At 45.3% G+C, this 71,308-nt stretch overlaps 2 protein-coding genes across 2 annotated transcripts in view; one reads left to right on the top strand and one right to left on the bottom strand.

The window, feature by feature from the left end:
- The window catches only part of Tmem131 (transmembrane protein 131), a 184,041-nt gene extending 170,864 nt beyond the window's left edge, over window positions 1-13,177 (top strand). The window contains exons 34-41 of the mRNA XM_013019812.1: window positions 3,728-3,852; window positions 4,029-4,178; window positions 7,272-7,437; window positions 8,513-8,634; window positions 8,724-8,820; window positions 9,599-9,696; window positions 10,891-11,051; window positions 12,113-13,177. Of these exons, the coding sequence (XP_012875266.1) occupies window positions 3,728-3,852; window positions 4,029-4,178; window positions 7,272-7,437; window positions 8,513-8,634; window positions 8,724-8,820; window positions 9,599-9,696; window positions 10,891-11,051; window positions 12,113-12,397 (1,204 nt within the window). The 3' untranslated portion in view covers window positions 12,398-13,177. The remainder of the gene's footprint in view (window positions 1-3,727; window positions 3,853-4,028; window positions 4,179-7,271; window positions 7,438-8,512; window positions 8,635-8,723; window positions 8,821-9,598; window positions 9,697-10,890; window positions 11,052-12,112) is intronic.
- A 19,166-nt stretch (window positions 13,178-32,343) lies between these two features.
- Window positions 32,344-61,761, bottom strand: Zap70 (zeta-chain (TCR) associated protein kinase 70kDa). Its single transcript, XM_013019860.1, has 14 exons — window positions 61,616-61,761; window positions 61,400-61,475; window positions 52,537-52,955; window positions 51,389-51,549; window positions 38,744-38,882; window positions 38,570-38,654; window positions 38,443-38,489; window positions 38,195-38,246; window positions 37,277-37,469; window positions 36,585-36,791; window positions 34,220-34,412; window positions 34,005-34,145; window positions 33,792-33,904; window positions 32,344-32,814 (listed from the first exon to the last, which is right to left on the bottom strand). The coding sequence occupies exons 3-14, from the start codon at window positions 52,936-52,938 to the stop codon at window positions 32,691-32,693; spliced, it is 1,857 nt and encodes a 618-aa protein (XP_012875314.1). The 5' UTR covers window positions 52,939-52,955; window positions 61,400-61,475; window positions 61,616-61,761; the 3' UTR covers window positions 32,344-32,690.
- Window positions 61,762-71,308: the final 9,547 nt, after the last annotated feature.

Raw genomic sequence — 71,308 nt, 5'->3', positions numbered from 1 at the left:
GGCAGAAAAGTCCCCATGAGACTTCTATCTCCAATTAACCACTTAAAAACTGAAAGTGGAGCTATGGCTCAAAGGGATAGAGCACTAGCCTTGGGCAGAAGATGGGTACCCAAGCCCTGAGTTTAAGCCCAACAACCAACCAACCAACCAAAAAAAAAAAGTTTCTAAGAACTCTTAGAGATACAGTCACCATCTCGGCCATTTACTAGTCCTGATGCCTGAGTTTAGTACCAGAGACTGAGGCTGGACTTGTTTCTCCTAACCCTATTCTTCTTCCACTGGCTTATATTGTTCTCCTTTTTTTAAATGAGTGAGGAAATATTGTCATATTTTAATTTGAAAAGTCTAAAAAACTTCACTTGAGTCCACTATGTTAACCAGCGGTGAGAGTGGTCTGTGCAAGTGACAGTTTATACATAGTCTCCTGATATGTAGTTAGGCAATGTAATTTTTTTTTCAGTGCTAGGACAGAACCTAGAGCACAGCTCATGCTAGTTAAGTGCTCTAACCCCTTCAGCTACACCCAGTCCTTGATTATCTAGTTAGTTACAAGATAAATCATTACCAAGCAACAGTTCAAGTAAGGTCCTCTAAATTGTCTTTTTTATGTAAATTTTATTGTAAAAGTTAAATTGTCTTTTTTAATTGGAAAAATCCATATGCAGTCTCTTGTTTTTAATCTCCTTAATCTTGTTAAATTCACTAATCTTTTGTTTCTGAATTTAAAGATAAAAGTTTTGAGAACCAGAATTCATTAGTATATCAAGTATGCACTTAGATAAATAAAAACTTTAAAAATAAAAAAGAAGAAAAGTTGCCTCTCAGAGTAGAGCCATTCTCTGTGTTTACTGAGTTGTAATAGTAAATATGGTTCACTGTCACTCAGGTAGAATCATGGCCAGCCCACGTTTTAGTGATACCCGAGTTTCCCATCCATTATGATTCCAGGTATCTGAAGGAAAGGTGCACACATTCTTTAAAGACATGTCATAAGGCATGTATCATCACTTTTTTTAGGAAGCCTTGTAAGAGAGAAAAAGGCCAAAGGAAGGTTCAGGTGCTATCTCCACAGCACTATCCTTCCACACTTCCAAAAATGGACTCCAAAATGTAAGCTCCTAGGAGTAGGAATGGGGTTCCAATGACAGAAATCTGGTCTAACAAATTTTTTTTTCAGCTTTAATATTACAGAAATGGCCTATAACCCTCCAAGTGACTATTCTAAGTCATGGATGCTAGGAAGTAGGAATTAAATCTCAGGCACCAAAAGAAACCAGTTGGACATCCCTGTTTAGGACACAGCTATCCACAAGATCATCGTAGTCTCATAACACTCACATGTTTACATAACTGTAATCTCCAGGAAACAGAGGGAAGTTTAGCATGTAGATTGGCAGTACTCTCTCTGGTAATGTTTGCATGCAGTGTTCAGCTCAAAGGTCATGGTTACCCTGTTCTACCTCCCCAAGATCCATCAATCAGCACAGGAAGACTATCTTTCCGCTCTTGCTTCTTGTCTTTTCTAGACATGAGGAATCAAACCTGGCATCTGAACCACTTTTCTCTCTTTCCTTTGAAAGAATTATCTCAAGAAATTTGGCTCTTACCCATTTTATTTAGAAGCCTTAATAAAGATTTGGCTGAGGATCATCTCTCTTAAAAACAGATGAGTCAACAAAAATAAAATAGTCTGCCACCTTTTTTCTTAAAAGCAATTATTTTACAGTGGCAGAGTTAAGTTCTTATAAATAGCTATCCCCATCCCCACACTTAGACAACTTACCTAAAAATAACCCACAACCCACATGGCCTCCAACAAGATTGGGTATCTGTGTCCTCTGGCTGTTTTTAGAAAGCAAAGTTTTAAAATAACCCTTTTGGAGTGGAAGGAGGACAGAGATTTTATAATGCTGTAGCAGTCGTGGTCTTTCCAATAAACTCTGAATTTTTTCCTACCTAAAATTCTTTTTTTAAAACAGAGAAAAACCTCCTGTTTCCATTTCCTGCCATTCATTCTTTTTGGGGGGGATTGAGGGGGGTCTGGTCGTGGGACCTGAACTCTGAGACTGGGCGCTGTCCCTCAGCTCTTCAGCTCAAGGCTAGCGCTCTACCCCTTGAGCCACAGCGCCACTTCTGGCTTTTTTTTTTCTTTTTGCTTATGTGGTGCTGAGGAATCGAACCCAGGGCCTCATGCATGCAAGGCAGGTACTCTACCACTGAGCCACCTTCCCAGCCCCTGCCATTCATTTTTATAAATTCTACTTATTTTTTTGCTAACAATCCTCTGAATTTAGATTAGCTCTCACTTATCTATTATGGAAATTTTAGAAATGTAAAGAAACAAAAGGATAAAAATATCCTTTGACACCTTATAAAGTGTTTGTAAACAGCTGTCTTTAAAATGTCCTTATTTGGGCTGGGAAGGTGGCTCAGTGGTAGAGCGCTTGCCTTGCATGCCTGAGGCCCTGGGTTCGATTCCTCAGCACCACATAAGCAAAAAGAAAAAAGCCGGCAGTGGCGCTGTGGCTCAAGTGGTAGAGCACTAGCCTTGAGCTGAAGAGCTGAGGGACAGCGCCCAGGCCCAGAGTTCAGGCCCCATGAACTGACCCAAAAAACAACAATAAAATGTCCTTATTTATAAGATCACACTCTGTGAATTTACCTTCTTGGTCTGTGTGGAGTGGAGGTTGTTTTGTTAGGTTTGGGAATTTTGAACCACTGTTTGTCTCTGACCCAGAACAGAGCACAAATGGGCAGCATTGTGGTGAATGAGGGAAGGAAGAAGATGAAGTACATAATGGACTTGAAGCATAGGGACAGGTAGAAAATACCAGATTTACATCTTTAAAACATGTACACAAATTTTGTAGATGTGTAAAGAAAAGTAAACTGTCAAACTCTCAACTCCGCCCTGTACTGCCAGCTTTGCAGCCATCCTGGGTTCAGTGGCAATCACTGAAGCTCCAAGGGGGGTCCATTGAGTTTCCTTAGCTGTGCTCAACCTTCTGTGGAATAGCCTCGTTGGGTGTATTGGTGTAGCTCCTCCCAGGGCTCCCCAAGTCCAAGAGGTGATCTTAGTGGACATCACAGAAGCAGCTTTGCTATCCAGGTAGTTCCTCTGCTTGTAGTGCTGCTTTGTGTGTGCCTGCTATTAAGTTCATTGCCCTAAGTGATTCTTTATCTGCAATTGCTTGTCTCCCTCCAAGATTTAATGTCTTTTTTTTTTTATCAGATTGTGGAAACTTAAAATGGTCCATCCAGCCTACCATTTTGCCTTGACTGACAAGAAGTTCTGTCAGTTGTCTGCAGTGTCCAGAACATAGTCCCCTCTCATTTAAGAGTTTCTGTGGGAAAAGGTGTTCAGGGTTTTGACTGGTAGAACCTGTGATATCTTCAAAAGTCCCACAAGTGGTATGATAGAGGAAGAGACTCACCCATAGCAGCCCTTACTGTTCCACACAGCAAGTCAGACCCAAGCTTTGTACACATTTCTGAAGTAGGCACTCTAACTCCTAGTCTGTTAACAGATAATGCAGCTCAACACACTGTTGGCATTCAGAAACACAAAGAGGAAATCTGCATGTGCCAAGTATCTAGGTTAAGATTGTGGGACTATAAGTGGGTCATACCTACCTCAGGATAATCACAGTTTCAAATGACTTTAATTATTTCTACAATCTGTTCCAAAACAACAAGTTTGAATTTTCCATCATTGATTGTCTTTCAGTTCTTTAGAACTATCATATACTCCATCATTGGAAAGTAAACAACGTAGAAATCTCCCAACCAAGATTCCTCTTCCAACTGCTTTGACAAGTGGATCCAAACCACGAAATTCCCAGAAGACAAAAGGTATTGTCACTTTATTTATAGATACATTCTTGAATCATTGTTTTCATAATTGTTGCAAGTTGTCAACAGTTACTAGTCATAAGGCAAATCTATATTTTATCATCATTGGAAGTTTCATTGAAACAGACCTGAAGGGGGAGAATTACTCTAACAACTTCTTCCTGATTTCTGTGCAGGTACAAGTAAGCTAATAGATAACAGACCACCAGCCCTGGCAAAATTTCTTCCGAACAGTCAAGAACTAGGCAACACCAGTAGTTCAGAGGGTGAAAAAGACTCTCCTCCACCAGAGTGGGATGCTGTACCAGTTCACAAGCCCGGCAGTTGTAAGTACAGGTTTTAGAAATCACCATACTCCCCTCTCCTACAGCCCACCTCCACTCTGGGCATGAACACTACAGTGTGGGTTATCCATTGTCAGTAGCCTGCTGGGACCAACCTGATGCAGCTAAAGGGGCCAATATTTACACCATTTGGCCAGTAGATACACTACTGGAAATTGAAATTAGCCCTGGTAGAATGTTTACTCAGAGATCAGCAGAAGATTCTTGAGGCATTTTGCTGGTATACCAACCGTACCGTCTAGGCATCCCAAGAATTGTCTGCTTTGTAAGCATAATAAATCAGCAGTTCTTTATCTGTGACTAGCTTTGTAAAAGTTGTTTACTATTAACCTTACAACTTTTACAGAAACAACCTACATGAAAGTTTTATGATTGCTCTTACTATCTTCTTGACTTTGTTTCTCAGATGTGTCCTGTGGTAAATCAAGACAATAAGCACAGACTACTAAAATAAGGTAGAAGTCCTCACCCTCTAGAAACTTTTGGATTAAAATGGAAGAGATCAGTTTTTAGGGGTAGTCACCCTAACCTTAGGACCTCTGTCTGCCCATGTGAGAGTGGACTTGCAGTTGGCCCATTTGTACTGAAGGGAAATGAAGAGGACTAAAGAATCCGGTTGAACAATGAGATCATTTAAGGTGAAGGGAAATTGAGATGAAGTGTACATGACAAGCCCTGAGTAAGCTAATGAAGGCAAAGAAGCTGGATGCTGTGGTGAGGTGCCCAATAAACATGGCTGTTAGATTTTCCCATAGCCAGTGTCTTAGGATTGTTCCGAGGCCTGGCAGATAAGCACGCTCTGCTGTGAAATACCACTAGTTTGTGAAACTGAGCACCAGGGAGAGGGGTGCCAGCCTTCCAGATATTGAAGCTGACTGATAGTGATGCCACCAGGAGGCACTGAGCCACATTTAATGTGGCTCCTTTGGGATGGAGAAGAAAAGACAACAGGGTCTAATCCCATGGGGTTTCATCTCCATGCCATATAAAGAGAAGAAATGGGAAGTGGAAGGCAAGGGTCTAGAGCAGCAGCTCTTGGAGCTGGGGGCTGTGACTGCCTTTGCATCCTTCTCTGCTTATCCAACAAGGCTGTAGGGGCCTCCGGGCAAAGCTTGTCACCAAAACCACTGTGCACAGTTCTTTAATCCTTGTTCTAGTCAAGGAACAATTTGGCCTGGTCCCAAGCCTGTAATCAGCCCTTTAGCTTTTGCTCTACACCAGCTTTACTGAAAGCTCTGCCGGGCTTTATTGACTAGCCATGGCCAGAGGAAGCCCCAAAGAGTCATCCAGTTCACTGTCTTTGTACCTTTGCCCTTATGCCTACCTCATCTGCTCCCCTTCTTCTCACTACTCCCTTGATCTTTTATCCTGCTGAACCCAGAAAGTTGTCCCACTTAAGACTGTTCCAGCCAGGATGAAGTGGTGTCATAGGGCTACAGTCTGATGAAAGATCTAACTGTCCCAAGTAGTGACCCTTACCTTGAGGCTCTGTACCACATGAGATACCAAGGAAGTTTTCCATAACTTAAAAAGTGGAAAGGTAAATAGAAAGCCCTAAAGGCAAAAGAATCATAATATTTGAAGCAAAAAAAATTCTCTAGTTGTATATTCCCTGTGCAATTTTTGGCCTCCTCCTCCCCTGTCTTCTCTTTCAACTTGGAGCACTGTTACAGAAGGTAACATTTTCAACTTGACCAATTTTTTTTTAGCTCTGCATACTTTTAAAAAATTTTATTGTATAGGTGATATTCAGAGGGGTTACAGTTACATTCTTGTCAAACATTGTCACCTTCTCCCTTGCTCCCTTGTTTTCTCCCACTTTCCTTCCCCCATCCCACATCCCCTCCCCATGTTGTGAAGTTCATTTCCAACATAGTGTCTTGTGAGTATCGCCGTTGCTTTGGTTCACCCTTTGTCCTTTGTCTCACCATTTTGTTATTCCCCTTCCCTTCCCAAATCAGATAAACATATATAAGACACAGGGTACCAAAATCAAAAACAGTGACAACAGTGTAAACTGAAAGAAAAAAATAACTTCACACAGTACATTAAAAACAAAAACAAAATTCATTTCCATATCTTGGAGTTCATTTCAATTAGCATCATTTTATATGGTCACATCTACATAGGTATTGAACTATTGTAATCCTCTGTTAGGACTATCCTAGACATATACTAATTATTATAAATAAGGGAAACCATAGTGCCTATGTTTCTTTGGGTCTGGCTTTACCTAATATGATTTTTTACAAGTCTTTCCATTTTCTTACAAATGGGTGATGTCATCTTTCTGATGGAAGCATAGATTTCCATTTTATACACACACACACCATTTTCTTGATCCATTCATCTACTAAGGGTCATCTGAGTTGGTTCTGTATCTTAGCTATAGTAAATAATGCTGCAGTGAACATAGTTGCGCTGGTAGCTTTAATGTGGCCTTGTTTTTTATCATTTGGATAAATCCCAGGAGTGGGATTGCTGGATCATAGGGGAACTCTATTAGGAACCTCCATACTGCTTTCCAGAGTGGTTGAACCAGTTTGCAATCCCACCAACAGTACAGTAGCATTACCTTTGGACATATCCCATCCAGCATCTGTTATTATTTGGGTTTTTTGATGATGGCCATTCTAACTGGAGTGAGGTGATATCTCAATGTTGTTTTGATTTCCATTTCTTTTATGGCCAGAGATGTTGAACATTTCTTCATGTTTCTATTGGCTATTCTTATTTTCTCTCAGTTTTTAGTTCTTTGGCCCACTTATTAATGGAGTAGTTGTTTCTTTGAGGATTTGTTATTGGGTGGCATGGGATTTCCTAGAAGCCCCAAGTATATACAAAGACAGATTTTTTTTTTCATAATGATAGAAGGGAATGGCAGAAGAAAGCTGCTCACCTTGAGGTGGAGAGGACAAGAAAGGTTATCAGAAGGGGACAACAGATATCCTTCTCTTCAAAACAATTAAACAGAACATATAAGCATTTTGTTTTCATACAGAAGCACTTGAATTCTTTTGAAGACTATAAAAAATACATATTAATTAATATATGACCTTTTATTTTCACTTCCAGCTACTGACAGTCTTTATAAACTTTCTCTGCAAACCCTCAACGCAGACATTTTCTTAAAACAACGCCAGACCTCACCAACACCTGCCTCTCCATCTTCCCCCGCTGCCCCTTGCCTGTTCACATCCCGGGGCAGCTACAGCAGCATCGTCAACAACAGCTCAAACAGGTAGGCTCTACCACCTGATTGATGTCCCCCTGACACAGAGATGTTTCACAACCACAGGGCTCTTCTGTCACACTCATTTTCTGGCTATTCAACCCTCTACCTGGGATCAGTTCTTCCTGCTCCAGAGGCCCTGTTCCTATACTAATCTGCCCATTCCCATTACCATAGAATGAGAAGTACATTTTTTAACTTACCAGAATTGTGTTCTCATTAAATGAAACTCTAGAAAGGTTCTCCATGAATGGGGAATATGGATTTATGTAACACCTTTTTATATCAACCTTCAGATTGTTGGTCTCAGGAGGTTAAAGGCCAAGATCTAGGCAAAGACCGTCTGTGTTGTACAAGTTCCTGCTTACATGGAGTGAGCACATAGGTTGGCAACTGTCTAACCACACAGACAAGTGGCAGTGGGGGACACAGTAGCCATGGTCATTGAGCACAGCACCATTTTGTGTCTGCCCAACACATAACATTCATGGAGTGTGGTCTCACCTTGTGGCAGCTCAGCATCACGCAGGCACCAATGTGTCACATCCTGTAGGCAGGCTTAGTGTTAGGGTCTTCCACAGTTGTCAAAAGAGACAGAGACTAACCTAGAGGTGTACATCAACAGTAGAGTGTCTGCCTTCCATGAGCAAGGGCTTGGATTCCATACACAGAGCCACCAAGAGATAAGAAAAGGAACCCTTCAATCCTCACTACAGTGAAGTGGCCTTCCCCAAACAGATTTGACCTATGTGTGATGCTTGTCAGTAAGCTCCCATTCTGACAGCATGTTTCTCTGCCCAGTGACTTCTTTCCTAGTGTTTTTCTCTAAAATGTGATTGCCCTCCTTTCTAGTCCCTTACTGTGATCCCTCCATGGTTGTTCTCATAGGCCTCCTGGAAAGCCCTTTTTCACCTCATTAAGCAGTCTTGAGCCCATGGCATTTTCCATGAGACTCAGTTGTGCACTGAGCTGTCACAAGACCTGAACCCAGCTTAGCAAAGCATACACAGGGTTCCCACTATAGGGTCCCACAATTCCCAAGACTCACCCTCAGTTCCACCCTTTTCTCTGCTTCTTCCCCAAGTGACCCAAAAACAAAGCAGCCTAACGGAAGCAAAAGCAAATTGACAAAAGCAGCCTCACTCCCAGGTAAAAATGGCAACCCGACCTTTGCTGCAGTCACAGCTGGCTATGACAAAAGCCCAGGTGAGTGTTTCTGTCTGGAGACCTGGGCGAGCACAGTGAGTGGATTTCCTCTCAGCTTGCTTTTCACTAACACAACTCCATTGTTGCAGGTGGGAATGGCTTTGCTAAACTTTCTTCAAACAAAACAGACTTTTCCAGCAGCCTTGGCATTTCACACATTCCTCTTGACAGTGACGGCTCAGACAGGTACAGTAGGCCATTCTTAACCAATAGAAATTCCCTGGGTCGGGTTAGCATCTTCTTCCCATAGGTAGAAGCATGGTTTCAGCATTTTTCCTCATTTACAAGGAAGCCTTTTTGAGAGTGGTCACTGGCCTCTCAGAAGCCCATCTACAGGCACCAGTTTTCTTTTCCTGAGTGAGGGAAGAGGCACCTGTGGCCTGCCTCAGCCCAGAAGATGGGTGAATCAAAATCTGTTCATTCATCTGTTATTATGGTCTGATTTACAAGTAGAAAACTGAAGCCTGTTTCAGAGGAAGGAAATTGAAGCATATTCCAGACCACTTACAGCAAATTACTAGCCTTGTCGCTTCTTAGCCCAGCTTGTTTCACTCAGCGACTTGGTGACATCAGCAGTCATATCAGTTGGTTTTTGAGGCAAATAGCAAGAACAAAGCCTGTCAGAGGTGTAAGGGCCACAGCTTACCTTGCTCGAGTAACAGGTGAGCGTATATTTGAAATCTCTTTTTAATAAGCCTTCCATTACAAAAAAGATGTAAACATAAATAAGACACTTGCTCTGAGCCAGGCTCTCAGTGAGTAGGAAGTAGGAAGGTGCCAGGAGCTTAGTTCTATGACCTAATCCTCACAGTGTAGCAGCCACTTTGCAGTTCTCCTCATCTTTGTTTCTCATATTTGAGCAGTCTCCATTTGAAGCAGCACTCCTGTGTATGAAGCTGTGAATGATGGATCCAATTAACGGTTTTACATTTTGTGTGTTACATATTCCTCCTTTAACATTTAGCTCGGGTTTATGGAGTCCTGTCAGCAATCCAAGCAGCCCTGATTTCACCCCTCTCAATTCATTCTCGGCCTTTGGAAATTCTTTTAATCTTACCGGTGGTGAGTGTTTTTCACTAGATATATAACTTAATAAGCTTGTGGACAAACATGAAGGAGCAGGAGAGATGTGGTTTGATGTGTTAAGAGGAACCAGCTACAGGCCAGGTGCTGGTGGCTCACGCCTGTAGTCCTAGCTATTCAGGAGGCTGAGATCTGAGAATCATGGTTCAAAGCCAGCCCAGGCAGGAAAGACTGTGAGACTCCTATCTCCAATAAACCACAAGAAAACCAGAAGTGGCGCTGTGGCTCAAGTGGTAGAGCGCTCGCCTTGAGTTAAGAGCTGAGGGACAGTGCCCAAGCCCAGAGTTCAAGCCCCATGACCAACAAAAAGAAAGAAAGAAACAAGCTACATAAGAGGAAGCATGGCTGGGCTGGGAAGGTAGCTCAGTGGTAGAGCACTTGCCTTGCATGCCTGAGGCCCTGGGTTCGATTCCTCAGCACCACATAAGCAAAAAGAAAAAGCCGGAAGTGGTGCTGTGGCTCAAGTGGTAGAGCGCTACCCTTGAGCTGAAGAACTGAGGGACAGCGCCCAGGCCCAGAGTTCAGGCCCCACGACCAGACCCAAAAAAAAAGAAAAGAGGAAGCATGGCCACCCCTTGAGCAGATGTATTTAAAGTACATTTCCTTCACTTGCAGTCAAACACTTAAAGGTCGATGTGATGTGATGTGATGGAAGCAGGTTCTCTTCTTGCTTTCCTAGAGCGATTGCGAGAGCCTGCCACATACAGTTCCTCAAGGATGTCTGTGTGCTATATACACATCATTGCCACCCACATAGAAGGCTCCCTCTCCTCCTCCTCCCTCCTTCCTGTGATGGCTCATTTTGAGGGTGCAGGCTGGTTGATAATCTTCTCCACAGCATGTACTTAGGAGCTTCCAGGAGGGACTCTGGTCTAACATAAGATTCACATGTGCCATGGTGCCTCCTCTTTTTTTCTTGCTATCTAGAATTAGGTGTTACTCTATGTTGGTTTTACATTAGCTACAAGGTCAGTTTTGAGGAATGTTTGCATTTTGAAGTCATCTAATGATGAATATGGGTTAAGAATGCAGATTGTGTGCCATGGATCAGAGTTCTGAGTGTGTGGTAGCTCCAAGTGAGCAGCAGAGAGGTGTGTGTCACTGAGTCCTGTCTAGTTCTAGTGATTACAGCCAAATCAAATATAGACTGAATGATTGTCTCTTTACTTTCAGAAGTTTTCAGCAAGCTTGGTTTATCTCGATCCTGCAATCAGGCCTCACAGAGAAGCTGGAATGAGTTTAACAGTGGCCCTTCATATCTTTGGGACTCTCCAGCAACAGATCCCAGCCCTTCCTGGCCAGCAACTGCTAGCTCCCAAACCCACTCAGCCTCTGTGAGTACCCAAGGCCTAGGCCTTTGCAGACAGTCAATGAACAACAAAAAAAACACTGTGAAATGGGTGGGTAGTAGTTTCATGATCTCCACTGCTTTGTCTATATCTCCTAAGTGTCCCTGGCTTCTTACCTAGTAGACAGGGGTGTTTTCCAGCCTCTTCCCACCCTGTGTACTAGAACATGAGGTGTTGCGCCATCAGAGGCTCAGGTGAGCACTGACCATGGCTTCACTGTCCACAAAGAAGAAAACTAGAAAGTTGAATGTATTTTGTTTCTAAGAAGTAACACTCTCTACTTTTTTTCTGTAAATATTATCCTCCAAAAAAAGTCAAGAAAAGTCTTACCAAGAAAAACAATGATTGGTTTCGTCTCCACAATATTATAACAGAAAAATATGACCCCACTGTAATTATTTGGTTGTTGTCAGGCAAAGTAAATTAGATGTGTAGGATTTAACTGGAGCTATTTTACCTCACACATTTTACTTTCATAGATTTCAAAAAGAGTCAGGAAGTCAGTGTTTGAAGCTTTGCAGACTGTCCTATTTCCACAGCACCTGTTCAGCTCCACCATCAAGGTATAAAAATAGCACAGCCAGAACATAGGTAACTCACTGGTGCCCATAGAGATGAATTCTCAAAACCAGGCCATCGTTTGCCAGCCCTTCTTTGGAAGATTACAACTGTCTGCTCAGACTCTGGCGTAGCATTATGAAATGTGGTTTCAGCAAAATAAGACAGACACCATGTCTATAATTCTAGCTACTGAGGATACTGAGATTCAGAGGATCCCCGTTTGAGGTTAGCCCAGCCAGAAAAGTCTAAGAGACTCCCATCTCCAAAATAATACAGCAAAAAAAAAAACAGGCTAGAGGTATGGCTCTGGTAGTAGAGTGCCAAATGAGCAAGCAAGTGTGAGCCTGAGTTTAAACACTGGTACCAGAGAAAAAGTAGGTGAAATGAAAGACATATGATGCAGCCTTATTTTGTGTACATACTCTTTACTCGCTTCCTGCCTATCTCTTCTAATGCCCAGTTTGGGGTGTTGTGTTTTGTCACAGTCAATCCTTGGCAATACCAGTGGCTTGTGGTCCTCCACTCCATTCAGCAGCTCAATCTGGTCCAGTAACCTCAACAGTGCCCTTCCTTTCACCACTCCAGCAAACACACTGTCAGGCATCAGCCTCATGGGCACAGAAAACTCACCCGCTACCCATGCTCCTTCCACTTCCAGTCCATCCGACGACTTGGGACAGACCTACAACCCCTGGCGGATATGGAGCCCTACAATTGGAAGAAGAAGCTCTGACCCTTGGTCTAATTCACACTTCCCTCATGAGAATTGAACTTGAAATTAGGCAAAAACAAACAAAAGTAAGGGCCCCTCATCTAGATCATGATATGCCAGTTTTTGAGACATCTTTTTAAGGCTCTTACTGCTGTTGCTTCCCACTCCCCACCCTCCTCATCTTTGCAAAACAGACTTCAGCAGGGCAGGCTTATTCCACTCGCTTCTTTCAGATCTTTCTTGCAATTATGATACTATGAGATTTGCTGTTGTGCTTGTAGAGAAGTCTCGACTCAGCCACAGACCACTGAGAAGTGTCCATCTGAAAACGTTAACTGCTTCCCAGTTCTCCCCACTTGTCTTCTCCCATGCTTTCTTTATAAACTGTATGAACACAAGTTTGGCATTACAGCTAAGGGAGTAAGTTGAATTGATTCAGAAGTCCTGGCATGTGACAATTTTACTAAATTACCAAGTTTGTTTTTTAATAATTTCACAATATTATGCGCCAAGATCTAATTTTAAAAATGTATGAGGACTTTGTGCTGAAAATAGAGTATTTTTTTAAAGTAAGACTGTCTTGGCTTAAAAGCAGATTACAGAAATGTAAGTCAACTTAAGAACAATGGATGAATGTAAAAACATTCAGTTGAGACCATATGCATTTTCTGTGCTGTTTGTACTTGAGGTATGTAAGATTTGTATACCTGAATTTATTTTAAAGATAAACTGAAATGCACATAGCCAAGTCTTGATACAAGATTGAATGTGTATTTCTTAAAAATACAACTTTGTGTTGTACTTTGAAATAAATGATGCTTTTTTCAAAAGCCTTGAATGGTTTTGTTTTGCTTTTTTATACACAAGATTCTTCTGACAGCACAATGAGCCCTGGTATCATTGCCTTACCCTCTGGCATTGACAGACCAGTTTAGATTTGTCTTGGCTGGAACCTGTGATATAATGAAATTCCCATGGTAACCACTGAGGGTCCTTGATAGAGAATGACCTCAAGCCTGTTTCTAGGGATAGTTTTGTCCTCTGCCACTATCTCAAACATAAAGGCCTCCAAAATAAACTAAAAAGTTGTTCATGTTTTTTGAACACTTACTTTTGTTGAGCATCTGGCTAAAACATGGGGATATGTTGGTTGTCTCCGCTGAGAGACTGAGGAAGTGTTACCTGGCTGATAAACCACTCAGAGCCCAGGGGCTAGCTGGTTGCAGATCTAGTTGCTCTTCTCAAGACAAGGCCTGTCCAGCTCATCAATGCCTATATCCAACTCTTTAAGGAAATCCCAGGACAACAGGAAGACACTGTGCCATGGAGAAGCAGGTTGTGTGTGAGAGGAACACCTAAGAGTCAAAGGAATCTGGGGAACCTGGCTCCTGAGACCCAGGAGCAGCTCCACAGTGAGGGTGCTTAGAGGTGCCCCTTTCAGTTCTGGATTGGGGGAGTCAACCAGGAAAGCATTGAGCTTATAGAGATTGGGAGACTTGGAAGCAGCCATTTACCCTGCAACTTAAACTGGCAGAGCTCTACCCCAAAGTCAGGCCAGATAGAAGCGGCCTCTGTGAATCCAAGGGAAGGAGCCACAGACAGGCAGGAAAGGTGGAGTTCCACATCGAGATGCCAGCATGAACTGTCTGGCAGCGAGAGCTCGGGGCAGACTTAGCTAAGTCTGTAAGCTGCAGAAGAAAAGTTGACAAATGTAAGGCTTTTTTTTTTCTTTTTAACGCAAAGTATGTCAAGCATTTTCCAATTTTAAGTCTACAATTCCTCTAAATGAGATCTTTAGTCTGCCTGGATACCAGACAAGTGTCAGCAAGCCATGATGCATCTATCTATTTGGGTTAATCTCTCAGAGGCTTGCCTGCCCCAGCTTGCTGTTTTCATTCTCATATTTCAGGTCTATTTTAAAGCTAGTCTTTGCTAACTAACGAGGATACGCTGAACATAAATGTTCTGTTTGAACATCAATATGAAATCAACCCCCAATGAAAGTCAAGAGAGATTATTTTAGTTGAATCACCATATGGTGTGATTTTTTTAATCTGACCTTTGCTCTAATTTCCACTAAAATTCATTTGAACCAGACATGTGATTTTAACAACCTATGATTTGTCCCTTCAGGGGACAATAGAAGCATACATACACCCAGAGCTATGTTGCACAGCTGGGCTGATAACTGACCTTGCACAATCTTGTTGGCACAGTCTCCTATGTACATTTGTAGAGTCAAGATATAGTTAAGGCTTGAGAATCTCCACCAAAGCAAATAAGGTATAAAGGTTTATAACCCTATAACCTTCATAAAAACCCTCATTAAGACAGTATTTCATCATCACACTACTTCAGTAGGGTATGACAGATATCCTCTATCATGCTATCGCTTGAGACAGCCAAATTTTTTTCCTAAGTTCTAATTTCATCCCATGATGAGAGAGTCCTTAGCAGAGTTGAGGACTACAGTGTACTTGAGAAAAAGTACAAACATGGGTTCCTGCTGCTATCTAGGTTTTCCAAATCACTTGTGGGAATTAAGGGGCAACATACCCAACAGCGAAATCTGAAAGTTTGACCATGCACAAAATATGTTGAAAATCTGTTAGCACTACTACAGTGCTAGATCAAGAATTAATTTTAGAATTATGAATATACAAAAAAATAGAAAATGACAACCTAAAAGTGCCCAACACTCCATAAAGACTGAGGTGTATAGCTGCACTTTGAGGTTATTGACTAGAAGGACACTGAGATTAGCAGGAGACAATTCATCAGAGATTCCCACATCTGCCACCTCTGCTCTACAGTTGAAGGAGGAGTATCTATAGACAGGTGGAAGCCCCAGCAAACTCAGTGGGGATACTGGCAGTGCTGGCTACAGGAACATCCCACAGTCCTCAGACTTGAAGCCCATTGAGATAAGAGCTGAAATCTTCACAGTAGCTTAGATTTGGAAAGGGTCTCCCCCACCCCCCAAGGGTTCTGTAGCCAGGAGCCATCTTGAGAAGAGAGCCATTGTCTGAGTCTGGGCAGCTCTAGGGATCAGAAATCCTGCATACTCCCATCTCTGGGTCTCCATAGGCCTGTGCAGTTGCTGCTTTGCAAGGCCACCAGCAGAGTGCCCACTGCCCTTGATCAGAGGGGAAGCTGCCATACGGGACCAACAGCATGGCAGTGCCAGCACTGCAGGCAGGGCTCACTCCTGCCCACCTCCATGCCATGTTTGGTGCTTCTTTCAGTGAGGATGGGGAGGGAACAACACAGTTCCTGTTACTGTCCCACCACAGGGGTGACAAGGGGGGTTAAGTACCTCTGGCTTTGGCTGTCACCCTGACCCACAAAGAGGATGCTCAGGACAACTTAGCCCAGCTCTAGGGTTGGTCTCACTCCAAGTGCATAAGCTCTGGAGGAGTCAGGAGAAAAGCCCTAGCCATCACTACAATCCCTGTTCACCCAGGAAGACTGCACTGAGAGCCCCTGACCAGGACCAAGCCAAGGTCCACCGAGGCGGCAGAGCAGAGCACCATGGCTACTGCTGTCTTGGCTCCTGAACAGTTCCCACTGTTCGCATGCACACGCACGCACACACATGCACACACACACACACACACAAAACACCTTGTCCAACCAATCACTGCTGTTAAGACAGGGTAGCACCCCAGAGGGCCTCTCCCGTTCCTGCTGCCACCTTGCCTGGGCCTGGGCACATACCACTGACCAATTGTAGGACGTGTTTCAATCTCCCATCACTGCTGGGATGAGTCAGTGCCAAAGGTGCTGGCAAGTAGCAAAGCTAACAGAGAAAACCACCTTGCTTCACAGAGAACTAGCCCCACACTGAGCACCACACATGCACTGCTGCCTGCTGCCTTACCACATCTGTGCCAACTGCAGTGTCTCAACTCCTGCACCACACAGAGACAATGTGTCTCTGGCCTCCACCACAGTATACATTGCCCAAGTCACCATGCCCAGTCAAAGAGACCATGAGGAGATACTGTGTGCCCAGAATCAAACCCAACACTGCATGACAAACCAAAACCCCAAGAAACATCTTCAGGAGAAAGCTACTTACTAAGACCATTTCATTAAAATGCTCCACCAGCTGCACAAATATTATATAAACTCAAGAAACAGGAAAAGCACTTCCTTTTCAGCCATGCCTCTCCACCATGCATGGCAGGGGTAGCAGTTCAGTAAATAAACTTTTCCTGCCTGAATAGCATGTGGTGTTCTCTTCATTGGCTACCTAATGAAATCTACCTACTTAATATACCTTACATATGGTGCCGTGACTCGGATGGGATTTTTGAGTTGGAAATGTGGGCTGGGAAGGTGGCTCAGTGGTAGAGCGCTTGCCTTGCATGCCTCAGGCCCTGGGTTCGATTCCTCAGCACCACATAAGCAAAAAGAAAAAAGCCGGAAGTGGTGCTGTGGCTCAAGTGGTAGAGCGCTAGCCTTGAGCTGAAGAGCTGAGGGACAGCGCCCAGGCCCAGAGTTCAGGCCCCACGACTGGACCCAAAAAAAAAAAGAATCCATACTTTTCCTCCTTGGGCTGGCTTCATAGCACAGTTCTCAGATCTCAGCCTCCTGGGATTACAGGCATAGCTTCTAGCTCCTATTTATTTTTAATACAATTACTTGTGTTTACCTTTATCCAATTTACTTACATATTTTTCTATTTTATAAGATTTTTCATCTCTTGCTCTTTTCCTTTTCCTCACATGCTTTTACTTTTTTTCTTTTTCTTTTGTTTACTTTGTTGCTTCTTTTTCCCCTTTACCTGCCACTCATTTATTTCATGTTTTAGTTATTCTGCTTCCCTTTATTACTTAATAACTTCATGATTTATTCTACATTATTTTTGTCACTATTTTGTATGGTTATTGGTGAGATAGTGGTTTCCATTCATTGATTTTACTATTTTTCTTTCTATATCTCATTTATTTTGGGGTTGCTACTGTTAAAATACTTTGAACTCTCCTGAGAAGCACTGGGGGGTAAGCCCTCAAGAGAAGGCAGTTCATTAAGAATATCCTAATATAAACTTGAAAAAGTTATCCATCCTAACAAATATACAAATAACAAGAAATATGAGAAGTCAAGGCAACGGGAGATAGCTATTGAATTACCAATGCCGAAGATACTGAGATGCTTAAAAGCTAGACAAAGAAATCAAAAGTCAGTGAGGCAGGCACTGGTGACTGACATCTGTAATCCTAGATTCTCTGGGTGCTGAAATCTGGAAGATCAAAGTCAGCTGGGCAGAAAAGTTCACAAGACTCTTATCTCTGAAATGACTAGCAAAAAAAACAAAAAGCTGAGAAGGAGGTCTGGGCTCAAGTGTTAGAGCCCAGCCAAATGAGCTAGCCAAAAGAGCTTGAAGCTCTGAACCCAAACCTCAGTACTTCCAAAAAGCAACAGACTTCAAAAGTCTAGTGTTGAAAATGATCAATGACTTCCAAAAGGATTCAGGAAAGCAGATAAATGAAAAGAAGGAGGAAGGAAGTGGTGCTGTGGCTAAAGTGGTAGAGTGCTAGCCTTGAGCTGAAAAGCTGAGAGACAGCATGTAAGCCCAGAGTTCAAGCCCCACTACCAACAAAAAACAAAAGAAAAGAAAAAAAAGGAGGAGGAAGTGGAGCTGTGGCTCAAATAATAGAGCACTAGCCTTGAGCTGAAGAGCTCAGGGGCAGCACCCAGGCCCAGAGTTCAAACCCACAATCAACAAAAAGAAGAGGAAGAAGAAGACGAAGAAGAAGACAAAGAAGAGGAAGAGGAAGAAGACGACAACGACAAGAAGGAAGGAAGGAAGGAAGGAAGGAAGGAAGGAAGGAAGGAAGGAAGGAAGCAAGCAAAAAGAAAAGAAATGAGGAATGAAATTTAGGACTTCAACAAAAAAATCTGGCAACCTAATCAGGCGCTGGTGGTTCATGTCTGTAATCCTAATTACTCAGGAGGCAGAATCTAAAGATTAGCCAGAGCATGCAAGTCTGTGAGACTCTTACCTCCAATTAACCACCAGAATAGTGCAAGTGGAGCTCTGGCTTAAAGTGGTAAAGCACTAGTCTTGAGTGAAAGAGCTTAGGGACAGTGCTCAGGCTCTGAGTTCAAGATCCACAACACACACACACACACACACACACACACACACACAATGGCAACCCAAACAAGAAATAAAGATAGGTGCTGATGGCTTATGTCTGTAATTCTAGCTATTCAGGCCAAAGCCAGTTCAGAGCCAGGTCAAACAGAAAAGTCTATATGAAATTCTTATCTCCAGTTAACCAGCAAAAATCTGGAAGTAGAAGTGTAGCTCAAGTGGTAGAGCATCGCCTTGAGCAGAAAAAGCCAAATGAGGACAGAAGCCCCTGCGTTCAAGCTCCAGTACAGCACACAAGAAGGAAGGAAGGAAGGGAGGGAGGGAGGGAGGGAGGGAGGGAGGGAAGCAAACAAAAGTAGAAATGAAAATATTCAGTAAATAAAATTTACAATGTAATGAAAATCATTACCAATAGGCTAGACTTGGCAGAAGAAAGAATAACAGGGATAGAAGACAGCTGAGGAATTCCTACACTCAGCTAGCAATAAGAGGGTAGTGATTATCACAACATTCAAGACCTCTGGAAAGCAAGAGAACACATCAGTGGTATAGAATAAGAAACCAAGATACAGACTAAAGGAAGGCATAGAAAGCCTATTCAATAAACTTATACAAGAAAATTCTCCCAGTCCAGAGAAAGTACTGGACATCCACATACCAGGCAAATGTGACCAGCAAAGAACCTTTCTGTGTCATAGTTTAAACGCCAAGAATATAAAGAAACATGAAAGGGAAAAGCGCCAAGTTACTTACAAAGGTAAATTTATCAGAATAGCAGTAGACCTCTTGGCTGCTACAGAAGGCCAAGAAAGCATGATCATACATCAGTATTTCAAGCTCTGAATTAACTGCCAATCAAGATCACTGAGTCCAGCAAAGTTACCAGGATAAGCTTAAGCTAAAGCAATCCATGACCACTAAGTCAACATTACAATAGATATTCAAAGAAATGCCACACAAAGAAGAAAGGTGTATATCAGAATAGGAATTCAGTAAAGAGTAAATTTCATTAGAACAATAAGAATTAGGAGGACTTAAACATTATTAAGTCAGTAAAGCAGCAAAATTCTAAAAGGAAGAAGGGAAAAATTCTTTTCAATATTAACCCTAAATGTAAATGGTCTTAGCTCTCCAAAGAAAAGATTCACACTAGATGAATGGATTTTTAAAAATCAAGATTCAACTATTTTGTGTCTGCAAGAAATTCAGTGGCAAAACTCATCCGAGACTGAAAGTTAGTTTGGAAATCGATGTTCTCAGCAAATGGAATATGAAATCCAGCAGGATTCAATATATTTGTATTATATGAAAGTGATTTTAAAATTCGCCAAAGAGATAATGAAGGTCACTTTGTATTAACAAAACAAATAATGTATCAATCAGATGTAATGATGATTTAATTTCTTCTAAGACAGCAGAGACTTCCTCTGTTGGATTCTGTATATGAAACAAATGAAAAGGAGCACTGAGATGCTCAGATGAGAGATGGAGCAACTAAAAAGAGGATGGTAAATTGTTCAGAAACAATTTACAGCTTCTGTTAGTGGGAAGAGATGCCCAAGCCTCTACAACAAAGTAAACCAGATGACCTCTGAGACAGACTGGCCAACCTCGCTGAGAGACAAATACACATCTCACAAGCCTCAAACCCCAATATGAAGATTTCCCAATGTGTGACATCCCCATCAGGAAAGACCACTCTTCATCCTCCATGTCTCTAAGAGTGGCAAAGAGGCACCTTCTTGAGATAGGACTTCCTTTCCAGGACTGAGACACTAGAGTTGAGTGCAGTCCTGTTGTCTAAGGGAAATCCCCAGCAACTCGCCTAGCTTCTGCGAGTCAAGAGCTCAGGCTGCAGGAGCAGCCACAGTGATGAGGTTGCAAGTAGCCTGCAGGCAGGCAGGCTACTACTGAGCCGCACCTAGGAACTTAAAACTCAAGGAATAATTGCAAGCCAGGGAGCTCTGAGCCACCTGTCCGTTCTGGAGGAAGACTCCCACCTGATTTTGTGTGATTTTTATAGCCTGCTACATTTCCAAAAATCAAATATAGGAAGCTTTTGACAGGTAGTGCATTAATTTTATAAATTTGTCTTGCTAGTGTGGCCATTTCATGGTGTTAATTATGCCAATTCATGAGCTTAGGAAGTCTTCCCATATTTTGTTCTTAGAAGGTTAGGCCTTTCACATTTTAAGTATAGGATCATACCATCTGCAAATAAAGTAATTTGACTTATTCCTTTCCTAGCTGAATCCTTTTTACTGATCTCTCTTTTTTAATTGCTCTGGCTAGGAATATTATAACTACACTGAATAAATATGGGGAATATGGACACATTTATCTCATTCCTGACTTTAGAGATAATTTCCCTTTTCCTCATTTAAGTATGATATTGGCCATAGATTTGTCATATGTAGTCTATATTATGTTAAGATACATTCTTCTGGGGTGGGAAGGTGGCTCAGTGGTAGAGTGCTTGCCTTGCATGCATGAGGCCCTGGGTTCGATTCCTCAGCACCACACAAGCAGAAAAAGCCAGAAGTGGTGCTGTGGCTCAAGTGGTAGAGTACTAGCCTTGAGCTGAAGAGCTGAGGGACAGTGCCCAGGCCCAGAGTTCAGGCCCCACAACCGACCAAAAAAAAAAATTCTTTCAATCCTTGTTTCTTCAGAAGTTTTATGATAAAATGATGTTGAATTTTATCGAAGGATTTTCTGCATCAGTGGATTCTGTGTGCTCTATTATATTTATTGATTTACATATGTTGAACCATCCTTGCATCCCTGGAGTGAGGCAACTGGATAAGGTGATAGGATTAATGGCTTACAAATATATTGAGAATCTTTGCTCATCAAGGACATTCATTCATAATTCTCTCTTTTGTTGTGTCATAGTCCAGTTTTGCAATGAGTGTAATGCTAGCTTCATAGAATGGCATTCGTAGTGTTCCTTCTTTTTCTGCTTCATAGGAAAGTTTGAGGACTTTTAAGTTAGTTCTTTAAAGGTCATATAGAATTCAGCTAAGTGGGGGGAGGGAAGGCTGGGAGGGGATGTGAAGGGTAAACAAAGGAGGAGACTATAATGCTTGATAAGAAATGTACTCATTATCTTGCCCATGTAATTGTAACCCCTCTGTACAGTATGTTCACAAAAAATAAAAAAAAAAAAGAATTCAACTAAGTCTGTCAGCTCTGGGGTTTTCAGTGTTAAGAGATTATTATTGCTTCAATCTCATAGCTTGTTACAGATCTATCTAAGTGGCCACATGTCCTTTTGGTTTAATATTGGTAGCTCAACTACATCAAGAAGTTTATCCATTTTCTCTGGATTTTCTAGTTGATTTGAATTTCAACAATTCCCTCATGATCCTGGGGATTTTATTGGTTTTTGTTGTAATATCCCATGTTAGTCTAAAATTTTATCAATTTGGGTCTTTTTTTCCTCCTTGTTTTGATCAGGTAAGAGATTATTAATGTAATTCATCTTTTCAAAGAAGAACTTTTTGTCTTCTGATGTTTTGCATAGTTTCTTTTCTTTTCTTTTCTTTTCTTTGTGTGTGTGTGTGTGTGTGTGTGTGTGTGTGTGTGTGTGTGTGTGTGCCAGTCTGGGGCTTGAACTCAGGACCTTTGCACTCTCTATGAGATTTTTTTGATCAAGACTAGTGCTCCACTACTTGAGTCACGGCTCTACTTACAACTTTCTGATGGTTACTTGGAGATAAGAGTTTCATGGACTTTCTTGCCTGGGCTGGCTTTAAACTGTTATACTTAGATTTCAGCCTCTCCTGAGTAGCTAAAATTACAGTTATGAGCCATTGGTGCCCAGCTTGCTTTGTATTTTTTTTTAACTCTGGGTCTGGGCACTGTCCCTAAGCTCTTCAGCTCAAGGCTAACGCTCTACCACTTGAGCCACAGCACTGCTTCATGTTTTCTGAGTGGTTTATTGGAGATAAGAGTCTCACGGCCTTTCCTGCCAGGGCTTGCTTTTAACTGCAATCCTCAGATCTCAGCCTCCTGAGTAGCTAGGATTACAGGCATGAGCCACCAACACCTGGTTTTTGTGTAGTTTTAAAGGTATCCATTTTATTAATTTTTGCCCTAATCTTTGTTATTTGCTTTCATCTAATTTTGGGTTTGGCTTGTTCTTGTTTTCCTTGGAATTTGTGGTATATCGTTATGCTGTGAATTTGTGATTTTCTCTTTTATGTAGATGCTCTAGTAGTAGTATAAACTTTTAATATCACCTTTGCTATATCCAAAAAGTTGTGATTTCTTTGATGACTCCTGGGTCAGTCCACAATGTGCTGCTTAGTCTCCATGTGCTTGAATGCTTTCAGTAGTGTCTTTTGTTGTAGAGTTCTAGTTTAATTGTATTAGGAGTTAGCTTTGGGCATTGTTCAAGTGGTAGAGTACTTGCCTGGTATAAATGAAGTCCTGGTTTTAATTCCTAGGACCACCAAAAAAGAAATCAAGAAATTAAATACAATAAGTTAGATCTTTCAAAAAAAATAGAGGAATAGAGGAAGTTATTTCATTTTTTTTTCTGTATTTGCAATGACTTGCTTTATGTTGTAAAATATCATCTATTTTGGAGAAAGTCCTGTGAGCTGCTGAGAATATGTCTGGTAGCTCCTAAATGAAATATCCTAAAGATATCTGTTAAGTACAATCTGTAGTATCATTCAGTTCTGAGGTCTCTTTATTTTTTGTTTGGACGACCTATCTATTGGTGAGAGTGAGGTTCTGAAGTCTCTCACTGGTATTGTGCTAGAATCTACCAAGTACTTGCAAGCCCAGAATTGTGATTGTGTCTCAGAGACTTTCCCCTGCACGTTAGGCTGAGAGATCTGAGTATGCAGAGGCTCTAGTCATAGGTCCTGGCAGATGCAAGACTTCTCCCTGAGGGCCGGAAGAGAAGTCTTGTAACATCAGTCATTAGCCTTGCAGATTTCTGGAGAGGGGTTGGGAGAGCTCTGGGCAGAGAGAACAGCATGTGTAAAGATCCTGAGGTCAGCTGATAGCAAGGGCAGATGTGGGGAGATGGGGCCTAGTATGAAAGATGGTAGGTCCTAGGATGATTTGGGCTTTGTTCTGAGCTGCATGGGAACCACTGGGGCTGGACCTGCATAGCACTCTGAGCGCTTATCAGCTTCACCCCTGCAGGGCCTTCCTGGTGCCTGCAGTCATGGTGGCTGTACTGTCACTAAGCCTGGTGATACATTCTGAAGCTTTTGTTTGCTGGAGGCTTCTCTGAGCAGGTGTGTAGAACCTGAAGTTCCACTGGGCTTCCTGGGACATTGTGGTCCTCAAGGATACAGCCCTGGCCACCTAGAGCTGTTGAAATGGCCCTGACAACAGCTGCCTTCTGGAGCCAGAGGGAGGAACTGGAATAATTTGGGGTCAAGGGCACTGGACAAAGGTCAGGGGAGCCTCGGTCTGGGCTCCTGATGTAGAGCAGAGGAAAGTAGTTTCTCCCATCTGCTCACACTCCTCAGCTCTCAACGCAGCCTGGGTTTGTCAGTGAGTTGTAATCTCTAGAAAGTTCTGTCAAATGCTGACAGCATTTGGATTGGCCCTTCCCACTTCTTTCTATGGTTCCAAGACCACACAGAGCGTAACTCTTTCCCAACATTTCACTCTCATGTCTGCCATGTGTCTGTTCTGGAGGAAGAGGCTCTGAGTTCTGGAAGGGTCTTCTGAGATGGGACACTGAGGCTGGCAGTGGGAAACAGGGCTGGGTGAGGAGGCCAGCTTCAGGAATATGGCCTTCCTAACATTGAGGTTGATTTATTTTTGCGTTTCTAGTAGGGACAAGGCTATCTTACAGTGACAGTTAAGACAGACGAGCATTTCTCTTGTAAGTGGCTTGCCAGAACGGTTCCTTCAGATGTGCATGGACCCACAAATGTGGCCTGTGGCCTGTGAGCCAAGAGGCTCCCAGACTCCAAGACACATCGTAGTTAAAGTGTTAATGGCACCAAACAAAAGAATACTAAAAGCCACAAGAGAGAAGCAACAAGTCACCTATATTGGCAAAACCAACAGAGTAACAGCTGATTTCTCAACAGAAACCTTAAAAGAAAGGGTGGTAACTATCAACCCAGAATGCTCTGTCAAGAAAAGTTGTCATTCACTGCCCAATAAATAAGTGGGCTAAAGACTTAAAGAGAAACTTCTCTGAAGAGGAAAGAAGGATGGCCAATAGACACATGAAGAAATGCTCAACCTCCCTAGCCATAAAAGAAATGCAAATCAAAACAACATTGAGATACCACCTCACCCCAATTAGAATGGCTAAAATCAAGAACTCTAATAACAACAGATGCTGGAGGGGATGTGGACAGAAGGGAACCTTACTGCATTGTTGGTGGGAGTGTAAACTTGTTCAGCCACTTTGGAAAGTAGTATGGAGGTTCCTCAAATGTTTACAAACAAGACCACACTAAAGCTACCAGCACGACTATGTTTATTGCAGCACTATTTACTATAGCTAAGATATGGAACCAACCCAGATGCCCCTCAGTAGATGAATGAATCAAGAAAATGTGGTATATATACACAATGGAATTCTATGCCTCCATCAGAAAGAATGACATTGCCCCATTTGTTAGAAAATGGAAAGACTTAGAAAAAATTATATTAAGTGAAGTAAGCCAGGCCCAAAGAAACATAGGTTCCATGGTTTCCCTTATTTGCAATATCTAGTATATGTCTGAGTCAAGCAGAAAAGGTCAGATAAGGTGATGTTAGGGAAATGAACCCTAAGATATGTATTCAAATGTTTTTTTTCTTTCATGCGATTGTTTCTAACACATTTATAAGATTATTTCTTTGTTGCTTTGTATGTCCCTCCCCCACAGTATAACCCCTGCTTTCACTGTATTTGATGTCGGTATAATTTGTGGAGGGGAAGGGGAAAAACAAATCGTTTAAATAGGGATACAGATGGACCCATTGCAACAATGAGATGTACAAGTCATTATGTCAAACTTTACAACTTTGGTGGGGGCGGGGGGGAGAGGAGCGGGGAGGATTGGGTGGGGAGGCAGGGGGAGGATGGGAAGGGATAGGAAGGGGAAACAAAGGAGGAGGCTACAATGTTTGATAAGAAATGTACTCATTATCTTGCCCATGTAATTGTAACCCCTCCGTACAGTATTTTCACAATAAAAAAAAAAGTTGTCATTCACAACTGAAGAACAAAGAAAAACCTTCTATAATCAATAAGACCAAAGCAATGTGTGGCCACTAAACCAGCAAAAGATACTCAAAAAAATTTTACACACAGAAGAAGATAAGTCTAATTACAGAAATAAGGAGAAAATAAATCCCACCAGATAACCAGATAGAAAAGAGCCAAACATTACAAAAACAACAAAAATGGCAAGAATGACTACACACTTTTCAATAATAACACTGAACGTTACTGGTCTCAATTCACCAATGAAAATATATAGAATAAGCTGAACAGTAGTGACTCATCCTGTAATCTTTGCAATTGGGAAAATAAGATTGTTGGGATCATAGGTCAAAGCCAACTGGGATGGAGAAAAGTACAAGAAGTCCCTTCTCAATGAAAAGCAAGATGCAGTAGTGTTACTCTGCTTTCTAGCTGCCAGGAAGCTTGACATAAGCAGATACATGCTAGGCAGGAAGCAAGACCCTATCTCAAAATAACAAACAAAAATCAGGCCTGGAGATGTGGTTCTGAGTTTAAACCCCAGTAACAAAAAAAGAAAAAGAAAAAAGAATGGAAAGTTGGATTAAAAAGTAAGACACCTGTCACCCTACACCAGAATCAACCCCAAATGTATCAAAGACCTCGAAGTAAAAGTGGACACCCTGAAAACATTACAGGAAGAAATAGGAGAAAGTCTATGGCTCCTTGGCACAGGCCAAAATTTTCTTAGTAAAGACCCTAAACACAACAAATCAAAGAAAGGTTAGACAAATGGGATTGGATGAAACTGCAGAGCTTCTGCATGGCAAAGGACATAGCTAGCAAGATCAATAGAAAGCCCACAGATTGGGAGAAGATCTTCACTAGCCATACAATGGACAAGGGTCTCATATCTAAAATATACTTGGAATTCAAAAAATTAAATCCCCCAACAACAAATCCTCAAAGAAACAACTGCTCTATAAATAAGTGGGCTAAAGAGTTAAAAAGAGAGACTTCTCTGAAGAGGAAATAAGAATGGCCAATAGACACATGAAGAAATGCTCAATTTCTCTAGCCATAAAAGAAATATAAATCAAAACAACATTGAGATTCCACCTCACCCCAGTTAGAATGGCTATAATCAAGAAATCTAATAACAACAGATGCTGGCGGGGATATGGCCAAAAGGGAAATCTACTGCATTGTTGGTGGGAGTGTAAACCTGTTCAACCACTTTGGAAAGCAGTATGGAGGTTCCTCAAAAGACTCCACATAAAGCTCCCCTATGACCCAGCAATCCCACTTTTGGGCATTTACCCAAATGATAACAAACAAGGCTATACTAAAGCTCCCAGCACAACTATGTTTATCGCAGCATTATTTACCACAGCTAAGATACGGAACCAATCCAGATGCCCCTCAGTAGATGAATGCATCAAGAAAATGTGGTGTGTGTGTGTGTGTGTGTGTGTGTGTGTGTGTGTGTGTGTGTGTAGGAATTCTATGCCTCCATCAGAAAGATACCACCCCATTTGTTAGGAAATGGAAAGATTTGGAAAAAATTATATTAAGTGAAATAAGCCAGGCCCAAAGGAACATTAGGTCCCATGGTTTCCCTTATTTGCAATAACTAGTATATGTCTAGGACAAGCAGAAAAGGTCAAAAGCTATGTACATGTGATCATATAAGATGATGTTAAGTATTTGATTCTGGTGCCCTGCATCCTGTATATATTTTTTTCTAATTTGGGGAGGGGAATGGAAATAAGAAAGTGCTGAAACAAGGATACAGGTTGACCCATTGTAACAATGAGATGTACAAGACACTATGTTGAAAATAAACTTTACAACTTTGTGGGGGGAGGAATTAGGGAGGTGGGGAGAGAAGGAATGGTAGGGGAAAACAAAGAGGAGGTAACAATGCTCAATAGGAAATGTACTCATTACCTTACTCTGTACAGTATTTTTACAATAAAAAAACATATATATATATATATATATATATAAAGACATGACAATTTGTGGCTCATACGAAACACCTTAGTGACATAAACAAGCATTGGCTTAGGGTGAAAGGGTAAAAAAAAATCCTACCAAGCAAATGGACCCTGAAAGTAGGTAGGAGTAGCTATATTTATATCTGATAAAACAGACTTCAAACCAAAATCATTCAGAAGATGCAAAGAAGATCCACACACAGAACAAGAAACAGGCAAAAGGATGTTTCACTGCTAATCACATCCAAAACACTACACACCCAACAGCCAAGACTAGCACACAATAGCCAGATACCTGAGAACACCAACTGACAGAACCAACACGCCTCCACACACCAACTCTACCACCCTAACACTGGAACCCTCCAGCACCCCCAAATCCTACCATCCTGAGCAACAGGGGCCTACTACAGACAAGGAACTGCACGCACCCAAGACACCTCCCACAGGCCAACCAGAGCCTCACCCACCCACCTGTCCTAATCAGACCCCTCTGCAGCGTTGGCCTCCAGTAACCAGCTCCAGCCCGTCTGTAGCCCAACCACACAGTCCTGGGTTGTCCTAGTCTTTGAACAGTCATATAAAACCCTTAGTGGTGGAGCCTCAGGGAAGAGCAGGAAACTGAGACTCTCTTTCCACATGTGTTCAGAAGGCTGAGGCTGGTGGGCAGCATTGCATGGCTGGACAGTGCCCACTGACCCTAGCAGAGCCTGGGGATGAGGAGGTAGCTAGCACCCAAGGATTGGGGCTCAATGATGCACCACACAGCTCCACATGAAGGGGGCACTCTGGGTACCTGGCCCTGGCCTCCTGGTCCTCTCCCAGGGCAGTTCTGGAAGGGAGGGGAGAGGAGACTGAGATCTGAGAAGCCAGCTCTCTCCTACCCACGCGTGAGGATGAATGACACATGGGGATGGCAGCAGACAGAGGAAACAGACAAGGACCAGGAGAGAGACACAGAGAGCTGCAGAGACAGAGATCCCAGATAGAGAGAGCTAGAGACAGAGGGGAGAAAGCTAAAAGAGACCAACAATGACCAGAAAAAGGAGACTAAACTGGAGAGGGAAAGAGACAGTGGGGCAGAAAGTCTGGCCAAGGGAGAAAGGGGCTGGATTCTCAGCCTCCTGAGGATCCCCAGCCTCCTAAATGCCAAGGGTTCAGCTGGGTCCCCCCTGCCTGAAGGCTGTTCTTCCCACTACTGGATCCCAGAGAGCCTCACCTGAGTCATATCAGCCCCCGGTTGCCAGCACTTTCTTGCTGCTTTTGGTGATTACTGGGGATGGAATTCAAGACTTTGCATTTGGTAGGCAGGTACTCTACCACGGCAGCCAATCCCTCAGCCTTTTTTGTTCTGGTAATTTTTCTCCAGTCTTAGCCCAAGGTGGCCTCAGACATCAATCCCCCAACATATGCCTCCTGCAAGGCTGAAATCACACACATCACCACATCTGGCTTATTTATTGAAATGGTATCTCACTAGCTTTTTGCCTGGACTGGCCCCAAAGGGTGATCCTCTTGATCTCTACTTCTAGAGCAGCTGAGATTACAAGCTTGTACCACCACCACCCCACCTGGTCTCACAAGAACTTTTGTGAAGGAGACGTCTAGCCTCTGGTTGGCAGCTCAGGACTTCTTCAGAGCTGTACCTCCCCCTCCTCTGGAAAACTGGCATCTGCCAGGAATCAGAAAGGTCATCTGGGAATAGCCCAACCAAGGAGCACACAGGTATACAGCAGGAAGACCTTCTGTTTAGTTACTGGTTATCTATGAAGGAGATTTGAGCTAGACTAAAGCTAGAGCCACTCACTCCCAATACAGGGCAGAGGAAGCAGGAAGCCTTTCTTTCTTTATACCCCAGGATCCTCCCCTGCTCAGATCCCTGATGACTTGACCTGAATTTATATTCTCTTTCCAGCCAGTCTACCAAAAGAAAATGAGGCTGGCACTAGGGGGTTAAGCTACATGCCCCCTCAGATAAATCAGGGCTGAATGTGTAAGCAAACTGTGGTTATCAGTAAAATGTGGATGAAAAACATTCTGGACGGGAGCAATAGTAAACACAAAAGGGCAAGAGTCAACGTAGATATTTGGGGATTTGGTCAGAATTGCTAGTAAGAAAGATCTGCAAATAGTCCTTTACTGAAGGACGCAATACTGGGTCCTAAAGACCTGAGCAGAGGCTAGAGACTTGGAAATAGTATAGATGAAAGCCGGGTATGAGGAGCTGAGCTGGCCTCAGCTTTGGAGACAATGCCACCTCATGGCAGTTTTGTGAAACTGCACTCTCACTTGTTCTAAGAGTCCCAGTGTATTTGACTCCCGGACAGGATCACTTTATTAACACCTCCTATCTACCGAAATATTACTTTCAGCAGAAATTATGACATGAAAAAAAAATAATAGCAGTGACAACAAAAGAAATGAAAGTCAAGCGGAGCTGTGGCACGAGTAGCAGAGTGCCAGCCTTGAGCAGAAAAGAAAAGTCAAAGTATATTTACTTTCTGCTATATTTTAGATAATAGCATAAATCATTGTCCAGTAACAAGATAATATTAATAAAGCTTAAACATTTGAAAATAGTACAACTTGGGAAGCCCCTAAATCATGCCACTGATGTAATTTTCTTACTGTTTTAAAATAACTAGGAAATGATGTTTTACCATTATTCAAATTCAATAATATAAGTCATGGGTGAAGTGATAACCAATGGAAAGTATCATTCTTTTTTATTATTATTATTTTTGGGTCTGGTTGTGGGGCCTGAACTCTGGGCCTGGGCACTGTCCCTCAGCTCTTCAGCTCAAGGCTAGCACTCTGCCACTTGAGCCACAGCACCACTTCCAGCTTTTTTCTTTTTGCTTATGTGGTGCTGAGGAATCGAACCCAGGGCCTCAGGCATGCAAGGCAAGCGCTCTACCAATGACCCACCTTCCCAGCCCAGAAAGTATCATTCTTAAGGCACCATTTTAGTTTTGGTTTCCTTTTTTTCTTTTCTTTTTCCTTTCCTTGTGGTACTGGAGATTGGATTCAGGACCTTGCGCTTACAGGTAAGGCAGGTTCTCTACTAATTTGGCCAAGCCTACAGCCCTATTTCCTTGGTTATTCTTGAAGTAGGGTAGAGCTTAATGTCTAGACCAGCCATGGCTTTGAGCCTACTTGTGCTTTCCTAAGTTGCTGGAGATGAGAGTTACCACTGCACCCACCCACTGTGCTTCTCCCCTAGCTGAGCTAACAGGTATACACCACCATATCCAGACAATTGGTTGAGATGGAACCTCATGAACTTTTATGCTCCGGCTGGCCTTGAACCACAATCTCCCAATCATCCCTTCCCATGTAGTTAGGATTGTAGGCTTGAAGCACCACACCTAGTGGGCCCTTAATGGTGTTTCGGTTTCTCTATGATCTTCAAGCTTCAGAGTCCCAAGTCCTGGGATTATAGGCAAGGTCTATACCCAGAGATCTCCAAGTAGTCACATAGAATAATGAAATTGAACTAGTTGGAGTTCTATGTATTTACCTTTACAATTATCATGCTCTTGTCTATTTTGAATCCAGTCGGGCGGGAAGGGGGGGTGAGGGTACCATCTGGTGGGGATTGAAGATCCTTAAAAACTATCCCAAACCTTTACAAAAGTAACCTCAAAACAGCTACACATGTGGCCGAGTGTCTGACATTGACTGTAGAACTGGGGAAACTTCCTGGGGAAATACAAAGTTCATTAAATTTAAACTTACATTGAAATTTAAACTTACATTGAAATTATTAAAACTCAACAGCAAATGGGAAATTAGAACTGGGGCTGATATATTTGAGACGTTAATAGTATTGTCCCATATTGAGTTTTGTGGCTTGACAATGTACTCACATGTCACCAAAGCTCTAGACCTCCTCTTGGCAGCTGCCTACCTGGCCATCATGTTCCCACTCCACACAATGATGCTGCAGACCCAGGTACTCTCCCGTAGTCTCATAAAATGACCATAGGCTTTCCAGCGCTTCTGGGTTCACACCATAAATAAAATGAAAGTTCACCTGCCCAGAATGCCCAGCAAATCTCCTTGCTTCTCATTGGCTCTGAGTGAGTGACATGCCCTCCCCTGAGCCAATCACTCAGATCAACGGGATGAGGCATTGGCTGGGAGCTGGAGAGAAAGCCAATGACAGCTAAGAAAAGAAATGCCTCCATTTCATTCCACCTGTTGGGGAAACCCAAGGGGGCAGAGACATCAGGTGGTAAAGACCTCAACTGTGACCAATTAGGCCCAGGGAGAGGGCAGCAGTTGAGTAGGAGCGGTAACAGGACAATCTAGAGACCTGAAAGCATACTTATATGTGTCTGTAGCACTTGATTGGGGGCTGGGACTAGGTGGGATTTGTTGAAACCTGTCCAGGTGATCCCAATGTACAGTCATCACGGATAGGATATGCCCACCTCTGCACCCCAGGAAAGCAGACAGGAAAGCCAGGAAAGCAGACAGGAAAGCTGAGGTCTGGTGGGTACACAGCTCTGAGCCCCGCCTATACCCACCTGGCCTCAGTTTCCCCATTCTGTCCCAGCACCTCATTCACAGAAACATGCTCCTAGGGTTGGGGGAAAGTGAGAAGAGCAGCCCCATCTCCCTAGAGGTGTGTCCAGGCCTGGCTCATGAAAGGACCACTCAGGTCTTTCATGTCTTCCAGTGACCACCCCCTCCAGACTCAGGTCTCCTGGGAAAAGAGGAGGCATGCAAGTGAGAGAGAAAAGAGTTTATTCCCACGATTGAAGCTACCTTCATTGGAGACTCTAGGCTTCGGCTCCTTGTGAGCAATGCCCTCTCAGCCCAGGACCCTCAGTAGGTACCAGTCCCAAACCAGGCTTCCCAGCATGCCCCCCCTTCTGTCCTCTCCAGCCTAAAAGGTCTGGAGACCAGGTAGAAAGTGGGAGGGGGCTGTGTGGGCTTTAGGTTCCAGGTGCCCCTTACGACATCCCCACTGGAGGGAGGGAGAAGCCAAGCTGACCTCAACCAGATGGTCACTCCCAGGACCAGCTGCAAGCAGAGAGGAAAAGGCTGAGTATGGGGCTCACAGGGTCAGAGTTGCTGGAACTCAAGCACACGCAGCCTCCACCCCCTGTCCACACTGTGGAGCATCCTCGGCCCTGCTCGCCATGCTGTAGTAATAGGTCCGCATGCGCTGCTCCACTGTCAGGAAGTCTGGGCGGTCTTCCCACCTGCAGGAAGTGAGGCAGATCTAGAACCCATCTTCAGGCGAAGAGAGGTGTGGAGAGGGTTTGGTTGCAGTGGGCTTTCAGGGCTCAGAAAAATAATGGGAGCCAAGCACTGGGGGTTGACACTATAATCCTAGCTACTCAGGAGGCTGAGATCTGAGGTTCTAATGTTGAAGCCAGGCAAAAAAGTCTATGGGATTCTTATCTTCCATGAACCAGCAGAAAACCAGAAGTGGAGGTGTGGCACAAGTAGTAGAGTCAGCCTTGAGTGAAAAAGCTAAGCAAGAGTACAAGGCTCTTAGTACAAGCCCCAGTACCAGTGCAAAAGAGGACAAGGGAGAGAAGAGGGAAAGGAGAGTTCTAGAACATGTGCTATGGTGCCACACACAGGCCCCCTTGGTTATTGGTTTGGCATGCTGGTTATGTTCTGATGGAGCCCGAATTGCATGTTTTGGAGAGAGATGGGTCATCCATTCTGCTTGAGTGTTTCAGGGTCACATCATTAAGCGCAGGCTGGTGGAGCATCAAGTGTGGAAATGCTGTTGCTGCACAAACAGTGTAAGGTGACAGAATATCTGGGTGTGTTGTCTGATGGGGTATTTGGGGAGCACATCGGTGGAGGAGCTGAGTATACTGAGTGTTTGGGTCTTACTGTTTGTCTCTCTCAATAATTAGGTGCTGAGAGTCGGCTGGACACTAGAGAATTGCCCAATGTCTGAGCACTAGTGTTAGATGTTGAGTAAGTATAGACTAGAGTTTCACAGAGTCTGTCACACATTGAGTGTTGGCTGGTAGAGAGCTGAGCAGAGATGCAGATGGACTAAGTATAGCAAGTGTTAGAAAGGCTGTGACCTGGATAAGGGTCTTTGAGTGGGATAACATTGGGGAGTGACAGTGACGCTGATTGGACCCCAAGACCCCCTTCATGCCCCAGGCCCAGGGATTGGTCAAGCTAGGGCCCCACCCACCCACACACTCACTTGTAGATCCAGCAGTCACTCATGAGTGCATACATTTCTGGTGGACACTCTGGTGGGCACTCCATCCGCTTGCCCTGTTTGATGAAGTCCAAGACCTCTGGGCCTTTCATCTTCTGCTCAAGCCAAGGCCAAGGACATGTATGAGTAACTAGGGGGACAACATCCTGATCACCCTCCCCAGCCCACCGTGTGCCCAACTCTGCCCATACCTACCTTGTAGGGCTTCTGGCCGTAGGAGAAAGCCTCCCACATGGTGACCCCATAGCTCCAGACATCGCTGCGGCTGGAGAACTTGCGGAAGTTGATGCACTCGGGTGCATACCACTTGAGAGGCCACTTCCCTGCTGAACGAGCCTGGGAAGGGGGTGATACTGCTAAGCCAGGGTTCAGGGACCCTCAACCCACCAGCCCCAGCCACCCAGGCTCACGGTGTAGTAGCTGTCATCAGCACCCAGCGCCTTGGAGAGGCCGAAGTCACTGATCTTGGCATAATGCCGGTTGACCAGCAGCACATTGCGGGCGGCCAGGTCTCGGTGCACAAAGTTCTTCTCTTCCAGATACTTCATCCCCATGGACACCTGGTGCAACAGCTCAGCCACGTTGCTGACTGGAATCTCCTCCCTTGAGTGAAGGGGAAGGCGACATCAGCAGGGAGAAGACAGCTTAAGTTCCAGGGCCAAAGCCTTCATCTCTAACCCAGACAAGGAACCACCAGTTCACCACAGGTTCAATAAACATTTGCTGAGCAGCTGCTATATGCCAGGCAAGAGGATGAGGACACGGGTATGTGCAAAACCCACAAAACCTTTGCTTTTGTCCCGTCTGGAGACTCCAGTCTATAAGTACACGCTGGAACCCTCAAGCTGATTTCTCTGCCTGTACCTTGCTGTATCCCCTGGGAAATTCAGGATTTTTTTTCCAATACAACCAAAGCAGAGCCCTGAGTGAAGGTCTCCAAATGTATATACATGTATGATACACACACACTCACACAGAGCTCTCCCACCCCATCTCCAACAGCCCTACCCTTCGAAGAATCTGTCCTCACCCTGGCAGCTGTACCTGAGAATACCTCCATGATCCTCCCACTTCTTTTTTTTTTTTTTTTTGTCGGTCATGGGGCTTGAACTCTGGGCCTGGGCGCTGTCCCTCAGCTCTTCAGCTCAAAGCGAGCGCTCTACCACTTGAGCTACAGCGCCACTTCCGGTTTTCTGAGTGGTTTATTGGAGATGAGTCTCATGGTCTCTCCTGCCCGGGCTGGCTTTGAACCGAGATCCTCAGATCTCAGCCTCCTAAGTAGCTAGGATTACAGGTGTGAGCCACCAGTGCCCGGCTGATCCTCCCACTTCTGTCACCTGGACCCTCATTCTCTTCTGGACTGGAGCATTAGGCTCCACCCTGCCTCCTGCCTCTCTTCTCCATAGCCATCCCACAGGCTTGCCCTCCCTGTGTCTGAATGGAGCGCTTCCCCCATTTCCCAGCCTGGGTCCCAGGGCTTCCACCTTTCCCCAGGTAAAAGACCAAGACCTCTCACGGGCACCATCTGCCCCATCATCTCTCAGCCCACATCATCTCCCTTCTCCTCATTCCACCACCACACCAGGCTTTACCCACAACCTCAGGTCTTTGCACAAGATGTACCCTCTGCCTGGAACACTCTTCCCCCAGATTGGGGCTCAGCAAGCCTCCTTGTTTGCTCAAGCACCATGTTCATCCTGACAGTTCTGCCTCCTTGGCCTGCCCAGCTTTTTAGCTACAAAATCTGTCTCCTAGCTTGCTCAATGTTACATCACAAGTATTCCTATTGCCTCTTCTCCAGACAGGAAATAGGGTAAAGGTCTCTGCCTCTTTCATTTACTAATAACCCAAGTGCCTGACACCAAAAACCTGCCCAACAGATAGCTGTCCATCTATGACTAAATGTATGACGGGGACACAGTGCAAAGGCATCTGCCCCCAGCACAGAGTTTGAAGTAGCAAAACACTCCTCAGTGAGTGTAACCTTGTGCCTGTGGGGAAAGAGTTTGGGAACACAAATGAAATGATCAAACTTAGGTAAAGGGCAGAAAGTAAACAGTTCAGCCTTTGCCAGCCACATATGATGTCTGTCACGTGGTCTTTGTTCTTAAAGGGTCTTTAACTCTTTAAAAATCTATATCATGTGATGCAAAAGCAAACTGCGGGCTGCAGTTTTCTGCCCCGATTTATGTTACACTCAACTATTAGCCATTTCCTGTGGATGATGGATTTGGCCCAGAGACTCCAAGTGGCAGGGACAGAGCTGACATTCACGAAGCTCTGGTCTGCAGGGTCAAATGCTGTCTAAGTACTTCATAAGCATCAACATCTTTAACTGTCACCAGAACCCTGTGGTAGATCCTGTTGTTGCCACCAGAGTACTCAGCATCTCTGCTTTGCAGCATGAATGTGAATATGGAAGGTGTAAGGGTTGGATATCCATGCATACTCTGTGTGTGTGTGTGTGTGTGTGTGTGTGTGTGTGTGCCAGTACTAGGTCTTGAACTCAGCCTGGCATTCTTGCTTGGCTTTTTGCTCAAGACTGATGTACTACCACTTGAGCCATGCCCCCACTTCCAACTTTTTGCTGGTTAATGAAACTAAAGAGTCTTGTCCATGTGTCTGCCTAGGTTGGCTTCAAACCACAATCCTCAGTTCTCCAATCCTTGAGTAGCAGCATTCTTGAAGATGAGTGTATAGATGGTTCCCACATGTGAGTATGTGCATCTTGGCTCTGCCCTTCCCTCCCCGGTGACCCAGCCCACCCATGCTCACTTTTTTCCAATCAGGAACTTGTGCAGGGGCCCGCCCCCTGCCATCTCCATGACCAACATGAGTGCCTCGGCCTTGCACACCCCAATGAGCCGCACGATGTAGGGGTTGTCCAGCTGGTGCATGATCTGTGCCTCACGCATCATCTCGTCCTTGTCTGCCTTCTCTGTGCTTTGCTTCAGCACTTTGATGGCCACATCAATCTGCTTCCTGCCCGGAGCACAGCCAGCCATGCCGGAGGTGAGTGCAGGAGAAGTGTGAGCTTGGAATATCCCACTGCACCCCCACCCCACCCCAACCCACCTCTCGCTTCTCCCCTAAGTTGGGTGATGATGCTCTGGCTTGCCACTCCCATCAAGTCAAAGGCATTTACTTTCCCAGCTGCCAGGAGCATCAACTGAGGACAGCTTATAGCCACGCCCTCACCATGACTGGAGAGACTCACCAAAGTCACTCCCTCAGCCAAAGTGACACCCTCCTCTATCCAATAGTCAGTACAGGACAAGGGACCCCTCTGTGCAGGTCCCCTGTGCTGCAGCTACAGCTGGCCCAGGTTTGCGTCCCCACCCCCCTCTCCAGTGTCCCTAAGTTGTCCAGACAGTCCTCCAGCATGCCCTAAAGTCTGCTTTCTAAGTAGACTGATGAGACAGACAGACACCACGTCCCCCATTCCTCCCACATAAGAACAGCCGTACTTGCGCATGCGGTAGACGCCCTGGCGCACGGAGCCAAAGTTGCCACAGCCAAGTTCAATGTCCGCCACAAGAAGGTTCTCGCGCTTCAGGAAGAGCTTCTTGTCCTTGAGCTCCTCAGGGTCGCTGTAGGGGCTCTCATACACACTTGTGTCCATGGGCATTGGCCGGGGCTTCTCTGGAGATGCTAGACGTGCTGGGCACACGTGCACACACACACACACACACACACACACACACACACAGAGTCAGGTACTCCCAAATCAGGAGAATGGACAGGGGGACAGACACACCCTAGACAAGGATGCCATCCCCCAGAGCATGCCTAGACATATGGATGAGCATGGTGTTAGTGTGTGTCCGTGTGTGTGTTCATACTACACACAGTTGCCTTCACATCTGCGGGTCCCCTGTTCATCAGACCTAATTAGGAGGCCGGCTGGGAGGTGTACACCCATACTGCATCTGCCTGTCCCTGTCTGCAACCGCACCTCACAGCGCAGGTACCAGGTTGCTGAAGAGGTTGTGTAACCATGGAGACAAGGCTGTCTCTGTGAACATACAAGAAACATGTGAGCACCTGCAGCACAGTGTCCTGAGATTGTGGGCTCTGAAGTGAGTCTGCCCATCTCCACCCGTCTCACTGTGGGAATGAGCTACCTGCCCTCTTTCTCATCTGCCAGGAACGTCATACATACAGGCTGTGTGTCTCGGGGCAGGGGTGGGAGGGAAGGAAGCTCTGGGGCCAGTGTTTCCCCTCCCCCATCACATGTCAGCACACCTTGGAATATCCACACACACAGGCATGTGTGGGCACAGGGGCAAAGCACATCCACTGCTTCAGGCCTGGCCTCCTCCTCCTCCCCACACTCTCTGAGACTAGACATGAGCCCCACCCAACCTCCACCTGTGCTGGCTTACCTGGCTCAGGGGTGTATCCATCTGAGTTGAGGGTATCCACCCGTCTTTGAGGCTGAAGGTCATGGGGTCAGTAAGTTAGCAGAACCCAGTCTGAGACCCTGGCCCCCCACGAGATCCATGCTTGCCAAAGACTCCCGAGGGCTGTACTCTGGGAGCCCCTCTTCCCTCCATTGCAACCCAGTCATTCTCCATGCCAGCTCCCCAGGGGCCAACCACCACACCCTGGCCCCTAGGTGTTGCTGATGTACCTGGGTGAAGGTGGATGGGTGGGCTGGGAGCGTGGGAGCGGCGGCACCTGAGAGCACAGAAGTGGCAGTGAGATGGGGGCCTAGCCTCCTGCATCTCTACCCCTCTCACCCCGACTGCCCCCCTCACCTGCAGCGCTGGCAGTGGAGTTGGGGCAGACCTCCTTCAAGCAGTAGATGAGCCCATCGGCCTTCAGCTTCAGGTACTCCACCAGCTATGGAGAGGAGAGGGTGTCAGGTGGGTCTCCTCGTCTCCCTGATACTGATCTAACATCACCCCAGAGCAAGGTACATGGTCACCTACCTGCCAGAGAGTGTCAAACTTGGTCCCCTCAGGAATGCAGTACTTGCCAGCCTTGTCCTGGCTGATAAGGTAGTGGTACACAGTTTTCCCGTAGACCATGGACAGTGCATATGTGCCTTTCTCCTTCCGGGGCCTCAGCCTGTCAGGGAGGGAGGGCGTCAGCCCTACAGCAGCTTGAGGGCCCTTTTAGTACTCAGTGTCACTCAGTGTGCATGCATGCATGTGTGCGTGTGTACGCGCACACACACACACACACAGGCCAACTGGGTGTCATTCACTAGAACTGTCACATGAAACTCATGTTGAAGCCAATCAGCATCTTCCACAACTGCTTTCTTTGAACCATTGGCATAAATGTTAATGTCGACTTCCAACGAAGGAAGGACAGCTGGTCATGCAGGGGGAGGGTTCACGTATATGTAGAAGGTTTACAGGACAGCCAATCCCCAAGCTCAGAGATTGCACTGAGATATAAACAGCTGACCTGTGGTTGGCCACATCAAGTAACCTATGAGTGAGACTCCTCAGAAATGTAAACTTGCAGGCCCCACCATGCATGTTCAATTGCTGAATAAATACCACCAGGCCATGCATCTCTGTGCCTAGATACTTGGTAAACCAGACAACTGTGAGCACACCTGCCCATTAGGCCCTTCCTTAGATTAAAACAGGAAAATATCCTCTACATCACCACAGTAGAGCCTGAGTGAGAGTCAGAGGGGTGGTTGTGACCATCCTGTCCTTTCCTGGATGGCTTATTCCCCAAAAGACAATGTGATGAGGATAACAAAGTTCCCAGGGTATCTACAACTGTCATTCAAAGAAGGATGACACAGTTCTCAGGCTATCCCACAACTGTCTTGGGGATACTTTAAGAGACAAGAAATCAGGGAAGGTGTGGCAGTGAGAACGCTGAACACAAACTAAGAAACACAAATGTTCCACCAAAGGAAATCACTTTAATAATTTAGATTAGTGGGCTAGTCTGGAGGTTACAGTTGCTAGAGACTTGTTCACTTAAAAGTAAAAATACTTCCAAAGGGCCACACCTTTAAGTTTTAAGCAAACAAGAGAAACTCAACACCAAGTATATAGATAATACTTGTACATACACCCACACACCACACCACCACCACCACTACCATCACCACCACCAATTGTTCTCTCTGATAGATAAAAATCTATTTCTCTAGGTACTAAATCAGAGCTTAACCAAGTGACCTGCTTTAGCTCCTATGATATTTACAAGCATGACACACACACACAGAGGCTTGAGAAAGAGTTGTGCACCAAGCCCTTACTGTCCTCTCTTGCTGCTCCTGACCATTCTGTGCCTACCAAGCTAACCTGGAGATGCCACATGGGACACCCAGGGGTGTCAGCCTGTCCGTGCATGGCATGATGTGTGAGTGCAGCCATCTGGGACCATGCCCCTCCAGTCACCCTCCCAGCTGATGACTCATGAATGAACTCAGGAAACCAGAAGACTCACCCAGCTAAACTCAGCTCAGATTGCCTAGAGGGAATAAATGACTGTTGTACGCCACTATTTAGGGTGGTGTGTTATATGGCAAATACTGTCTTTGGAAGGAGAAATGTAAACTTATGAAAGAGCAGAAATATATCACACTGGCTGAAATATTGGTAGTGTCACTGCTTATATTCCAGTGCCACATAGCCGACTTTATTTGCAATAAGTAAGTAAAAAGCCTACTAGGTACTGGTAGTTCTCTGTACTTGCAGGTTAAACTTGTCCTTCAGCAAGAGGCATGGGCAAAGAAATTGACTTATGTCTTTATTCTTAAAATAATATATAGAAGCCAGACACTGGTGGCTCACACCTGTAATCCTAGCTACTTGGGAGGCTGAGATCCAGAGGATCACAATTTGAGGACAGCCTGAGTAGAAAAACCTGCAAGACTCCATCTCCAAGATAGCCAACAAAAAATGTCAGTCTGGAGACACAGGTCACATGTTAGAGCATCAACCAAGCCAAGCAAGCTAGAGGACCTGACAATAATAATAACAACAACAACAACATATAGTATCTGACAACATTAACAAGTAGAGCAACTAATTGGTTCTAACCTCTTCTGTTGGGAGCCAGCTATCTCACTGGAACATCTTGAGGCTGTTTCACCTTCTCACCCTGCCCTAAGTAACGACCACCTTTTCACCTTGCCCTAAGCAAGCACCCTGCAGCTGCTTCCGGCCAATGAAAAAGCTTCCTTATTCCAAGCATATAAATACCCTTGTGTGAAAAATAAAAATTGGCAGCTTGATCAGAATCCTTGTCTTGCTGTCATTCTTCGTGTCTCTTGTCCCTTCATTCCTTCTCGCTTAGGTTCATTGCCCTGGTTGAAGTCCTGCAGGTCGGGACACTCTTCATCTATTTGTCATTTAATCTTCACAGCATTCCTCATATAGAAATAATATCACCCTGTTTTGTAGCTTGCAAAAGATTGTATCTCTTGGGGCTGGGAAAGTGGCTCAGTGGTAGAGTGCTTGCCTTGCATGCATGAGGCCCTGGGTTCCATTCCTCAGTACCACATAAATACCAAAAGCCAGAAGTGGCGCTGTGGCTCAAATGTGAGAGTGCTAGCCTTGAGCTGAAGAGCTGAGGGACAGTGCCCAGGCCCAGCGTTCAAGCCCCATGACCAACAACAACAACAACAACAAAGATTTTATCTCTTACCTAAAGGGTTCACAATTCGTATCAGATGGAATCAGGATCCAAATCCATTTCTAACTCAAATGCTAATAGCTACCTATGATTGACATCTAACTCTGTTGCCTGAAACAACAGGACCAACTGATCATGAACCAAACAAAAATAAACCTTTTCTCTTTTTAAGTTGCTTTGTCTCCGGTATTTGTTACAGGGATGGAAACTTAAGGGTTGGGGAAGGTATAAAAGGAGTTCAGCTTCAGCAGGAGTTCCACGACCCAGAGGGGTTAAGAAATACTGGCAAGATGCTCTAGAATGACCTTTTGAGGGGTCAAGTTCTTGTTCAAATTGAACTAACCAGCACCATAAAATGCCACCACCAAGTACACAGAAACAAAGCAAATATTTGCAGCACACAGTCTTACATACAATTCCATTTGCTCATCAACAACTTAGATGGGATCAATGTAAGGGTAGTTTTGGCATTAATTCTAGGCCAAGTGGTATCTGCCTTTCTGAACCCTTATCTTGAACTCTTATCTGGGAAGTAGACAACCAGGACTATTCTCTTGCCCTCACCCTTTCCCATGTGAGATTCTATCGCTACTGCTTTGACTTTCTGTCCCCAACTAGTCGCATACTGACAAAGTAGTTACTGACTATAGGTACTACGAGAAGATCTACTACCTGCCCTGCCCTGCCTAGTTTGCCAGGAGTCTGGCTGGCTCCTCATAACTGATGAATGAGTCCCTTACAGTGCCCCTGTTCAACTGCAAGCTTTAGTCATTGTACACCACCCAGATCCTTCTCCCAACCGCCTGCCATCTGCTGGTCCCATTTGCCTCTTAGACTTCAAGCCAGTTTGATTCCCAAAGCCATTATTAGTCCTGGTTTTCCTGAGATTCCTTGTATTTCGATTGACTGGCTAACTCAAAACCTGTCCTAAACTGTTGTGTTGTGCAAATAGTTTGTAAAATGTTCCTCCAGGCAATGAAATTGTTTGTCAAACAACACTGAACCAGAAATAAAAGATTTAAAACACACACACACACACACACACACACACACACACACACACACACAGAGATCAAAGCTGAGACTCTACTGTTGTTGAAGCCAGTATAGAGACTCAGAATCCAATCTGCCTTGACAGATATGGTGGTCCACAGGTGTAATCCCAGCTACTTGGGAGGTAGAGATAAGAGGATCCCAGGCTAGCCCAGTCAAAAACTTCATGAAACTATCTAAAAAAAAGAAAATCCAATATGGCTGCATATGCATCTAGTTCCAGTCACTTGTAGGAGGGTGGCAGTTCAAGGCTAACCCAGGAAAAAGAGACCTTATCTGAGAAATAAATTAAGGCAGAAAGGGCTAGGGATGTGGTTCAAATGGCAGAGTGCCTGTTTACTAGTCAGGAGATTCTGAGTTCAAATTCCAGTACTGACAAAAAGTAAAGGGTGGTCCAGGAAACCATGAGAAATATTTTAAACCATTTGAGAGACAATATGGTTAGGTAGAAGAAAAGGAGGAAGGAAAGCAATGAGAGAAGAAGAAAGAAAAACCAAGACAGACTTGTGGGAATAAAAGCTGTATCAGGGGATTTGAGAGGAACCCAAGAAGGAAACCCAGACTAAAAAGTCAAAAGAAAGATGAATTTACATTTATGAAGGAAAAAGCAGAGAAGGAGGAAAAGGGGGCTGCAATCACAGAAATTCCAGGTGGAATTTCCACTGGGAAAGAGCTCTGCCATTCAGGCACCTGGGTGATGTACACATGAGAAAGTGTGAGCCGTGCCAGGGAATGCTGGGAAAATCTTAGTGAGCATCACACCTGGGCAGGTGAAGAACACCTGGACCAGACACCTTCATGGTACCAGAAGATAGAGTCTTCTAGACACACCAGATACAAGCCCTGCCCTCTTGCTGATAGTCTAAATGGGAAAAAAAGAGGGTACTGCCAGGTACTGGTGGTTCAAGCCTATAGCCCTAGTTAATCAGGAGGCTGGGATTATCTGAGGTTTGGGGTTTGACAGCTTAGACAGAAAAGTTCATGAGACTATTATCTCCAACTAACTACAAAAAAAACCCTAAGTAGAGCTGTGGCTCAAGTGGTAGAGCACTAGCCTTGAGCAAAATAGCTAAGGGAGAGTGGGCCCTGAGTTCAAGCCCCAGTACCAGCCACCACCAACCCTCCCTCACAAAAAGAAAGAAAGGAGGAAGGAAGGAAGGAAGGAAGGAAGGAAGGAAGGAAGGAAGGAAAAAAGGAAGGAAGGAAAGAAGGAAGGGATGGAAGGAGGAAAGGAGGGAAGAGAGGGGGGAAGGAGGGGGGAAAGGGGAGGGAGGTAGGCAGGGAAGAAAGATAACCCCAAACTCTCACCAAGTTTGAGATGCCCATGCCTTCAATATGACCCCCTGTTCCAATCCTATGATAAATGTGTGTAAATATAGCTGATTTCATTCTTCTAAGGTAATCCCTTTCCCACAGTGGCTTTGCATTTGTGATGGGACTTGCTTTGGCCAAAAGGACATCAGTCACACTGTATATTCAGAGGCTTAGGAAGTACTTGCATACTGGAACTTGCACAGTACTAGAACTCCAGTACTGTGTGAACACCCCTGGACAAGACCATACTTTGACCAGTTCACCAACACCACCACCACCACCATCACCACCCCGACCATGAAGGCAACACTGAGCCAAAGCCACATGTATAACTGTGCCCATCCCACTGGATTCAATGCCCACCCAACTGAAGGGACCAAAACTGCTCAGCTGACTCACAGAACTGTAAAAAAAAAAACTGTGGTTTTGAGCCAGTAAGTCTCAGAATGGTTTGTTATGCAGCAAAACTAACTGATATAAATGCAAAGGCTTCCTCATGAAGAAAACAACCCCCACTTTAGTTGTTCCAAAGCTATCCTTGCCAGACACCAGTGGCTCACATCTGTAATCCTAGCTATTTTGGAGGCTGAGATCCAGAAGATTGTGGTTCAAAGCCAGTCAATGCAGAAAAGTCCCAAAATAACTGGCAAAAATCAGGGCTGGTTGTTTGGCTAAAGTGGCAAGCACCTGCTGAGCAAGCACAAGGCTCTGGGTTCAAACCTTGGTTCTGAAGCAAACAAACAAACAAAAATACCATCTTGGAAGTTGAGTTGAGCCTTTTTGTTGTTGTTTAGTTAGTTTGGTTTGATTTTGTTGTGCTAGGGATTGAACCCAGGGCATTGTGCATTCTAGGCGAGTCATCTACCACTGCGCTCTACCCCTCAAAGCATAATTTGTAATATGCATGCAAGAGCTCCCTCTGAAACCTCAGAAAAAATCACTTCAATTCACAGCCTAAATCTGTAAGATAGGGTGGGGAAAAAAAGAGCTTTTGAACAGCCAACAGCATGGCCTGCGGAAGGGAACCTCACCTGGATGAGGGAAATCAAGGAAAGGGATCACATCCTCCAAGTGGGCTGGCCTCAGAAGAGGAAGAGCCCTAGGACAGTGGGTAACGATAAGGATCCATCTGGAATAACTTTAGCCAAGACTGCACCCATGAGAAGGATGCCCTTGGGAATTGTTCCCATAGACTTCCTGGAGGAGAACACAAACTTCCTGGGGTCACGGGAAAGAAGCAAGCACCAAGATTTTCTGCAATTCAAGGATTGAGTGACTTGAGTAGATATCTGGATAACATTTGTGCGTGCGCGTGCGCGCGCGCGCACACACACACACACACACACACACACACACAAACCTGGGTGCAAATCAGAGACCAACAGCCCCAGCTGGGCTCTCAAATTCATAGTAGATTTTTTTGTTTTGTTTTGGGGTTTTTGTTGATAGTTTTTAATAGCAATCTAATCTAACTTAGGTAGAACACTTTTGGTTTGCTTTACTTTTTTTCCTCTAGTAGTTCTTAAGAAATTTTTTAGAGTTTTTAGAGATTCTTTTGCCACAAGGCCTCATCTGCACAGACACACAGTTGCTACATACAGGAAGATCTACCATGTAAGGTGGTTTTGTACATGCCAGGTAGTGTGCTGTTGCTATACATGTATTAATTTGTATAATCTTCTAACAGATCCTTGGGGTGGGTGCTGATGTCATTGGAAGCACAGGTAAAGGGAGTTGCTTCAATAAGCTTGTACTTGACCCATGATAAAAGCCAGATCCACACTTGCCAGGTGCCAATGGCTCACGTCTGTAATCCTAGCTACTCAGGAGGCTGAGATCTGAGTATCTTGGTTCAAAGCTAGCCATGGGAGGAAAGTCAATGGGACTCTTATCTTCAGTAACCAATAGAAAGCCAGACATGGAACTATAGATCAAATAGTAGAGTGCTAGCCTTGAGCAGAAAAGCTAAGGGAGCCACTTCTGGCTGGATGAGGGAATTTAGGGTGAGACTGGAAGAGGTTCAATGCATAAATGGCAAGTATACTGAGTTGCAGGTCCAAGTGTGAAATATGCTTGCTGGGACTAGACTAGAGATTAAGAATGTATTCCAAAAAAGCTCTATAAAAATACGTGGGGCTGGGAAGGTGGCTCCGTGGTAGAATCCTTGCCTTGCATGCATGAGGCCCTGGGTTCAATTCCTCAGCACCACATAAGCAGAAAAAGCCGTAAGTGGTGCTGTGGCTCAAGTGGTAGAGTGCTAGTCTTGAGCTGAAGAGAGGAGGGACAGTGCCCAGGCCCAGAGTTCAGGCTCCACAACTGACAAAAATAATAATAATAATAATACATCATCAACTCCAACCGAATAGTTGACCTAGTTATAGGAAAAAAAACCTCACTGGATCCTCACTGAACCCATCCATTAATTACCACTCTTTAAACAGTCTTCTCATCAAAAAGTATGAGGGCAGAAAATCTAAGATGTATTCCTCCCACATGAAGAAGTTTCTATACAACTCAAGAATAATCTAGCAGATCAAGCTACTTTTTCCTCATCAAGCAGACATGCTCAAGCTAATAACACAACATGTCATATTGTCTTTGTGTTTTTCACGGTATGGATGTGACCCATTTGTGAGTCATTGATTCCATTCTGTGAGTCATAATGAACTTTATTTAAAAGCAATATAAAATATCGAAATGCTTTGCATAGATCCTCTGTTTGAAATATGTAGGTAAACTTCAATATCCTAGAAAGGTATCTGATGGAAAGTAGATGATGAATGTAGTGTATACCGGCTAAGAAGGGGTTTTCAATCATTTGTTAGTGGGTGTCATTTGACTTTCATAATAGCAAACGTTGGTGCACTCTATTTTCATATTATGATTTACAACTAGACGTAAGGTCTTGAGACATTCAGTTGAGATTCAGTTACACATGCTGAGTATATTTTTGATAACAGTATAGAGGCTCTATGGTTTGGGGGGTTAGAGATTATTTTAATCAGATTGGAACAAACTGTTTAATTGGATCATTTCTTTATTAAAAGAAAAGGGACTAGGGGCTGGGCGCTGGTGGCTCACACCTGTAATCCTAGCTACTCAGGAGGCTGAGATCTGAGGATTGTGGTTCAAAGCCAGACTGGGCAGATAAGAGTCTAGAGACTCTTATCTCCAATTAATAACCAAGAAGCCAGAGTGAAGCTATGGCTTAAGTGGCAGAACACAAAAGCTCAGGGATAGTACCCAGGCCCTGAGTTCAGGCCCCAGGACTGACACATATATACACACAAGAAAGGAATAATGAAACATGCAGAAACCTGTTCAAGTTCAACTAATGGATCTGACAATATTGAGAAGCATATTGACACTAATCTTCCAACTCCAACTTCATTTGAGCCTCATTTCAAAAAGGAAAAAATATAAGCTATTATATGAAGATTACTCAAAATATGTTTTGTTTTGTTCTGTTGCCAGTCCTAGGGCTTGAACTCAGGGCCTGGGCACTATCCCTGGGCTTCTTTTGCTCAAGGCTAGCAGCACTCTACCACTTGAGTCACAGAGCCACTTCTGGCTTTTTCTGCGTATGTGGTACTGAGAAATTGAACCCAGGGCTTCATGCATCCTAGGCAAGCACTCTACCACTAAGCCACATTCCCAGCCCCAAATATGGTTTTATCAAATGTGAAAACCCCTTTGAAAAATGACAGACCTCAGTGTGTTATTTGTAATAATGTTCTGACAACGAAATCTTAAAACCTCCATAGTTCAAAAGGTAGTTAGAAACTCAGCAGCAAGCTGAACTTACTGGTAAGCATCTTGAATATTTTTTTAAAAAGAAAAGAAAAGAAATGTTGTTGGCTCTGGGAGTCATCCTGTGGTGGCCAGCATTACAATTGCTCAGGTTCCACCAGGCTGCCTGCATCTCAGTCACCCTGAGCTGGCCTAACAAATAACACCAACCCCCTCACAATCAATTTCCCACTCACTCCCTGTTACCATCCATTTCCCATACACAATACAGACTCCCATTTCCCCATTCCTACAGATTTACTTCCTACTTCATTCCTACAGGTTCACTCCCCTATAATTACCCAGGATAAAAGCAGTTTTTCTGACATCAAACCTTTTCCTTCCCTGGATGTGTGTGTAGTGTGCTTTATTCGGTAGAGACTTCTAACAAAAGGTATTAGCACAGTTTCTAAGAAACACAGTTTCTTAGTTGTTTTTCTACTTTTAGTGAGAAATATTTAATGTGGAATTTATCTGTAGCAAAAGAAAAAAAATTATCCCCCACAGATACTGGAAACTTACTCCAGAATGTTTGGCTATGGTGTGCACAATGTTTGATAAGTTGGCCAATAAATTAAAAACTACACCTGCTGCTGCAGAGCCTTCAGAAACACTGCTTTTTAGTTGGTGGCAGTCTGGTATAGAATTTGTAATTCAACTTGATGAATTTGCACAACACTTATTTTATATTGTTGTAAGATGAGAAAACAGAGAAGCCATATTTTAAGAGGTTGAATCTTGGAATCTTTATTTAAAGGCCAGAGACTCATGGTAGACTCCTGTCTCAAAGAGGAGCAGCCAGAAAATACACTTAACACTGTTAGGAAACTGAGCCATGAAGGCTAGAGAGGAAAGAAGAACAAAAACAATGCCAACAAATCAGATATGAGTGATGAGCTCATTTTATGGAGGATTTTTTATGGTTCTTAATTTAACCTAACGTTTAAGTGGACTAGATATTTTTACAGAATTAGAAAGGTGCATAATTGTTGATCATTACAAATGAAAGTGGAGACATGGTAAAGGCATTAAAAGTGATGGTACAGCAAGCCTAACTGGGAAGCAAAAGCAGAGTGATCGAAAATAAAAGCTACCAGTGACTAATAATGGTGCCACATAGAATCACTGAAGCTTGAAATCCAGAGACCTTCCACAGGATCTTATAGAACTATGTGAAACTGCAGTAAAGGTCACTAATCTTATTAAAGGGAGCTCACTTTTAACTAGCTTCTTGAAACATACTGTTCAAAAATTGGAATCAGTCAGACCCATTTACTCTATCACACCAAAGTCATTGGTTCTCAAGGGAAAATACTAATTGGGTTTATGAATGCACAAATGAGGTTCATAATCTTAAGGGGGAAAATCTTATCTTGCAAACATTTTTGAAGATGAGTGATGAAGTAATGAGTACTTGAGTCATGAAATTGGCATATGTAACCAATATGTTTGGAATTTTGTTAACTGAATTTAAAAGTTCAGCAGAAAAATCTGTGATGCATTCCAACATGTTGAAGAGATCCAAGCATTCCAGAAGATGCTGTAGCAAGCAAGACTTAAAAGTAATTGTCTTAGCAGGATGCCAGTGGCTCATGCCTATAATTCTAGCTACTTCAGAGGCTGAGATCTAAGGATCATGTTTCAAAGCCAGCCCCAACAGGAAAGTCCAGGAAACTCTTACCTCCAATTAGTTAACCAAAAGCCGGAAGTGGAGCTGTAGCTCAAGTGTAGAATGCTAGCCTGGAGTAAAAAAGTTCAGGGACAGCACCATGTCTGAGTTCAAGCTCCAGGACTGGCACCAAAAAAAAAAAAAGTAATTGTCCAAGACACTACATGTTTCTACAGTTTTTTTTACAACATATTGACGAGATTGTTATTAATGAAGAGTTTTGAAAGAAATGAAACCAGATATATTACTGCATCTCACTTCACTGTTTCAAACTTTAATCATTTAACCTTTTTTTTTTTTTTTTTTGGTCGGTCATGGAGCTTGAATTCTGGGCCTGGGCGCTGTCTCTCAGCTCTTCAGCTCAAGGCTAGAGCTCTACCATTTGAGCCACAGCACCACTTCCGGTTTTCTGGTGGTTTGGAGATAAGAGTCTCACAGACTTTTGTGCCCAGGCTGGCTTTGAACCAGATCTCAACTCCCTGAGTAGCTAGGATTACAGGTGTAAGCCACCGGCACCCAGCTCACTTTTTTCTAGAAGAGAAATTGGGTATATTAGAGGAACATGAAATTGGTTACCATATTAATTTGCTTTTCAAGACTCTGAATCAGTAACAGAGTTAACTCTGATAAAGATAATGAATTATAGCAACTTACTTGTATTTATACATTTAAGAATGATTATGACACCTTAAAGTTTGTCAGCATTTTTGACTTAAAGAAAGACTTTCTTTTGCTTTGTAGAAGAGTATCTTTCTGTTTCTATCACTCACAACCAGTTTGTGTGAACTAGAGTTTTCAATCGTAACCCAGTTAAAATTGAAAGAAGAAGCAGGTTCAATGGTGTAGCAGATATGTAAGTAGCATTATCTTTCTGTGTTCCAGACTGAAATGAATTTATCAACAGACAAGCACTGTTATTCATGCTAATGAAGATCTTATTGGTTTTGTTTTGTCAGTTCTGGCACTTGAACACAGGGTCTGGGTGCTGTCCCTGAGTTCTTTTTGCTCAAGGCTAGTGCTCTATCAATTTGAGCCACAGCTCCACTTCTGGTTTTCTGGTGGTTAATTGGAGATAAGAGTTCCACAGACTTTCCTGCTTAGGCAGGCTTTGAACCACAATCCTCAGACTCAGCCTCATAAGTAGCTAGGATTACAAGTGTTAGCCACCAGCTCATTTTTCATTTTATATTTTATAATGTTACTTTCTAATGTTTTAGGTTATATTTAAATACTAATGTAACATTGTTCATAATTCCTTTGTTTTAATGTTCTTAAATATTAATAAAATCAAGTGATTTCCTATTTTTAAAAAAGGTAAGAGTCATTGCCCAGGCCCTGACTTTAAGCACACATACACACACACACACACACACACACAGAGCCAGAATTACCTTTTGCATCAACCTCCTCCCACACTGCTCCAAGTGCTCCAGACCATTGGCCTCCTCCATGTTCCTTCAAAATGTCAGGTAAATGTCTACCTTCTGAACTTTGCACTTGCCATCCTGTTCGCCAGAAGCACTTTCCACCTCAAAGCTGCCATCTCTCTTCTAGGATGTTTGGTTTTGTGGTTTGGTGCTGGTGATTAACCCAAGGCCTCTGTGTGCTAAGCAAGAGCTCCACCACTGAGCTACCTCAATGCTTCCACAACTCCCTTCTCATCTCCAGTTCTTTGTGCTAGAGTTGCCTTTTTGTGAAAAGCTTCTCTGGCCACCCAAACAACACACACAGGATTTCCAAGCATACATATCTAGCTAGACCTTATTAGTTGGGTTTTATGAGAGGCCTTTGTTTTTTTTTGTTCTACCTGTCATTCACCAGGACACTTATGTTTATTTGATTTAGGCCACATCCTCAAGTGTCTGATACCCAGCAGCTATCTAATGAATGAACAGAATCTGAGACAGGCAGAAATTTGACTACCTGCCCAAGGGTCACAGCTGATAGGTGGCAAAAGTTGGGTTCAACCCGTTGGACCTGGAAGTTTTGCTAGGAGTCCCTTTACATGTGTCCACACAGGCACACCCTCAAGCCCCCCCATCCTATCACGATCAGACTCAGGTCTGATCACCTACCCACCCAGGATCCCAGCCAATAAGCCCCGGCCTTACACCCAGGAACCACAGGTCCCACATACAGGAACTTGCCGTCTGTTTGCGCTCCAGAATAGAGCTTGCGCTCGGCTTCCTCCCGCGTCAGGCTGCTGTGGTACCAGGGCATCCGCTCATGGGCCGTGGTGGCAATGAGCTTCTCCACCTGCGGGGCCTGACTGATGATGGCCTGCTCTAGGGCATCACCCTGGAAAAGGAGGGTAAAGGAGGATTTAAGTGTGGCCAAATACAGAGCCCCAGGAGCCCTCACAGGTCCATCTCCTGGACTCTCCTGACTGCCCCATCCAGTAAGGCTACTCTCAGTCACACTCTTCCATGCAGCCTCTAGACCGTGGAGGGCAGCTTACACCCTCTCCAAGAGGCACCATGGCTCCCTCAAGCACATCTCCAGCTTGAAGATCAGATGCGGTAGTTGGATGGTCTAGCGTAGTGCAGGCTCTAGAGGACTAAAACCCACTGCCCCCTGGCTACTCAAGCTACTCTGCCAACACTCCTCATAGACAGCCCTCTCTGATTGGGTCCCCAGTCAGAGATTTTGGACCCGCCCAGGCCGAGAGCCCTTCTAGTCTGGCACAGTTGTGCACCATAGCTCAGGCTATGGCACACTGTGGAGGGCCACCACAGAGCCTGTTTCTCACAAACCCCTCCTATGTCCCGCCATCAACCTCATCCTCTTACTTCCAAATCTCACACCTTACCGCATTCTGCAGGCAGAAAGAGAAAAAAAAATCCCCCACAAGCCCTGCCTGGCCCTGCCCCTGGGTCCACGCTGCCGGCCCCACCCTTGGCCCACCCCACAGGATCCGTCCCTGAATCCGGCCCAGAGACCACTGGCCCCACCGCGGTCTGTCCCTCAATGAGGCCCCTAAGTCCGGCCCGAAGGCTCAAGGCCCCGCCCCAGGGCCCACTTCATAGGCTCCAGGCCACGCCTTCAAGTTATGTCCAAATGCTTTAGGCCCCGCCCCAGTATCCGCCCCACAGCCCCCAGGCCTCCTTCCTGGGCCTGCCCCTCAGCCCCCAGGCCCCGCCCCGTGTCCGCCCCTCAGCCCCAGGCCCCGCCCCCGTCCCGCCCCCTCAGCCCCAGACCCCGCTCCTGGCCCGCCCCTCAGACCGCAGGCCCCGCCCCTGTCCCGCCCCTCCGACCGCAGGCCCCGCCCCCAGCCCACGCTCTCACCTCCAGCTTCCATGTCTGGCGCACGTAGTCCCGCACCATGGCGTCGCGCAGACAGTCGAAGACGCCGGTCTGCGGCTCGAGGCCCGCCGGCCGATTGCACGGCTTGCGCAGTTTGCAGGGAAGGCCGTCTGGGTCGTGCGAGTAGAACTCGCAGAGCTCGGCGGGGCCGCAGTGAGCCTTCCCGCCCGCGATGGCGTAGGTCCCGTTGAGCTGGCGCTCGATGGAGAAGTGGTGGAAGCGCACGTCGTGCACCAGCGACAGCACGTAGCCGCCCAGCGAGCGCAGGCACTGGCGCAGCAGGAAGAGCCCGTCGGCCATGCCCGCCAGCTTCAGGTGCTCCTCGGCCTCGGCGCGCGAGATGCAGCCGTAGAAGAAGGGCAAGTGTCCCGCGGGGTCCGGCATCGCCGCCCGCGCAGGCCCTGTGGGTGCGGAGGGGCGGGATGCGCATCAGGGCCCTCCCTGCCCTTCCTGAGCCCGTCCAGCGGCCGAGAGCCTGCTCTGTCCGCGTGGAGAGGAGCCACGGCTTGCTGGACATAGCTGGACACAGACCGCGAGTTCCAGATCCACCTCTGACTTCAGCGGCCTGCTGCAGATACCTCAACTGCTCTCTGCCATTTCCTAAATGCGTGTTGAATGCTTTACTGTTTCACACCCGGTGCTGAGGATTGACTCTCTGGGCACACTGGGTCCCTCCCTGCGCTCCTGAAGATGATACTTTAAAGGGGAGGGGCGGGGGGCAGGGAGAGATGCAGGGGTAGTGGGACAAAACAAACAGAACAGTTAAGATCGTGATTCCAAAGGAGAAAGAATGTTAGTTCAGGAGAGATGGAGGTCACCTTCTCGGAGGAGGTATATTTGAGCCAAGATCAGAAGATGGATCCAGCTTTTTAAAAAGCCCCCCCATGGAGTGGGGGAACATAAAGCAGAGGAACAGCACGAGCAAAGGGACCCGAGGCCCAACAATCTTTGTTCATGAGAGCTACCTTGCTCAGCCTTATAGTTGCCGCTTGCCTTGCCCTGTACCCTCCTTAACAGAGCATGAGCTAGTCTGAATATCCATCAATAGGGGATTCGTTTGATATATTAGGGTTTAACTCCACCAGGAACCCCGATACCACCGTTAAAATGAAGCCTATGCAAGTAGTCTGGTAGTCACGTTTGGTAGCCCCAGCTACTCAGGAAGCAGAGACCACAAAGATCTTTATCAATCAGGCAAATGGTAGAGTAATTGCCTAACAAGTGAAAGGCCCTGTGTTCAAAATCCAGTTCTGTCAAAATAGCAAGTAAATGAGTGATATCTGGAATTAAGGGAGGAGGAAAGAAAAGGAGAAGAGAAAGAAAAGAAAAAAGAACAATGAATCTGGAAAATAAGGAAAATAAAATGGTCTTCCTTAAACTTTCTGGAGTGATGGTGATGTCCTTTATCTTTGATGGAGATTGGATCACACAGGGGCCTGTTATAATCCCTCCAATAAAGCACCATAAAATAATGCTTGTAAGTGTAGGCTGTGATGCATTCTGATGACTGAAATTGACTTCAAAAGGCATCTAAAATATAACGATTACAAATGGAAGGATCAAGAGATATGGATGGATAATAGGTAGTAGATAGTTGTATAAATGTTTCAATTTGTGTGTGTGTGAGTGAGATGATGCAACTCAAGCCATACCCTTAGCCCTTTTGCTTTTGTTATTTTTGAAATAGGACCTTCTACTTAAATTGTCCAGTACAGCTGCCACAATGGCCAGTTTCTTCTTCTTTTTTTTTTTTTTTTGTCGGTGTGGGGCTTGAACTCTGGGCCAGCTTCTTTTGTTGAAATGGAATCTTGCCAACTTTTGTCCACACTGGCATCAAACTACTGTCCTCTCAACCTCTGCCTCCAAAATAGTTGAGATTACAGACATGAGCCACCATGCCTCACCCTCCCTCACTCAATTCTTAGGATTCACAATAACTGTAAAATCACTGTAAACACTGAGTTAGCCAAATACTGAACCATTGCTTCTAGAGGAAATACGGATTTGGGTTCCTGCACTACTCTGATCACATTTTCACCAAGTGATCAAAATGTAACTATTTTATGTGGGTTTTATGTCACTTTATGTTATACATTGTTAGGCCTGGGGATGTAGCTCAGTGGTAGAGCCCTTGATTGGCATGCACGAAACTCTGGACTTGATCCTCAGGACTAAAAGGAAAAAAGAAAACTTTGGCAACATATAATTGTTGGTTTATTAATACTGCCTCTCTGACCCATGTCTGTTTCATTAGGCACAGCTTAGCACTATACTTGGGGATGTGTGTGTGTGTGTGTGTGTGTGTGTGTGTGTGTGTGTAGGTGTACCAGTGGGGCTTGGATACTGTCCCTTAGCTTTTTTGCTCAAAGCTAGTGCTCTACCACTTGAGCCATGCCTCCTCTTCTACTTTTTGTTGATTAATGGGAGATAGGAAGCTCATGGACTTTACTGCCTGATCTGGCTTTGTACTGTGATCCTCAGATCTCAGCCTTCTGAGTAGCTAAGATTACAGATGTGAACCACCAGCAGCCAGGACTTAGGATATTTTATTCACCAGCAAAAAGTACAAAATTTCCAGAAATGTTGCTCCAGATTGGTGGTTTAAAAAATACATATTTGGTAGAATGTTTGCCTAGCATGTGCACAGCTTCGAGTTTGATTCCCTAATAACTTAAAAAATTCATTTAATTACAGAATGAGATATGAAAAAAAGCCAGAGCCCCACATTATTTAACCTCAGTGGGGATGTGTACATCAGTGACTCAAATGTTTTTCCTTTGTGAATGCGTCTGCAGATGACCAAAAACCAATATACTAGTTGGAGGATTACAAATAAATGTTAGTTAGCAAGTGCATGAATTTGAAGATGTAGAATCTGTGAATAATGTTTATCTTCTGTGATAAGTATTGCACATAGTGTAGGAGCTAGGGTACAATTCTGTATATAACAGGGGTACTTTTCTTTTCATTTTCTGTACACTTGCAAGTTTTTTGTATAATACTGGAGAAGAAAACCAGCTCCTTATAACAATGACCTATTGTCTCTCTAAGTTAGGCCCATCAAGGCCACCAGGACATAAACTATGTTTGCAAGATGTCTTCTCAGTAGTGCCAATGTAAATAGAGGCCGGGTGCTGGTGGCCCACACCTGTAATCCTAGCTACTCAGGAGGCTGAGATCCGAGGATCTCAGTGGCACTGTGGCCCAAGTGGTAGAGCTGTGTCTTTGAGCTGAAGAGCTCAGGGACAGCGCCCAGGACCAGAGTTCAAGCCCCACTACAGAAAAAAAAAAAAAAAAGGTAAGTAGAGAATGTATCAAAAGGTTTTGTGGGTGAGGAAAGGTGCCTTTTGCCCTGATGTCCAGGGGCCCACAGAGATGGGTGCTGGGGCCAGAGGAAAATCCTGGAATGAGAATCAGGCCAAGTCTGAGTCAGGGCACTGGAGGCTGCTGACTAGATGTCTCTGGTGCTGGTGTTGCATGGGCCCAGGCTTGAGGGTTGTGGTTGTGTACACCTATAATCCCAGTACTCAGGAGGCTGAGACAAGAGGATCCAGGAATTCATGGCCAACCTGGAAAATAAAATAGCTAGGCACCCCATGGCTCAGGCCTATAATCTTAGCTACTCAGGAAGCTAAGACCTGGAGAATTATAAGCCCAGGCAGAAAAGTCTATGAAATTCCCAAATTAACCAGCAAAAATGTACAGCCGGGCACCAGTGGCTCATGCCTTAATCCTAGCTACTCAGGGGGCTGAGATCTAAGGATCAAGGTTCAAAGCCAGCCCAGGCAGGAAAGTCCATGAGATTCTTATCTCCAATTAACTACCAGAAAACTGGAAATGGTACTGTGGCTCAAGTGGTAGAACGCTGGCCTTGAGCTGAAGAGCTGAGGGACAGCGCCCAGGCCCAGAGTTAAACCCCATGACCAACCAAAAAAAAAAAAAAATGCTGTAGATGTCACTCGAGTGGTAGAGTGCCAAACCAGCAAAAGAAGAAAACGAGCAAACATAGAGCCCTGAGTTCAACTCTAGTACCAACAAAATAAATAAAAATGAAGAAAGGAAAAGTCTTCCAAAAAAAGGTTTTTTTTTAAGAATCTGTTCCAGGAAGTGGCGCTGTGGCTCAAGTGGTAGCACACTCGCCTTGAGCTGAAGAGCTGAGGGACAGCACCCAGGCCCAGAGTTCAAGCCCCTTGACTGACAGAAAAAAAGAAAAGAAAAGAAAAGAAAAGAAAGCACAGAAATGGAGCTGTGGCTCAAGTAGTAGAGTGCTAGTGTTGATCAAAGAAGCTCAGGGACAGTGCTCAAGCCCTGATTTCAAGCACCAGAACCAAAATAAATAACTAAAGGAGGAAAAGTTCAGTCTGTCTCCCACCCTACCTCTGATCCCGCCTTAAAACTGCTCTGCCCCCTCCCCACCTGCTCCCCAGCACCGATATCACCCTCCTTGAAGCTGGGTCCACCAATAATAGATCCAATGATCTTCCCCTCCTGCTTAGGCCTCGAAGATCTCTCTGGTCCTTAGCAAATACCCTGCTCTGGCTCCCCCAACTCCATTCCTTCCTGCTGACTCTCCTTCCTTTGCTTCCACTCCCAGATCCTCTTACTTGGTTATTCTGTCTGTGGCTATAAATGCTGCCACCCCCAGCTCCATCCTGAGATAGATTTGCACTGGAAGCATTAACTACCGCCACTTTGATCTCCACCCACTGTTTCTATGAATACAACTTGAGATCTAGAACTAGTTCACATGGTATCTGTGGTCAGCTGAACCCCAGTCAATTTCCACTTGAGCTACGTAAGCTGTGGGATCTGCCAGGCGCTTCTAGATGATTCTTCCCCAAGGCCTCCCTTCCTCAAGAACCTACTGTGGCTCTCACTTGCTTAATTCATTGGATCTAAAATCCTCAGCCCTCTGTTTATCAGGCTGTGCCTGTTGCCTTCCTTCCAAACTCTTATCCAGAGTGCTTCCCCATTTAGTATTTCTTCCTCTCCCTCCTCCATCTTCCCAAGTCCAGCCAGCCCGTCTTAGAAGACCCTGAAGCTGCCCCCCACTGAGTACCAAGCAAGGCATCAGGGTAGGGGGCTTATCTGAGGCCTGTGGGGAGGGGTGGGTGGTGAGGTTGGTGTCTGGGCCAGGAAGCTGTGGCAGGAAGCTGCAGTTTACGAAGTTCCACCCCACAGTGGCCACAGGTGCAGCCTGGGTAGACAGAAGTGAATTAGGGCAGAAGAGGAGCTGGGGGGAGGCTGACCTTCCAGGGTGAAGGCAACCCAGAGAAAGCTTATCCTGTGTACCTCAGTTTTACCTTCCCTGTCCCACTGTGCATGACAACCCTAATGATAACAGTACTAACAACCACTGTCCTGCCAGGCAGGCAGTACAGGAGTCAGCCAGCCCTGCTTCTGCATCAATCTCCCTCCCTAGCCTTTCTGCACTATCCTCGTTAGTAAAACACAGGGACCCCATGGCCAGCCACATGGAGAATGGCAGTGATAAACAGAGGAGGCAGAAAACAAAGGGCTAGGGGTAAGACACAAGCAGATCATCAGGCCACCTCCACCCCTCTGTAGGCCAGGCCTTCCTGGAGCTGCTGATCTCAGAAGAGCTGGGCCTATCTGCAGCTTCCCAGAGTGATCCATGACTCAGGGACCAGAGACCTGCAGCCTCTGGCCTTCCTGGGGGATGTATAACCTGTCATAATTGAGACACCAGACAGCACTTGGATCAGGGGCCTTTACTTACTCCAACCCACCGTTATTAACCTGTTCATCCCCTGGACATAACCATGGCCACCTCTTCTTAAGCTCACTGCTCCTACATCATCGTTTGTCTTTGCCAGAATCAATAGCTTGCTGGATGGCTCCAAACATGGCCATGGATCCCTAGGCTTGTTCTGACAACTCTGGCTAGTGGAGATGGCAGAAGCCTAAGATCATTAGCAGGACAGACCCGCGTGAAGTTCCACCATTCAAATGTCCTCTGGGGAATAGCGATGTTACTCATGCCTGTCCCAGACAGACCTGATCCCAAACAGACTTCAAAGTGAGACAGGACCAAATTGTCAAATATGCTTCAAATGCTGGGGGAACATTTCAGAGGGCTCTGCTTATATGACTTTAACTCCCATGGGTAGCAGACCTGAAGGTCGACGGTTCCACAGAACATACTTTGAGCATCAAAAGCCTCAAATCAGTGCTTACCATGAGAACCATAGTTTGAAGCCAGTTCACAAAACAGACTGTGAAAGCCTTATCCCTTATCTCCCATTAGCTAGCAAAAAGCCAGAAGTGGGGCTCAAATGGTAGAATACTAGCTTTCAATGAAAAAGCCCAGCAAGAGTGAGAGGTCCTGAATTCAAGCACCAGTACTCACACAGCTCTGAGCTGAATTCTCAGGGGTTTCACGGCTCCATGCCCTAGATTGGCCAAGGTATAGCAGCAGCACTTTAAGCTGTCGTTGACTATCAGGGCCTAGACTGTCAGGACCTGGGCTATTGAGGGGTCGGGAGCAGGTCCTCAAATTCATCACCCCCAAAGTGTCTCTCCACCCCACAGAGCAAGGCCAACCCCTTCCCCAACCTCTACTACCTGGGTCCTAAGAGCTATATGACACCAGCAAGGAACTTTCCCCCTCTGAATCTGAGGCTCCAGGACAATAAAAAAGAGAGAAGGAAAGGTAGAGTGAGCAAGAGGACAGGGCTTCCTTGGATATTGTAAGGTATTCAGCAGCACACCTGGCCTCTGTCTACTGAACATTAGTCACAGCCCCAAATAAAGACTAAGAATATCTCCAGGCACTACCAGAGGCCCTGGGATCTGGGGAGAAAAACTGGCTCCAGATCAGAAACACTTCCTTTCCCCTCTGTTCCTTGTACTAGGCCAGAAGGTGGTCAGCATAGAGTGGTTAGAGTGATCAGTAGGGGTCTGGGTATTGCAGCCCACTGGAGAGTTTCTAGAAATTGGAGTTCAGAGCCTGAGAATGAGTGATAATCATTAAAATCATAGCAAAAACTAATACAGCACCTGCTATGGGCCAGGTGTCCTATTTATCTTCTCACTAATCCTCAAGAAAGACCAGCCAAGGGTGAGTAGGAAGGATGTATAGGTCCAGAACCCGAGGCACAGAGAGGTGTGCATGGTCACACAGCTGGCAAGTGGCAGAGCCAGAACTCAAATCCAGCTCCCTGGTTCTAGAATGTAGACTTTAACAGCATGCCAGCTGTCCCTCCACCCAGCGGCCCTGGCAGGGCTTACATGGGTGAGGCTGGTAGAAAGGGGGAGAGGATGGAAAGCAGTCTGGAGGGTTCTTACGACCCAGTCATACCACTTCTAGGCATCTACCCTGAACAACAGGAACCAATATACAAGGACACGTGCACCTCCATGTTTATTGCAGCACTGTTCGTAATAGCTAGGATATGGAAACAACCCAGATGCCCCACCACAGATGAATGGATCCAAAAATTGTGGTATCTATACACAATGGAATATTATGCAGCCATTAGAAATGACAAAATAATGGCATTTGCAGGGAAATGGATGGAGCTAGAAGGAATCATGTTGAGCGAGGTAAGCCAAGAGCAAAGAGACAAACGGTACATTGTCTCCCTGATAAGTGGATGCTAAATCCAAAATGTTAGGTGATACGACAAAACTAACAGGACTTAGGAAGCAAAGAACTCCCACTCATCTGGTCGAACCACTACTAAATATCCCCATGCTGCTGATCACATGTATGGTGTATAACATGTGTACACCGTTATATGTTATAGACTGTTATAGACAATTTGCTCCAGGAAAGTTAGAATGAACTTGTGACTTTAAATGAGCATCATTATTCCACAATACTGTGAAATTCGGGAAATTATGTAATCACTTAATCACAATAAAAAAAAAAAAGAACCTCGGGGAAGGTAGGGAGGGAAGGCATGGTAGGGGGGAAACAATGGAGGGGGTAACAATGCTCAATAGGAAGTATACTCATTACCTTACTCATGTAACTGTAACCCTCTGTATAGTATCTTTACAATATAAATAAATAAATAAATAAATAAAAGAAGAAAGGGGGAGAGGAAAAGGAAGCTGTAAATTAGTCCAGAAAGACTTCCAGGTGGCATCTAAAGACCTTCTTCATCCTGTGAGCCCCTACTACGTGCTCACTGGCCTAGCCAAGACAAGAGAGATGAAGCTTTTGAGTTACTCACCAATAAGCCTCTGTTTCTCCCTGCCAAGACTCTTCCCTGTCAGAGACACCTCTCTCAGCCTCTACCTCAGCACTTACTCAGTGCTCATATTTGTATCTGCATTTAACAGATCAAGGCTTTTAATAGATCAAGCACAAATCAAGGCTCTGACCAACCAAGAAACTTGCCAAGGACACAGCGTGATCAAGAAGAAATCAAGTAGTTGGTTCCTTCACCTCTCTGAGTCCTCCCAGATTGTAGGCTACATGGGCTTGCCTACAAGAGACTTGAGAATGCCCTGGGTCTCCTCATCAGCACTGCACTGTTCAAATTAACAGCTCTGTTGAGCTACCCTAGCATTCACAGGACCTAGAGTACACATTTGCTTTCTCCAGAGGTTTCTCTGCTTCCTGGAGCCAAAGATCTGGTTCTAACACGGCTCAGCAGGAGCCAGGGACTAAGCAGACATTTCTGCATCCCCTAGACACTACTGTGCTGTTGACCTTCTAGGAAGTGACCTGCTACTTCCATCATGGCTACAGCTCTGTGTGTGGCCCTTCTGTCCTTCCCAGCAGCTTCCTGACTCATGTCCGACCCTCTGTCCTCCAAAGACAGGCCACCCCAGGGCTATTAGCCAAGTGCTGCCCCATCTGGGCTTGACTTACCTGAAGATGTGCAGATGGCAGATGGCGCAGGGCCCCTGCAAGGCTCTCTGGTCCCTAACACCAACACGGGCCTACTCTAGGAAAAGAATTGAGGCCCACTTAGTAAACATGGGTTTCCTGGCTGCCGGAGCCCCAGTTTAAGAGCCACTGCAGATGCCCTGCCCTTCTTACACACACGGCAAGTGTAAAAAAGTCACTTCCTGCCAAGGTTCACACCTGGGGGAGGGGATCGTGCTCCAGAACCCCTTTGGGTGGCTGCGGTGACAGGATATGGTCTGAACCCAGTGGTGGCCACTCATCTGACTGGCCCAGTGGCAACACTAAGGTCCAAGCAGGACAGGCCTGGCCGGAAGGCCTGCTGTGGGGGGGCTCTCTCACCAGCAGACTAATGTACAACTCAATGCATTTCTTTGATGTGAAGACAGGAAAGAAGGGTTGCATTTGAAGTGTATGGCAAAGTCACAAAGTGCTGTGTTCAAGGAAAATCACACGCCACAGGCTCTGGGGAGGGCAGAGGACATTTCCAGTGCCATGTAATATCTGCCTCAGCCGCGTGTGGAGAGGGGCCATAATGGAAAGGCTTACTGCAGGCTGGGGGGGTAAAATGAACAGTCGCCCCCAAATCTGAGCAGCAGAGAAAAGGGAGCCTAGATGTGCTGAAGTCGGGGGGAGGCAGCAGGATGGAAGGAGACCCCCAGGTCCCATGAAAACTGGAAGACACTCTCATCCCACTTTTCCCCCAAGGGGGTTTGGACTAGGGACTGCCCCTGGCTGAACCCCCAGAGGGGTGATTTATTTGTTTCACAGGCAGGTTAAAAGCTAAATGGAGGGGCTGGTAGAGTGGTAAGTGGTAGAGTGCTTGCCTTGCATTCATGAGACCCTGGGTTCAATTCCTCAGCACCATACAAGCAGAAAAAGCTAGAAGTGGCGCTGTGGCTCAAGTGGTAGAGCGCTAGCCTTGAGCTGAAGAGCTGAGAGACAGCACTCAGGCCCAGAGTTCAGGACCCATGACTGACCCCACCACAAAAAAAAAGCTAAATGGAGGAGAAACCCACTGAACAAGGCCAAAACTTAAAACTTCTGAGCTCCTTTTTGTGCCAGGCAGAGAGACAGCAGTGACACCCTGTCTCTGTCCTCAAATGCCCTCAAATGAGAGAGTAGGGGGAGAGAGCTGAATCCACACATAGATGAGAGCTGGATGCTGTGTACTCAGAGGAGCCCCCTCATAGACTAGGAATCAGGGAAGGGCTCTACAAGGAGTCGGAGTCCAGATGCAAAGACAGGGAGACCACATCCCCCAGTTCTCACACAATCCAGTCCTGTCCCACCCAAATTGACCCCACTCCTGGCCTCTCACCACATCCTGCTCTGGCCACAGCTTCTTCCTCCTCCTCCTCTCCCTTCCCTTGTATTTGCCCACCCACCTCATATCCAGGCCTTTAGTGCTAAAGGCCTCCAGGGGCCTTTCTTCCCCACTGTTTCCTTGTCTCTTGGACACTTTGGGAAGTCTTAGCAGCTTGCCCACCTGTAAAACCTCACAAACAGGCCACTGTGGAGGCCCTCTAAGAACCTGTCTGCCCTGAGTCCTGCGGTCCACAGGGAAAGTGGACCTGACTGCCCAATTGCCTTCCAAGGACAGCTCCTTCCCCAGGGACTTCCTCCCCAGGTCTCTGCTAGATATTACTGCTTAAGTCCCCCTCCCCATTCAGAATGGGGCTCTAGACTAGGGCTCTGTTCTTCTGCCCCAATCTTGGGAGACTATTTTTGTCTCTAGCTATCCTTTCTCTATAGGCATTGTACAACCTGGGGTGCATAAAGACCTCTCTGAATATAAGGTACACTTTATTGGGGATGAGAGAATAATATCTAGTAGACTGAAATACATAGGCAGATGCCAGTGGCGCATGCCTATAATCCTTAGCTACTCAGGAAGCTGAGATCTGAGGATCAAGGTTCAAAGTCAGCCCAGGCAGGAAAGTCCATGAGATTCCTATCTACAATTAACCACACCCCCAAAAAAGCTGAAAGTGGAGCTATGGCTTAAGTGGTAGAGCTCTAGCCTTGAGCACAGAAGCTCAGGGATAGTGCTCAGGCACTGAATTCAAGCCCTAGGATCAGCACAAAAATAAATAAATAAATATTACATCAACTACCACAACAGTATTAATAGTAGTAGTAGTAGTAGTAGTAGTAGACCACAACAGTATTAATAGTAGTAGTAGTAGTAGTAGTAGTAGTAAGTGCCAAACAATGTTGCAATCACTTAATTAATAACCCAGTTCTTCCAGAGAGGGTAAGCAGCAAATAGCAGATGCCAAGTTGCCACGCAGGATTGTCCTCATAGCCCATGCACTGGTGGACTTGGGAGAAAACGTTGGTTGCAGAATAACTTGGAGATGAGGGTGGATTCCCAGGATGTTGTTGCTGAGCAGGCTGCATACAGCCAAGAAGGGGTGGCAGCATTTGGGACGTGCGGGATGGGATATATCTGGGTGGGCAGGGCCTCTCAGTGTCTAAGGTCCCCTGAGCAGGGGATTCCCAGCCTCAGCAACCACTGGCCCCTTCCTGTCTCAGAGGACACATCCTGAAACTGGAAATGTGAAAAAGAAGCGAAGAATGTATCCTTATTGAGATCATAGGCAGATACTGAGATGAGATAAGGTCATCCGTTCCACCCTCGTGGGAGGAGGTAGATGCATCTTTAAATGCTCAGAGGAAGGGGCCAACGGATGGAAACTGGGCTGGGAGAGTTGATGTGCACTTGCACTGATGAGTTCAGGTAAATGACGTAAATAAAAGAACCTTGGAAGAAATTGCTGGCACACCTTCACACCTCCAGGTCTTTGTACACACTACGACCTTAACTGAACTCTCTTCAACTGCTAGACTGCTGGTCCTTTCCTAGGTCTCCAGCTAAATGTAGCTTCCTCTAGGAAGCTTTCTCAATCCTCAGACTGGGCAAATGTGGGTCTCTGTGTCCAGGTCTTCTGAAGTTGAGTGGGCCAAGCTTAGCTCCTACCATAATGGTGGGTCTGGCCAAGTACCAATGGCTCACATCTATAATCCTAACTACTCAGGAGGCTGAGATCTGAGGATCGCAGTTTGAAGCCAGCCTGGGCAAGAAAGTCTGTAATACTCTTATCTTATCTCCAACTAATCACCAGAAAACCAGAAGTGGCACTATGGCTCAAAGTGGTAGAGCGCTAGCCTTGAGGGCAGTGCCTGGGCCCTGAGTCCAAGCCCTACAACCAACAACAACAACAAAAACATGGAGGGGGGGGGAGAAAGGGGAGGGAAGGAGTTGACACATCTAGTAAGTAGACTAGGGGAGGAGGCTCTGGCCTTCCAAAGGAGTGTCCCACCTCAGATGAATGACGCCATCAGTGGAGATGAAATCCTCCTCCACCAAGGGCCCTACTGGATAACCTCCTACCCTGAGAAACTTTGCTGCCTTCCCTCTAGGTGGGCTTTCCCGCTGTGTTCTGGTTTTGCCATATGAGGGACCTTGTGTAAGTAGCTTGGATTCTCTGTGCCTTTGCTTCCTCAGTTGGGAAATGGGGGAATGACAACAGTACCTACCTCATGAGGTTGCCGCCATCATCATCACCATCATCATCCCTCTATTTTCCTAAGTTCTGCAGTGTGCTAGAACTGCACCTCCACAGGCAACCACGGAGTTCCTAGTGCCCTCCAGGGGCAGCTCTAGAGTACTGCAGTACAACTCAGCAAGTTCTTAATTCCTAAAATTGAAAGTGACTATCACCCTCCTTCAAAAAAAAAAAAAAAAAGAAATCAAGCCAAGCTGGCCAGGCACGGTGGCTCATACCTGTTAATCATGGCTACTCAGGAGGCTGAGTTTGGAAGGCCAGCTCAGGAAAGAAAGGCTCTAGAAACTTCCTCTCAACTAATATAAAGCTGTGCGAGAGGACACAGCTGTCATCCCAGCCACATGGGAAGTATAAATAGGAGGATCTCAGTCCAAGCCAACTCAGGCCCCCTCCACCCCAAAAAATCAAGACCCTAATTGCTTTAATAAGCAAAAAAGGACATGGAATGCCTGCCTAGCAGGTGCAAACCTGAGTTCAAACCCCAGTACCGCCTAAAACAAAATTTAACCCAGGGTGGAAACTGAGCACCAGTGGCTTATACCTGTAATCCTAGCTCCTCAGAAAGTTGAGATCTGAGGCTTGCGGTTCAAAGCCAGCCTAGGCATAAAAGTCCTTGAGACTCTATCTCTAATTAACCAGAAAAATGCAAACTGGAGGCATAATTCAAATGATACAATGCCAGCTATGAGCAAAAAAAAAAAAAAAAAAAAAAGCTAAGTAAGAGCATGAGGCCCTGAGTTCAAGCCCTGGTTACCCAAGCTGATTTAAAGCAGGTAGACTGGGGAGGAGGCTCCAATACCTGGCTCTTTCTGTAACCTTCAAACTGCCATTTCACTGCTATCACCTCAGAGATGTCTACTAATTAGCACTGGCCCTATAGTAGATACTAGGGACTGCCGTGAGCACCACATATGAAAATCCTCTGCTGCACTGACAGTGTAGTGTGGGCACAGAGTTCATCATACATCATTGCAGGTATTTGCAAGAGAAGAAAAATAAACAGGAAATGAAAGGTGAGTTCTGTGGACATGTCATTTGGAACAGGAAGGACTTCCTTGTGAGTCAAGGCATGAAGGAGAACAGAGTGCCATTAGCCCATGCCAGTCATTCTAGCTACTCAGGAGGCTGAGATCTGAGGATCATGGTTATAAGCCAGCCTGGGCAGGAAAGTCCCTGACACTCTTCTCTCCAATTAACCACCAAAGAGCCAGATGTGCAACTATGGCTTATGTGGAAATCATCAGCCTTGAGTGAAAAAAAAAAAAAGCTAAGGAACAATGCCCAAGCCCTGAGTTCAAGCCTCAGTACCAGTCCCTCCCCCCGCCCAAAAAATTGAAGGAGGTACAGAAGAGAAACAAGTAGGTTTGGGTGGGAGGAACAGTCCAGATAGTGAAGAGCAACTACAAAGGCCTGAAGTAGGAGGATTGTGTTGTCTGGGAAGCGGGAACTGTCTTCTTCCCAGCTCTGTCCCTAGCAATTGAAATGGCACCTGGCATATGATAGTGTCCAATGAATATTGCAAGAATGGATGAAAATTCTAGATATGAGCTTCAGGAACAGCTACTCTGAGCTCAAATAGTGACTTCTTTCTCCATCAGATTTTCTCCTCAGGCTCCAAGACAGGGACTCAGCTTCAAATCCCATGCAAGTTGTAAGAACCTTTCTCAGTATTCCCATAAAAAAGCCCCACCATAGTACGATGAGTTCTCAAGTTGGTGACCTGCACAAAGTGACACACAGCTATTTAATCTCTTGCCAGACATTGCCCTTCTTGGTGTGATGCTGTACAGATCTCTGTAAAAAGTCCTTGATGTCTAAGCAGTTAACCAACTGATAGTTGGTTTCTTCTAGATTTTTGTTTTGTTTCGTTTTTCTTTCTAATTGAGGTGTGAAAACGTTCTAGGGTCAGTTGAAAGTCTTGATGAGGAAACAATTGAGATTTTTTTCAGTGATAAAATCTGCATATTTGTATTTCAACAATGTAGCTCAAACTTGATGTAAATTCCTCCTTTTTTTCCTTTTTTGACTTAATGGATATCATTTATTCAGTATGAAATATTTATACTATATGTTCCATGTGTTAAGAATAAATGTACATTAAACCTTAAAAAAAAAAAAGAAAAAAGAAAGCCCCAACACAGCTTATTGGCTGAATGGGTCACATGTCCATCCCTCCTTCAACTAATCCCTGAAGCCAATGGCTGGATGGCTGTGAGAGGAGCCTAGGGCCAGGTCAGGAATAAGGATACAGGATACTAGACAAAGAGCCAACATCTTGCAGAATAATCTTAGCAGCTAAAATTAATTTATTTTGTATTGAGCACTACTGGGTGCTAGTCCCAGCAAAGGTGTGTTTAATGTCCACAACAGCCCCACTAGATAGGCTAGCACTGTTTTATAGACATGGAAACTGAGGCTTGAATTTTTGCACCTGCAAGTGGCACTGTGGCTCAAGTGGTAGAGTGCTCGCCCTGAGCTGAAGAGCTGAGCGACAGTGCCCAGGCCCAGAGTTCAAGCCCAACAACAGACAAAAAGAAAAAAAATTGCATCTGTGAGTGGAGGAGCACGCTCAGAGGGAACACAGAGCTTCCCCACGGTGTGATTCAAATCCCCAGTGCTTTCCAACAGGCCACCCTCACCAAGCAAGGGCTGGACCTCCCACAATGTAGATGTCAAACTGACAAGACAGCTCTGAGTAGACCACCACTGGTAAGGGCAGGAACAAAAGCAGAGGCTCAAGGTCACCAAATGGAATCCAACATAGGGGTAGGAGCCAACAGGAGGATGATCGGCCTCTTAGGAATGGGGCCTAAGAGGTTGGAATGAGAGTACAATGATAGTGTGTACGCAGCCTATTAAGAGCTTACAGGAGAATCCAGTATGTATGATATGCCTGCTGCATGCACCTATACACCTCTCGTTCCAAGCTCGGACCCCCAATAACCTGCTAACAAGAAGCTGTTCCATACTTCCTCCAGTGTCTCCAACACTCAACACAGTACAGTGCCTGGCATGCAGCAAACACTCAATAAATGTGTGCTGCTCACAGAATCACCGAACCACCCTGTAAAAGGAGTAAATTATTGCTCCTCTGTTAAGATGAGGAAGCTGAGGCTCAGAGCAGGCCAAGGCAAGACCAGTTCCAGAGACCAACTGGGCCCAGCTCCCTGGAGCTCCCACGTGGGATGACATCCAGTGGGGTTGTCCCACTCCATTTGCCACCTGCCCTGGCCAAACTCTCAGAGGCTGGAGGAGGGGGCTGTGCTTTCATAGAATGTTTACCCTTCCCTCTGTAGCTTGTTTCTTTGTGTGTGACATGGAAGGATTATGCTTACATCACAAGGGTAGCCCCAGCAATGGGCTCCAGGATTGTAACATGTTAGGGCATACTTGCCCACTAGGGCACTGTGCCTGGCACACAGGGCCTCCACTAAAGGGTTACTCCAAACCCAGGCTGCTGGTGGCTCACACCTGTAATTCTACCTATTGAGGAGGCTGAGATCTGAGGACTGTGGTTTGAAACCAGACCAGGAAGCAAAGTCTGTGAGACTCATAAATCCAATTAACCACACTGTATACTTCCCATTCTTCTCCTGTTGCGGGGAAACTCTACAGCTAATCAACCTCCATCCTTGTATCTGATCAGTTATCAGCCAGAGAATAATTCAGGCAAGATGCAAATACAGTGAAAGTGATCAGAAAGCTTATTAGGAAAGAAATATGGCAGAGAGAAAGGTGATGATGTGGCACATTGCCACAGGGAGATGGCACTTAAGTTTATCTTCAGCCATGTTCAGGATACAGACATAAGCCTTAGGTTTAAGCAGAGGAAGAATTAGGCACAGGGAACATCGAATGCTCCATATGTGCTTTAGGAGGCCTGGTTACAGGAGTGGCTGGTCATCATCTCAGTTCTGTTTTTTCTAGGTTCTGGGAAAGTTGTCATCACAGTCATCACCTGAGGGGAGCAATCTGGTTTCTATGAGATGATCTGTGGCTTCAAAGTGCAGCCTGATTATTATGGGTAATTATCCCATTGGAGGTGATCTGTCCTGAAAGGCTCTGCAGTTCCTAAGGGGAAGTTTTAGTCAGGTGTCATAAAGATGTTATCCACCAGTCCTGTCTTTCCTGGAACTCAAGGAGATTGCAAAGTGACTGGAGAGAAAGACTCAGAACAATGACAAACCCACAATCAAGGCAGAGAGGCCAGGCTTTTCTCCAGCTTTAATTTGTAGCAGCAATAGTTTAAGCACCTGTTCCAAATACACTTTCAATAGCCTGAAAGCAAGTTGTCTCCAAGGTGAGTACAGCAGCATAACCTTAGGGGTTTGAGTATTATTGAGAGCCCTGTGAGAAATTCAGATCCCTTGGTCTGGTATCCAGGGCTGAGGCCACCTGACAGTCAGCAAGCCTTAATTATATTTCTCTTTGTAATCTCACCCTCCATTTTAGGTTCCAATCACTCATGGCTAGTGGCTATCACTCTGACCTCATCCCTTAACCCCTATATGCTTCACCCCCAATCCAACTGCACCACCAACACCTCATCAACCCCACCAATTCCCTCCTCCTCCATTTTCCTCTCATCCTATTTATTTACCTTTCCCACTCATCTTCCCCTGCCCCATACATATCCCATGCCCCAACTTTGTATTTTCTCCTGTCATCTCTCTTCCACCTTCTTCCCTCTGTTTCCTCCCCTCCCCTACCCTTTCCCCTTACCTCATTCCTTCACCTCTCAGTCTCCCTCACTCCATTCCCAAGTGGCTCTGGCTCTCTCCCTCCCTCCTTCCTTCCCTTCCTCACTCCCTCCCGCTGGCCTGGGCAGACTGGACATGATAGCCAGGGCTTCTAGCAAAGCATAGTCTGGTTTTTTGTAACCACGGTGGCTCTTTAGGGAGAGCCCTTTTGAGTCTCCTTCCACGGGGTATAGGGTAGTGACACGCTGGGATTTCGCCTTGTGTGACTGTCTCATGGTTGGGCTGGGGACCATGATGACTCAGACTGTCCAGGTGTGCGTATTGTGACAATAGGTGTTCCTGTGTGTGACAACAAAACACACCTTTGTGTGTGTGTGTGTGAATGAGTATCTGGGCATTGGGGGAGCAGTGTGTGTGTATCTCTGCCTATTTGTGCTTGGGGGAAGATGGGGTGGTATGGCCAGGTTTTCTGTGTGTTTTAAGCCTCTGAGGTGAGTTTAGGTTGGTGTGAATACATGTTGGGAGGAAGACACAGCCATCAGGATGAGGGCTTTGGGATTCAGAACTCCCCACAAGAAACTACCAAGCAGGAAACATGGGAGAGACAGGAAGTGGCCTGAACCATTCTAGGGCCAGCAGGAGAGATGCACAAATACCGTAAGTGGGCAGAGGATGCTTGAGAACAAGATCAGAATCCAGGCTAGGATTCTTACCTCTCTGAGCCTCTGAATGGGAGCTGGGAAGGCCGGCCTCTGTCTGACACATCAGGCCACATGTGGCTACAACAGAAGCACAGTCCAAGATCATGAATGATGAAGTTTTGAACACAAAGGCTAGACTTGGTAGAAATGGGTTTTCTGGGGATTGGGTAACTTGGCAAAGAACTACACAGAGGTTTCTGGGGTCATCTTGTCTTCATTCCTTTTCCATAGGGACTGGAATGATCCATGAGTCCTCCAAGCCCTGGCTGGACTAGTTCTGAGCCTCCTGACCACTGTTTCCCTGCTACACTCCAAAGCCCCATATATGCATAATAAATTCACAGTGCCAAATGCTAGTGGCTTACACCTGTAGTCCTCACAACTCAAGAGGCTTAGAAGCCAGCCTGGGGAGGAGAGTCCATGAGACTTATCTCCAACCACCATAAAGCTGAAAGTGGAGGCATGACTCAAGTGGTAGAGTGCTAGTCTTGAGCAAAAAGCTAAGAAAGTGTGTCCAGGTATCGAGTTCAAGGCCCAGTACCAATACACACAGACACACACACACACACACACACACACACACACACACATCTACAGTTCCATCAGCTGTTCCCATGGCACTATAAGTGTGCTGACAGCAACCATCAGGGCCCACTGCCCAGCTTGGGTCTGCCTCACACTGCCATCCCACCCCCAAGTGATTCCCTATTCCCGACAAGTGGCTTAGGCCTAGACCAATCCTACGTGCCCTCAAGATCAAAGCATCAGAGAAAGGCCTCTTGCCTTGAGCCTCAGCCACTCTGAAATGCTCCCATTTCTCCATCGCCTCTAGCCATACACTTTGTCCACATGTTCCACACTTCAGTGTGGCTGGCCAGATAGGAGAAAGAAGCCGTATGA

This window comes from Dipodomys ordii, unplaced genomic scaffold (assembly GCF_000151885.1).
Source record: "Dipodomys ordii isolate 6190 unplaced genomic scaffold, Dord_2.0 Scaffold47, whole genome shotgun sequence".
Classification (NCBI taxonomy): Eukaryota; Metazoa; Chordata; class Mammalia; order Rodentia; family Heteromyidae; genus Dipodomys; species Dipodomys ordii.
The sequence above is the reverse complement of the archived record's forward strand: the minus strand, read 5'-3'. Positions and strand labels throughout refer to the sequence as shown.

Coding starts and splice junctions, on each gene's coding strand:
- Zap70 (XM_013019860.1), bottom strand. CDS start 52,938: ATGCCGGACCCCGCGGGACACTTGCCCTTCTTCTACGGCTGCATCTCG. Junction 38,655..38,743: donor AGTTTGACACTCTCTGGCAG/GTAGGTGACCAT, acceptor TCCTCTCCATAG/CTGGTGGAGTACCTGAAGCT. Junction 38,247..38,442: donor ACCCATCCACCTTCACCCAG/GTACATCAGCAA, acceptor CATGACCTTCAG/CCTCAAAGACGGGTGGATAC.